This window comes from Abrus precatorius, unplaced genomic scaffold (genome assembly GCF_003935025.1).
Source record: "Abrus precatorius isolate BTA unplaced genomic scaffold, Abrus_2018 Scaffold9, whole genome shotgun sequence".
NCBI lineage: Eukaryota > Viridiplantae > Streptophyta > Magnoliopsida > Fabales > Fabaceae > Abrus > Abrus precatorius.
Genome location: NW_020874439.1, coordinates 2,963,385 through 3,035,473, shown reverse-complemented (window position 1 = coordinate 3,035,473; position 72,089 = coordinate 2,963,385). Strand labels below are relative to the sequence as shown.

At 30.5% G+C, this 72,089-nt stretch overlaps 3 protein-coding genes across 3 annotated transcripts; 2 read left to right on the top strand and 1 right to left on the bottom strand.

The window, feature by feature from the left end:
- The first annotated feature begins 30,218 nt into the window (after positions 1–30,218).
- LOC113848969 (ras-related protein RABA4d-like) lies at positions 30,219–31,697 on the top strand. Its single transcript, XM_027478438.1, has 2 exons — positions 30,219–30,451; positions 31,250–31,697. Exons 1-2 carry the CDS (start codon positions 30,219–30,221, stop codon positions 31,695–31,697), a joined length of 681 nt encoding a protein of 226 aa, XP_027334239.1.
- An 8,107-nt stretch (positions 31,698–39,804) lies between these two features.
- LOC113849925 lies at positions 39,805–45,810 on the bottom strand. The gene is made up of 2 exons (XM_027480176.1): positions 45,401–45,810; positions 39,805–42,905 (listed from the first exon to the last, which is right to left on the bottom strand). The coding sequence occupies exons 1-2, from the start codon at positions 45,629–45,631 to the stop codon at positions 41,721–41,723; spliced, it is 1,416 nt and encodes a 471-aa protein (XP_027335977.1). The 5' UTR covers positions 45,632–45,810; the 3' UTR covers positions 39,805–41,720.
- A 16,879-nt stretch (positions 45,811–62,689) lies between these two features.
- Positions 62,690–63,795, top strand: LOC113849603. Its single transcript, XM_027479615.1, has 2 exons — positions 62,690–62,866; positions 62,977–63,795. The coding sequence occupies exons 1-2, from the start codon at positions 62,690–62,692 to the stop codon at positions 63,793–63,795; spliced, it is 996 nt and encodes a 331-aa protein (XP_027335416.1).
- The last annotated feature ends 8,294 nt before the right edge of the window (positions 63,796–72,089 follow it).

The following is a 72,089-nucleotide window of genomic DNA, read 5'->3' as shown; positions in this document are numbered from 1 at the left end:
TTCCATATTTGCAAAAATGATTCTTTATGAGTCAGGTAAATACTCATTTAATTTGTTTGAATTTGGTTTTATTACAGTACTCATGTTTATTTACTTCTATATATATATAACACATACATCGTAAGTATATCTATAGTTAAAACTAAAATTGTAAATAAATACTTGTTATAATTTCATATATATTGTATTATAATTTATTATTTTATTTGAAATATTTTTAAAATGTTTTATTTTATAGTGATATTTATACTTCATTAGTTCAAAATTAATTTAGATATATTATATTTTAGTTTACAAATTGTAGATATCGGGTACGAGTATTGAGTTTTAAGTACCTAACAATATTTAACGAGTCAGAAAATGATACTACAGTACCTTATCCTTAAACCCTACGAGTCCTCTCCTTGATGGCATAATTTCAATACATGGTGAGAATAGTGGAGAAACAAGGATTTGGTGAAGAATAGAGGTGTCAATTAAATTTCAAGCCCATCGTACAACCCATCTAGCCTTATATTTTTACACTAAATTTTACAGCCACTTAAATAGTTTAAACTCTAAACCACACAACCTACCTACTAGTAAAAAGCTAGGACCAGGTTAGCAACCAATACAAATATTTGCAAAGTGATCAAATTCAATGTAAATTGCAAAAAATAAATTAACTAGAAAGTAAAAAAAGTAATATTCATGACTCATTTTAAAATTGGATCCAATTCAAACAAAAGCTTCCTCCACCCCGGTCAACAGGGTTTTGTTATAGAGCCATGAAAAGCTGAAGTTAATTGCCATGAAGCCAACCACTTGCGTCTTTCACTCTGTTAAGCTATATATTTTAGCACCAAGGAAGAGCGCCAATGACACTGGATAGATTTTACATCTATCACCTAATGATGAATGCAAAAATTAACCTACCCTCCATTCTTCTCAACTGTCTCCTTTATTTTGACAAGAAGCAAAGAATACATGGTATGCTTTTCATTAGAATTTCGCATCAACACAATATCGACTACATTGACGGGAACAACTGGTGGTTTGGACTCAGTTTAAAGCCACTAACCTTAAGCAAATAAGAATTTATGTGCACTGTTAAAAAAATGCAGAAAAGAAAATCATATTTTTAGATGATGAAGAAGACAAGAACGATGGTCTGACCATCGATTTGGCACTAGATAGCCAACAATAAAGAAGGCTTTAACTATCTTATAGTTGATAGTCAAAAAGACTAAATTCATCAGTCAAGAGAGACTGGAACCTATTGAGGAAGATGATCTAGAAATGATCATCACTATTGAAACAGTCAAGACACAACATGTCAAGATCAAAAGGAGAACAAATACAATAGACCAAGCTTGTGCTACCAAAAAGAAACTAGTCCAGAAGTAGCAATCAATTTAGCTATGTGAGGAGTCTATTCTTTCCTCTCCACAAATCAATAATCCTATTTTAAAATGGTAGACTAAGGTTTATTAAACCGGTATCCAGTTATTAATGCAAAAAAGGCATTGGAACGACCTAAGTTGATATTTACAAAGGATGAATAGTTGAATTGACCAATCGTTCAGGAAGCAACATTTGGTGACAAGAACCACCAAAATTTATCAAACTCTTAAATAGACACTAGGAAAATATATTATAAAACCATCTACATAGATACTCATTGCCCCAAATCGGCTTGAGTCCTCGTCTTTCACCATTCATTCTGAACAAAGGTAAAATGATAAGACAACGCCCTCATTCAACACCTAAGGTCACCCTCTGCATGCTTCCAGACGATGAAAGAAGGCTAATCTGGTCAAAGACCAATGTTGATGAAGCTAACACCAAGCTTGTCATAGCAAACCACTTAGCTCGCATAATGGCTAAAGCATCTTCTTTCGGTCTCTCATTACATATAAACTTTTCGTTGATTCTAAAAGATAAAACATATGAATAATCTCTAAATACAAAATGATGCAACAGCCATATATCACCAGCAACAATATATTAGTTTTAAACAGTATACAAAATAAATATTCTAGAATTGATGAGCTGTAAATTGAAGAGCTGTAGAATTGTACAGGAATATTTTCTGCTGATTTTTTATTTTTTCTTATCCCTTTTGGCCTTTTATAGCATTCACTTTGTATATATACATTGTAATAATTTGATAGAGAATATGCAGAATCGATAGAGTATACACAGAATTTTATGCCTCTATTCTTGTTTTTATTCCTTTCTTCATTTCCCTTTTATGGTATCCAGAGCCTTTAATTTTCATGGCAACAACAATTTTGATTCCCCAGGTCCTGAGGACAACATGCCACCACCTCCTCCTTGTGTCTTCTCTGACCCTAGTCAAAATCCATCTAATCCCTTTTATATCCACCCTAGTGAGAGTCTATCCTTTGTTATTGTTACTCTAACTCTATCAAGCAATAATTATCAGTCTTGGTCATGATATTTTTGTTTGGCCCTCATTCCCAAAAACAAGCTGGGTTCCTCAATGATTCCATTCCTATTCCAACTTCCACAGATCCTTTGTTTCCTAGTTGGGAATGATGCAATACACTTATCCTATCTTGGCTCCTTAATTTCGTCTCCCCTTCCATCACACATAGCATCATTTTATCTTGAAACTGCTGTCAATGTGTGGATGAACCTCCACGAGCGTTTTTCCCAGGAAGACCTTCTTCGTGTGGCTGAACGATTTATTTTCTTAAACAGGGTACCAATTCAGTTGCTGATTACTATACCATTCTCAAGTTTTTCTAGGAGGAACTGGACAATTTTCGTCCCCTGATGCCTTGCTCATGCCCAGCCAGAGAATTCCACCATCATGATTTCATTATCAAATTCCTCAAAGGTCTTGATGAATGTTTTTCAATGGTGCGGTCTCAGATATTTCTCCTTAATCCATTGCCCTCTGCAAATCGTGCTTTTTTTTTATGATTATTCTACAAGAATGTCAACACATGGGTGCTACTTCCTCCTCTACTGAACTCAATCCCTTCGTTAATGTTGCTTCCGGCAAGGGTCATGGTGTTCCACAACGGGAGAGGGGGCTAACATTAATCCTTTTAACCACAAATGCGACCACTATGGCCGTTCCGGTCACACCATCTATACTTTCTATAAAAAACATGGCAACTTTGTCCCAAAATGTGAACACCACAATCGTCCTGGACACACAATGGATGTTTGCTATGCTAAGTTTGGTTATCCGCCCGGCCACCCTAAGTATCCTGGACAGCCACACATTAGCAATAAAAATACTCCATATGCAAATGCTGTGAAAGGCGCCTCCAATGAAGAAGGAGAAGTCCGCAGAAACACACCAACACAAGGACTTGGGCCTAATATCACACCAGCACAAGGACCTGGGCCTAATATCATTAGCTCATGACAATCCTTTAACAAAATCCTTGACCTTTTGGTATGAGCCCAGATGCTATGCCTATTCAAGCCAACCTCTCTTACTCTAACCTAAATCATCTCATTAACCATGTTTTTTATACCACTTACATTTTTTCTATCTGCACCACTCACACTTAATACCACTTCATCACACACCACACCATTGATTGTGGATTCTGGAGCAACTAACCATATTGCTTCATCCTTATATTATTTCCATTCATACTCCAAGATTAAACTAACAAAAATTAACTTACCAAATGGAAATATCGTCTAAACCCATTTCTCTGGAACTATTTATTTCTCACCAAACTTTGTCATTCATAATGTTTTATGTGTTCCAGAATTTATCTTTAATTTATTATCTATTTTCAAACTCATTTTTACACTCAAATACCTCATAACTTTTTCTAATGACTCTTGTCATATCCAGGAAGTGTGTACATTGAAGACAATAGGTTTGACTAAACTAAAGGAAGGACTATATCATTTAGTAATCAAGGAAAAGGAATCACCCTTCATCATCAACAATAATGTCAGTTTTTGACATTTTAGATTAGGACATTTGTTTGAAAATCTTCTCAATATTCTATATTAATATACCTTTTTATTCCATAGAGTTCTTCATCTACCGCCTTAATCTTGCTTGAGCAAGAACTATCTTGCCTGAGCGAGAATGCTCTAGAGATGCCCTTTCTAAATCAATTAATCTTTCTTGAGTAAGACATTTCTTGTAACACCCTAATTTTTTAATTGTATTTTTTGTTTTCAAAATGGAAGAGTTTCTAAAAAAAAAAAAAAGAATAAAAGACTATTCATTTTAACTTAAGTGAAAATTTCTCGCTCAAGCAAAAAAGGATCATATTTTCTTAGTCAAGCGAGAAATATGTCGCTCGAGCAAAAAATTGCGATAGAAATTGGTAGCTCTCTGCCATGTTTTCGCTCAAGAAAAAATACTCTCGTTGGAGCAAAAATATCAGCAGAAAAGTATCAATTTTTGGCTAGTTTTATCGCTCAAGCGAGAACCATCGAGAAAAAGAGGTATTTAAGTGATTCTATCTTTCGAAAATCACATATCTCAAAGCAAGAAATCATTCTCATCTCTTTCTCTGTTCTCTCACTTTCTTTTCTCAGAAAAAAACATTTTTGAATTCTAAATCTCTTTCAAATTTGAGCTTGAATATCTCTTCCTTTTGATTCCAAGTAAATTCCTTAGAGCTTAATCTTCTTAGTTCACTTCTATTTCTCTATTTTTGTCTCTTCTCAAAAGTGTTCTAATTTAAATATACAGAAATATCTTGGTTTTTGGACGATATCTTCCACCAAAAAGTTGCACTTTTTTTAGGAAATATGAGTTAAGATTATGGTTGTTTGTTTAAAGTAATGAATGACGTGAAATGTGTTTTATTGAAAATATGCAATTGGAGTTGAATCTAGGGTGTTTGACCTTTGGCAAATTGATTAATGATTTAACCATATTTGAATAACATAGTATGGTGAAACTTTATTATGATGAGAAAGAAAAATAATAAAAATGTACTATCATGAAAAAGTGATGAAAATAAATGGAGATGAATATTTGAGAATTAATGAGAAAATGTGTGTCATGAAAAACTGACTAAAATGTGTATGGATAGTTACAAAGATATACTGAGAGTATAGAATATGGAGCCAGTCATGAAAGTTTGGGAGAAATATAAGGTGGTGAATGATGTTCGCTTATGTGTACACAATTTATTGAGTGCGATTGCATTACATGGCCTCACACACATTTCATGACTATACTTTTACTGAGGGACCCTTTGTTGTATATCTTGTATTCGTGTGCATGGGTTAACCAACGACTATTTATACTTATAGAAGATCTCAATAGATCACAGAAGCAATGATTATGAAATTGTGAGTTTGTGATTATAATATATAAGTCATAATAGATTGATTGGTGTGATTATCATACAAGTATTATAATATATCGACGGGTGTAGATATAATATATGTATTATAATGCGTTGATTAATATGTTTATAACTCACGTATTATGATATACTGATCTATGTAAGAATATATGAAATGACATGATTTTAGTGTATGTTTTGAAATATTAATGATGTGATTGTTATGATGTTTAATATACTTAAAATTCTTTGGTATAATATACGAGCTAGCATTATTTTGGTGTATATTGTATTTAGTGATACTTCCATATGACTTGTTTCATTTATAAAATAAAAGATTTAGTGGGCGGTGAATAATCACCCTTACAATTATTTTTCAGGAATTGAAGTGAAGAATGATTCGTCCTAGGATCATACTCTCGGTAACGTTGTAGGAAAGACTACTCTGTTAGAATTTAAAATAGTTTGAAGATTGTAATAAATTTTATTTAGTTTCTATTTTAAGTTGACAAGAGTATGTAAGCACTTTTAATAATAATTTTAGAATTTATAACACTTTGATAAATTTTGTTGTAAATAATAATTTGAAGTGCATTTGTAAAATTGATAGTTAGCTATTTTTAATTGTAGTTTATATTCAATTTTAGATGAAAATTTACTTTGTTGAAAAGGTAGTATCGTCTATGTTTTAAACTTATATGTATGTAATATGAATTAAGTAAATTTGCAAGAAATAAATCTTAGTTTTTGCTCTATTTGTAAATTCAAAATTTTCAAATTATTTCATATAAATTTTTTAATACTTCTGAGTCTTCATAAAAATTGAATAAAAGAAATGTAAGTTTTGTTTTTTTTTTACAATTTCTTAAGCAATAACTATAAAGAAATTCTCACTTTATTTTTTTCCTTGTTATAAATTATTATTTATATTGAATAAGAAATTAAAAATGTTACATTTCTCGCTTGAGCGAGAAATACTGCACTTTCAAAAATAAAATTCTTTCATTTTGAAAACAAAGTGCAATAAAAATTAAAGTGTTACACACTAAGTGTTTGAGTTTAATTTTGGTCCAATAAATTGCTCCATCACATGGCTACACATGTGCAAAAGTTCCAAAGTCATAATAAATACTTGCATAATGACACTTTGTACTTTGATTCCTTATCCATTTGTGCCTTAACTATGATGGTTCACTTCCAAATCTTTTAGTTACTTGTTGGTGTATTTTTTTGTCCTATTTTGATTGAGGTAGTCACAGTCTATACTCCCCATTTGGTTTGGAACAATTTCTAAGTCTTAGTTAAGGTTCCTAATCGTTATTCATTCATAACTTGCCTTTATTTCTTATTGGCTAACCCATTCCGGCTAATGTTATGCTTTAATTAACTTTTACTTTGACTTATCCCTTAGGTATAATTAGATGCACATGGTCTCCAATTGGTTCCATAACTTATTGCAAATGGTTCCACCAATTTTGGTCCACAATTCACGTTGAGTTATGGCTTTTTTGGCTGAATTTTGTGCAATTTTTTAAAGAATTTTTTGTCCTTTTTGCAGGTTGAATGTAACGTTCTGAATTTTGGTATTATTATTATTATTATTCTTTTATATATATATATATATACATTCATATGTGTATTAATTATATGGATATGTGTATGTATGACTGGTTGAGCTGAAATGGGCTAAGTGTCTAAGTACAGGGCGAGATACTGCGCTGTTCTCGCTGCAGCGAGAGGATTCTCATTGTAGCGAGAGATGTCTCGCTATAGCGAGAGAGTGAGAGTTTGGGGTGCATTTCTGGGTGCAGTCTCGCTGTAGCGAGAGGGTCTCGCTGTAGCGAGATTATGCAGAAACCAGACTACAGTTTTCTCTGATTTTTTCACTGTGGCGAGGAGGGGACCTCGCTGTAGCGAGAGTGTTGTGACCAGAAAAGGATTTAAAGGAGCTAGGGTTCGGGGAGAGTAATTTCTCCCTCTCCCTTCGAAATCCCTTCGATCCTCTCATGCCCAAAGCCTTTTCCACCGATTAAATTGCCTCCAAAGCCGTTCGGGAGCGAGATTGGAGCTCGAATTTGTGTGGGGAATGCTTGGAGGTGAGTTTTAAACGGTTAGGGTTTTCATTTTTCCTTCCCTTTCTCTATTCTTAGTAATTTTCAGGGTTCTTATTGAATTCTTCCATGTGTTTAGGCCAAAAGCTGTGTAGGGAGCATTTCCGTAGTTGAGTTTGGGCGTGGGTCTTCAATCCAAGGTAAGGGGGACTCTACCCTACTCCTTTATGTGTGATTTGCTGATATTTTGTGTGATATTGTGATGTGGCTGAGTAGAGAGTAGAAAATTGCTGAGATATGTGATGTGGGCACTTGTGCTGTTTATATATGTGCGTATATCTGAATGAACATTGTGAAAATGTGAGCTCGGAGGCCGTGTAATATGAATGGAAATAGGGTAGAGGCCGTGTGTCTTGAATGAATTGTGGGTTATGTGCTGTGTGTGCTGTGAAAATGAAATGTGGGCCTAGTGCCGTAAAGTTGAACAAATATGGGCCTAGTGCCGTGTACTGTTAAATGTGGGCTATGTGCCGTATACTGAAATGTGTGTGATTGGGGCATTTAATGCCATTGTAATGTGCTGTGAATAGTTCAGCGATACATTGGGGGGTATGGGAAATGAAGACGGTAGAAATACCTTGGGGAAGAGGGCGTGGTGTGACACCGACTGTGGAACGGGTGCACCACGAACCACACACTCTCTTCCTGACTAGACCTCTGACCATTACCTTTGCTGAGCGACCCGTGATTGCCCACGTGGTATCCGTGAGGCGGGAGTAACTGGCCACCATTCATAGTGTAAATCTGTGATCACAGTGTCAATGTGAGTGTGGCTGGCGTGAGTATGCATGGGTTCATGAATTGTGTTTATGAATGTGATAATGCTGCCTGTTCTTGTATTTGTTTAATGTATTGGAAATGTGCTGGAGGTGAGACTCTATGCTTAATTGTATGTTTTGGTAGTGTAAAGTACTCACTCTTACATTTATTTTTCAGGTAATCAAGACGATCAGCACCAGACTCAGTGAAAGGGACGGATGAAACTGTTATCGGACTAGGATTTTAATTTAAAACAAATGTATTTGAATGGGTCCTGTAGTAGTGACTTGATAAAAATTGTAACCCCTTTCTTTATTTTAAAATATTTGATGAAACCAAAGGTTGAGAATCTTATTTGAAATAAAATTTATTTTATTTTGAATTTGCGAAATTATGATTTATTGAAATTAAACATAAGGTATTACATCCAACGTGCTCCATTATTAGGCTATACACCATAAAAATTTTGAAATATAATTTATTTATTTGCTTGTCCAAAAAGGGCACCATTCCTAGGCTTGTTTTTTGGGCTATTTTCCTTCTTTTGGGCTAGTTTTGTAATTTGTATTTTAATTTCTATTTTTGCCTCTCTTCTAAATCTAATTAAATTTTTGTATATTTCATTTTGGATAATGAAAAAGTAACAAAAGGATTTTTCAAAAATTATTTACCTTCCCTGTTGGATCTCCTTTTGCTGAAATCTAACAATTCTCTTTAAATTTTGCCAAATCGGTGTAATTATATATGTATTTATTATTCCTATTAAATAGGGTTGTGTAAGCTTGAACTATATGAATCGTTCATATATTAGAATGTAAATGTAAAGGTTGTGTAATTGCTGGATAAGGAGCAGTGTGATTGTCGTGCTGTGTGATGTATTGTTAAATGTGATGAGAAAAATGGGTTAGAAATTGATTGTTAAGTGAGTTGTGCATAGAATAATCTAAGGGGGTATGGTCAAGATTGGTATTATCTCACTCGGGAGAGAGATTGGTAGTTTTAGATGCAGGGTGTCTCGCTCAAGCTCATGCTCAAACTGAGCACATAAGTCTTCCTTTCCATCCTCATGTTGATAGTGAGACCAGTACTTTATCACTTATTGGAATTTTGCGGCATACTCTCCCACTATCATATTTCCTTGCCTCAAATTGAGAAACTCTCTGGCCTTCTACTTCTTCAGGTCCCGGGAAAAGTAATTCCTTAGGAAGCTTGCCTTGAACGCCTCCCATTGAATATAGTCACTATCTTGTGGTAAGGTCTGACTACCAAACCTCCACCAGTCTTCCGCTTCCCCACATAGCATGTATATGGCATAGGTAACTTTGTGTTCTTCCCTACACCCCATCGCATAGAAGAACTTCTCCACATCTGCCACTCACCTCTGGGTTCCTTCTGGAACAAACTTTCCCTTGAACTTTGGAGGGTTATGCCTAGTGAAGGCAGACAACCCTTTATACTCACTCGGCTCCGCATCTTGGTTATGTACCAAGGGCTCCAGATCTTGGGTCATTCATTTATAATCTTATCTCGCAAACAATTAAACAAACCATATTCTAACATGTCAGATCAATAACAACATTTATAATTCAGGCAAACAAAACATATCAACACACAGCTTTGGACGCTTCAGCCCTAATATCTCAGTCTAGTTTGGATGAACTGCTCTGATACTAAAATTGTAACACCTTAATTTAATTTTCAAATGAATAAATTTCACAAAATATGAATAATAAAAAAAAATTTCATTCAAACGGTTCCTAATACATAGTTTAATAAAGTATTTCAAAATAAAGATGAATTACAAGTTTATGTCAAATGATTGCTACAAGACTAATTTAAATACATCAGAGTTTTCAAAATAAATTTTTAAGTCCTATAGCAGTTTCATCCATTCTTTCATTGAGCCCGATGCTAATCGTCTTGGTCACCTGAAAAATAAATGTAAGGGTGAGTACTCTACACTGTCAAACATACACAAGCATAGAGACCCACCTTGCAAGTTCATACATTTACTAACATAATTCACATTCTACATTGAATAGGCACAAGATGATACATTTCAACATCTTATTCCAATTTACATGCAGGTGCGCTCATTGCACTGTCAAACAATCAACATACAATACCTACGTGCGCTCACTATGGCACTGTGATAACAGATTCTTGATGCTCTTAATCTTATGGACTTACTCAATTTCACACCATGGATAGTCGTCAGATAGCCCCCCCGCTCCACGTATACAATATGTGCGATACTGAGCTCCCCAAGTAAAGGTATTAGTCAGAGGCCAAGTTAGGAAGATAGTGTGTGGCCTGTGGTGCACCCACGCTCACTGTTGGTGTCACCACCATTCTCTCTTCCCTAAGGTATTTCTACTGCCCCCATCTTCCACACTTCTAGTGTATCGTTAAACCATTCACAGTTTTTCCAACATTTCAAACACAACCACAATCAAAGTCACATGCCATTTACACACATTCTAATCATTTCATATTACTCATCATCAACCAGTGGCATGTTCTCAAATTTCAACTGCATTATAATAATCAATCACATATTTTCCAACACCATTTCATCACACTTAACATCCACTATTCATCACACACATTTCTCAATATCAATCACATTATGTGGCACACCAAATTTTCATCAAAATTCAATCACAACCGAATCATTCTCATCAAATACACATCATCCTACGTATTATTCTAACCGTATTGCAATGCATAGTAAAATAAATGGATTCAAAGCATAATGAGATAGGGTAATGTCCCTTTCTGAGTTCCTCCATACGAATTTTGTCCTAAACACATGGAAAACTACATGAGAAACCGAGAAAATGGACGAAAGGGACGAAAATCGAAACTGAAACCTAACCTATAGAACTTACCTCCAAGCGTCTCGAACATGATTCCAACCTTCAATCTTGCTCTCAAATGGCTTTGGAGGCAATTTAATCAATGAAATAAGGTTGAGAAGAGAGAATCAAAGAGAGTTTAAAGAGAGGAATGATAAATGAGTTTCCCAAACCCTAAACTCTTCAAATATCTCTTGAGTCGTGACACTTTCGCTAAAGTGAGACACCTCTCGCTAGCGAGACTCCTTCTCGCTACAGCAAAAATCTCAGACGATTTTGTACTCTGATTTCTACAGAATCTTGCTACAGCGAGACTGCACTCAGAAAATACCTCTTCTCTGTTGCCACCTTTTTTTTTGTAGTGAGAAGCCTCTCACTACCGCGAGAATGTACCATATGTAGTCTTCTTGCCCAAGGCCTTCTCGCTACAACGAGAATCCACTCGCTACAGCGAGAATGCCCCAGCAGTGTATACTTAGCCTATATTTTCAATCCAATTAATCCAAACACACCTAGCTATCAATTCAAAATCAATCATCCACAATTATGCTTTTATATATATATATATATATATATATATATATATATTCATCTACATGTTTTCACATATTTATGTCATTACACATATTAACTACACATTCAAATAGCACTCCACATATTTATATTAATAATCAACAAATTATAAAACTCGAGGCGTTACAAGGTGTCTCCCTCAAGCGAGGGTAGTCTCGCCCAAGCGAGAATAAGTCATGCATGATTAGGCATTCTGAAGTGTTCTCGCTCAAGCGAGAGCAGATAGGATTATCCCAACTGTCTCCTCGCCCAGGCGATGAGGGATCTTGACCAGACGAGAGGCAACCTCACTCAGGTGAGAGGTGCTCGCTTAAGCAAGAATTTGTAGGAAAAATGAGTAGCTTTCTTGACCAGACGAGAGGTGCTCGCTCAAGCAAGGATTCATAGGTAAGATGCAGCTCGCTCAAGCGAAGTGTTCCTCGCTTAAGCGAGAATAGCAGAAATCTGAGAGGTTCCACTATCTAGTTTGCTCGTGTAGGCGAGAGAAAAGCTCGCTTAAGCAAGGATTAGTTAGCTCAAGCGAGAGAGCAGGGGCCTAGAGGGGTATTTAATGAGCCTTAACACCCACACATTCATTTCTCACTAGACATCTTTCCTTTCTCATTTTCTTTCTGTCCTCTCACCTTCTTACCTTAAAGGAAACCTTCTTAAGACTGAAATTGTTCTCGATTTGAGTGGGGAATCTTTGCTTAGTGCAGACCTACGTAAGCTCTTGAGATCTCATTCTCCAACCCTAGCTTTTATTTTTTGGGTTTCTCTTCTCTGAAGCTTTATTTCTTAATAGTAAGAAAGTCTGAATTTACGAGTGTCATTTCTTACATTGGAGACTCGGGTGAAGTTTGATTTGAGGAAATCCCTTCTAGGTAAGAGGAGTGTACTTGAACTAGCTCCATCCATATGTTAGGTATTAGGATATCTATATGTACAACTTGGCCTTAGTTGAAAATAAGCTTGTGTATGAACAAACCCTGTGGGAGAATTTCGAGTAAGCATGTTTGGGTGATTTGATTATTGTAAACGAGTGTGTTGGGTTAGATGTGTTATGATGGAGTTCTGTTGCTTTGTGTGTATAGTATAAAATTATTTATGTTCGAGATAATTGTCGAAATGCGGCTATATAATATGCTATGACTGATTGATAAGTGCTATGACAGATGTATTTAAATGCTTATTATATAATGGTGTTGAAATCGTATGGAATTGTTGTATGCAAACGTGCAAGTGATAGGTAAGTGTGCCGAGCTGTAGGTTTCTTCTGGATTTACTAATGTCGTGATGCCAGTTGGAGCTGAGTTGTTGTTATTATTGAGGTTGATATTGTTGTTATTTTTGTTATCGTCGTAGTTGTTGCACTCAATGAGTTAATAAAGGGAATTGTTAAATAATAAGCTGTTCAAATATTTATATTTGTAATATAATGTATATAGATTTGCATAATTTAATGATTATGACTATGTTTCGTAAGCTCACCCTTGAGTTTTGTTCGTGTTGTGTGTTTTACAATGATCATACTATGGTACGTGAGCAGAGAGGAAAGATACTATAGTTACTTCTCAAGGTGAAAGGTCTGACTAAGGGGCAACAGAGTCAACATAATTTGGAGAAGATTATAGCTTTAGATTATTTTGTCAGTTAGGGTTAGATGATAGATTTAGAACGGTTACGGTTAGATACAGTTGAGGAGATGTAATTATTATTGTGTAAAAGTTTTGTATTTCGAATTTCATATGAGACAACAATTGTAAATATGTATGCTTATATAATTTTTTTGGATTCTATAAAAATGCCCTTAAGGCTTTATCAAATTGTAAGTTGGAAATGTGTAATTTAAAAATTTAGAAATTCTATTTCTTGTACCGTAAGTGTATTATTTCACGTATGAAATTTGAATTAGAGGTGATTACTCATAATATTATTGATCCTTTACAAAAAAAAAAAAAAAGGTGGTGACAAATTTGACTTGATTTTGGGTTAGTTTCACAAATTTTGTTATAATTTTTTTTTTGTTTTCTATTTTTGAAATTTATTTATGATAATAGAATCTTTATAAGAATGATAAAAAAAAAATTGGGTGTTACAACTCTCTCTCTTTAAAATAAATTTCATCCTAAAATATGATACTTAACCTCCTTTCAGGACAAAAAGATGAGGATATTTTTTACGCATTTAATCTTTGAATTCTCATGTTGCATCGCCAATATTACCTTCAGTATTCCAACAAACTTTATCAATAGAAATTGATTTACCATGAAGTTACTTAACTCACTTATTTTCAATTATGACAGATTGTATATCATAAGTTAAATTTTCTTATAATTATACTACTATATTTAGTTCTATTACATGTGAAGGGTTAGAAAAGTATTCCTTTAATTGTGACACATAAAATAATACATCATGAAGATTTGAAAGAAAAAGGACAAAACAATTTTTTAAGCTACATTGCCTATTTTAAAAAGAATTTGGTAGAATCTTATATCTAAAATTAAGTTTCTTTAAAGTTTTGGGTCAATTTTACAAATTTTGTTTTAATTTCTTTTTTTATTTTTGAAATTTAATTACAACAATAAAATCTCTATAAGAATGATAAAAAAATAAAATAAGGTGTTACAAGATTTTTATGTAATTTTTTAGTCTTTTTATTACTTATACATTTAATTCTCTAATGTCTATTCTTCAATTTAAAATAATATATTTACTATTTAAATAAGAATAACAAAAAAAATAAGAATATTGTATATTTTTGTAGTTTTACTTTTTTTTTTGTCTTTTTTTTCTTCTTTATCAAATAAATATAATTTTTTCTAACCATGTCAAATCTTCAAGAGGTGATTGAAAATTAAAAATATAACTACTATAATTATAATTTTTTAAAATGTATTATATATATAAATAAATAATTAATACTAAAATAGTACTAATTGATAAAAAAATAATTTTTATATTTTTATTAAAAATTTATTATTTTAACAAGTTTTTTTTATTTAATCTTTCATATATCGCTATATATTAACTCACTTTTAATTGATTAATTTTTGTTCTAGAAAAATTAAATATGCGTTTTATATAAGAAAGGATATTATTCATAAGTGAAAGAGTATATTAAAAAAATAAAAAAAAATATACACAACGATTTTTTTAAAAAGACAATTTTACTTTAACTAAATAAAAGTTTTAGGACAATAAAAAAAATTATCATATTTTTTTTTAACCAAAGACTTATTTAATCTCTTCAACACCGTTTTTCTCTCAGCATAATTATGACTAGGCATGTGCAATCGGAAACATGAACCTTAACAAACGCAACTATATAGAACTGATTAGTTTATTGTTTCTTGGGCCAATGGCTTCTTCACGCTAAAACCCCAAAAACAAAAGAGCCGTGGTTACACTTCTTTCCCACTAACTCGCAGTGTTTTCCTTTTCCGCATGAAATGTCCAACAATATGCTCAGTGGAGAAACCTCTTTTGGACGTGTGGAATTCGTGTAGACACCAAAGGACAGATATATTACTCCAAAGCTATATATCTCCCTATTCTACATTCTGAGGCTATTCACAGTTTCTTAAGTCTTAGAGCTAAGTTTTCCGCATAGGTTTTAGCTTAACAATGGGTTCTGAAAAACAGGAAAATGTGAAGGGAGAGCTCTGTGCTCGTATTGGCAGTAGAAAAGGTATTAGGGTTACCTCAGCTGCACCGAAAAGGAGATTCAGAAGAAAGGTAACCATTGAGTGCTGCCATTGTGTTGTGCGATGTGCAAGCCTTGCCGGCAGGTTTGTCTCTCTATTTTTATGCACACTTTCATGAAAGATGCGTAATTCAATATTCAAAATTTTAAATTATGTGCTCAGCACTACCATTCTCGTATTTTCTTCTTTTATATCTACTTAATTTTCCAACATTTCCAAACCTTAGGGTATGGCACCCTAATAAAATTCTTGTTTTAAGTCTTTTAAAAATATTTTTCTTTGTTATTATGATTTTTAAATAAAAATATAATCATTACTATATTTTGATAATATTAATTAATTTTAGTGTCTAAAAAATTTATTTAGAAAATTTTCATTGGTTCTATAATTTCATCTCTTTACGAGAAACTCCCTCTACAACTTCAATTTATTACCAACCTCTATATATGATTCATTACTACTAATTATTGGATAAAAATGATTTTAAGATTTTTCTCAAACAAAAACACTTTAATTATCTAAAACTTTAACTTTAATTATATATATGTTTCATATATTAGTGCAAGTAAATGGGTAAATAAGTATGGATACAATTGTAAAAAAATTTGAAAACCTTAATTTTGCTGAAAGTTATAGGCAAACATAGTTGAGGTGATTGTTATTAATTGTGGTTGTGATATAGTTGAATAGACATAAAAATTTTTATTGCAATCAGTATTGTGCTTACAAACTGAGTCCGTCTTTACGTGAACCAAACATAAGCAATATATGTGTTGAGCATATTTAATGATTATTTTAACGAATTAGACTAAAGAGTCAGAAGAATTGAAGCAGCCGCAAACCTATTGTTCTGTTTTCAAAAGCAAAGAGTTATATCTTTGAAAAAGACTCATTGACGTATAGCAGTCCTTGTAATTCTTTAACATTCTAACAATATACTATTCTGAAATAGACATTAATTAGATTTTTTTTATTTCATTCAATTTCATAAGTGTACTTACTTTCACCAAAAAATTTCATCTGACTGAATTTTTTAATTATTTTCTGTTTTATGACAATGAAGCGAACACGATTTCACGTCCTCAATCCCTATTCACGCGGTGTTCATATTTCTGAACCCACTAATGGTTGACCTTATACAAGTGGAGTATCAAAACAAGACGACGTCGCCTTTCGAAACACACGCTCCAAACATGTGGATATTCTTCGTGGCAACGTGTATCCACTGCTTAGGGCTTGCCTTTGAGATGAAAGTTCAGAACTACAGAAAAGTTTTCAGCAAATTTGTTCTCTTCTCAGGGGCTCTTTCATCGATCTCACTGGCGTCTGTTTTTCTCCCAGACCTGATTGGGTGGATTTGCCTTAGTTTGTGGACTATTTTTCCATTTTCAGTAGGGTTTCCATTGATTATTTCTGTTTTCAATCGACTTTACTCCAAAGCTAGGGATGCAATGGGTCATGTTTGCAAGAGAACTGTTGAGATAATCAAGTGCATCAGCCAACAAAAGATTTGCCTGCCCAAGTAATTAAATAGTTAACATATATTAAATACAGTTTAAATGCACTATTTTAGATTATTTTGATATCATTCTCTTATTAAAATAATAGAGGTTAATAAAAGTATTTAAGATAAAACTCTAATTTTAACTAGAGAACAACACAAGAAAGTATTTAAATTGAAGTAACTCACTTTTATCCATTTATAATTTGGTCCTAAAATGTCGTAGCTAGTCTTTTTTTTTTTTTTTTTTAAACTCTTGCAACGCTTATTTATATAAATCAGTCCTAAAGATATCATCTTACTCACAGGTTTAAGTAATTGTTAACCTATAAACAATTTCATACATCTCTCAAAAAGACTGATTTGTAAAACAAAAATAAAAAATAAAAAATAAAGCAAATTAATGTAACGCAAATTACTATTCGTAATTGGTTTATTCATCCTAAACTTTCAATTTTGTAATGTCATGCTACATTTAGCAGTAAGCTATTTCAAGTGAATCGGCAAGTTTTTCTCTATTGTGTTGTTCGATTTAATTACTTTTAAAACCTTATGATGTGGATTCCTAAGCTGTGTTGCTGGCCATAGTCATGCTTATATTTTCAACCCATCTGTATAATTTTTTATACGAGTTGAACGATATTAGATGTTCAAGTTTGACCTGTATGAATGTGAAAGAAAATAATTAATACTACGCGTACGTCTCTACTATTCAGTTATCGGGGCTGATTTTTATATTTCTGTTCTGATTCGTTGTCACGATGTACCTTTTGTAATAAAATTTCCTAGCTTATTGAAAACATATCTAGAACTCAATAATTATTATCTTATACTGCGCGTGTCACATATATATGTACACACACACGTATATATGTTTGTATATGATAAGCCAAAAAACAAAATAAATTAATGACATTAATAAATGGAGGTGATACTCAAACTCATTTCAATAATGGTAAATATAAGAGTATGAATTGAAATGATATAAAATAATCAAGGTTCATTCCTAAAATACATTATAATTAAGGGTTTAATTTTGAAACAAATTAGAATTTTTAATTTTTATGATAAGATGGCATGCTTTAATCCATAGAAGATTTTATAATAATTCAAAAACAAATAATCATTTTATTTAGTCCTTATTTTAACAAATGCTTTAATCCATATTTTAAGTTTTAGGAATTCTTTAGAAAAATTTATAAATAACATATGAAAATAATTTATGGATATCGTATGTTATTTTGGACTTATTTTGATAAGTTTTTTTTAATATTTTTATTAAAATAAATTATTTTCAACTTATACTGATAATTTTATAGTTAAATGACCTAAATTTTTATTGAAAAAAATTAATGAACACGCGCTCAAATATACTGTATATATTCAACCCCAAACGCATTCTTATATTATAAATTGATTTAAGAACTTGTTGTAAATTCATTGGGTTCACTTTGTACAAAGCAAGATTAATTCTGACGTCAAACGAAGGAAAAATTAAGTTATGCAAGGTGATTGATTTGTTTTTTTATCGTTAGCGTTTAAAAAAAAGAAAAAGGGGGATGGAAAATATTTTCAGCAAAGATGAATTATATAACAAAAGTACTTTTATAAAAATTGCATCATACTTAAATATTCAAGTTCAAAATTACTATTAAAATTTATATTGACGGTTTAAACTTTTATTATATATTAACAGTTTCAATGGCTTAATATTATAGTTTACGATTCACAAGGTCTCTTCTTTATTATTGAGACGTGTGTAGCTTCATAAATTGTATCGAACTCTTAAAAGAACGAGCTTTATTTAAATACTTAAAACTGTGGCTGACAGTGATTTTGATATCGCATAACTAAATAAAATTTAAACGTATAAGGCGTATGGGAAGTGTATGTTATGTGAAAGTTTACCTAATCGTTAATCATGTGTTTGGGATGAAACATTTCTATCATCAAGGTGCTGATAGGGAAAACCAGGTTGACTAAAATGATTTCTATATTTTGTTTTCGTAAATGCACGACGACGTGTGCAGACTTAATTATTTCATCAACACTTATCTGTAACAAGTGTGGCCGCCAAATGAAGTTATTGGTCATTGTCTAATAATAGTTTGGTTAATTTGCCTGAAGAGAAGGTATGCCATCAATTTAAAAGCACCCTTTTCCAATTATTAAATTTGTCAGAAAATGTTAAAAAGCTTTTCAGGAACTTTAAATTAAGATTGTTAAATGTTTGATGTGAAAATTTTCAAAATATACTCAGAAAATTAATATTTTTGAAAAATTAGTACTATATTATGCTCATAAGATGTAATTAATAAATATGTTAAAAATTTTCATACATCATCTAATAATATATATGATCATAGTACCATTATGTATTGAAGGTAAGTTATGTAATATATTTAAATTTTTGGGTTTAGTTACTATCTAATTGAATGTCTATTTTGATTTATCAAAAGGTCACTTTAATGACTAAGGAATAGTCATATATTCAATATCTTACTTGGAAGGTTGTTTTCAAGGTTTTTTTTTTTTTTTTCTTTAATAATATTATCTTTTGATTTTTTTTTATTAAGTCACGTGTGAATATCAAATCAGCACATCGAGCAAGAGTGTGTTGAGATATTTTACGTTAAGCGAAAATACAAATTTAGTATACGAATTCATTGACTTGTTAAATTAAACTGTTTGTTAATATGTTTTTGAGAATGATAACATTTCCATTGTTTTTTTAAAGCATAGAAAATGATACTAACACATTCTTTCTATCTTACTTTCTCTTATTTTCTTCATTCGGTTTAGGTGGATTTGGTATCCTAAATCCCAACAATTAAAAAGTAGTGAAGTCTAAATTTTTTCTTCCACATCAATTTTAGATCATGGAACCTCAATATATACTGCAATCATCCCCGAAGATTTGCAGCATTGACTTATGATTTCATGGTAACAACACATTGACTGGCACAAAGTACCATATCTTTGACCAATTCCTTATTCAGTCCAAACGGTTTCAACATTACTTTACAATCGTTTCCAATCTTTGACTCACCCACCTACATATTTCTGCAACAATTAATGAAGACATATTCGCCATCTTTGTTTTACTTTAGTGTTAGGTATTGAAGATTGGAGTGAAAGAGACCGCAAAGTGCTTCTGCATGTGCCACACACGCTTAGCCAAAGAAATTTTACGTCTGAGATAACTTGGTGACGAATTTGGCGAAAGCAATGGAAATGTCCTAATACATTTAATAATATTTAATATATTTCAATCAGTAATCTGTAAAAAAGGATTTTTTTACCAAAATTTTGAAATTTGTATTTTCATATTTGAACGTGCACTAAAAAGACTTCTAATATTATTTTTGTTTGAGATTTAACTTTGTTTAAAAGTATTATTTTTCAAGTGATATTAGATTGAAAAAAATATGGTACCTGATAAGCATTGTTTAAGAAATATCTAAAGTAGTATATTCTTTAGAAAGTGTTATTTAAGTAATTTTTTTGTTCCTTTTAAAACTTCAATAATTCCGCCGCGTTCAAAAGAAGCATTTAGACTCGAGACTCAACCAACCACACTTAGATCACAAACGTGATCAATCTAACTTAAAAGTCACATTAGACTAATTTTCTTAGTTCAACATGTAACACAAAAAACAAAACATATCAGGAACCACAATGCTCAATTAAATATCCCACCATAAATGCAAGCGCTTTTACAAAATCCAATGTAGATATCGATGAAAATTATAGTAAAGCAGCTTGTGGCTTTTAAACCATCATTACAACCAAGAATGTGAAAAGCAAAAAGGAATTTTCAGCTTTTAACTAGAACAGTACTTTGAAGAATAAACACTCATTCTCACATTGAACTCTGGGTAGGCTTATCTTTCCACATATTGTATGAGAAATGCATATACTGATTTATCTTTCTCCATGTTAAGTCACTCCCATGCACTTCAATCTTTGCAGGTTTTACACTACTTATAAATCCACTAGGTTTCTCTTTTCACACTCACTACTCATCAAATTTTTTTTAGTTAACTATTCTAGAAAGTTATTTAGAGGCAAATATCTCATCACCATAAAATCAATATCCACCCATCTATTCTAGAAAGTTATTTAGAGATAAATATCTCATCACTATCTCACTATTAACTAAGCTATATAAATCTTATTTCAATCATAAGTCGTCTATTCGTCTATTCACTTCAGATGAATCACTCACTATAATAGAAAATATATTAGAAAACTGTTTTGCATTATTCTAAAAAGCAGTTCAAACTAATCTAATAAACATCACTATCCAAAATTAATGTCACTTAGAGAACGGTTCATATATCTGCTCTCCAAAAAATGAATATGAATAGCAAATATGAAATTTGAAATTTCATTTTGAAATCTGTATGTGACATTCAAAATATTTTCATTTTTATCACAAATAAAAATTGGTTCTTTGTCTTGCATGTTGAAATTCAAGTTTGTATGTTGTGTTAATCAAATAATCTACATTTGCATGAACTATAACAACCTTAATTTCTTATTCAATTTATATAATAATTTATGATGAGCTAAAGAAAATAAAAATAAATTTCTTGTACATGTAGTATAAAAATGTGATAAAATTAAAACTTTCTTATAAATGAGTCAACTTGCAACTAAAAAAAATACAAAGGTATTAGAAATAACAAAAGATAAATTGTATCTTAATAATTAAATTTACACTGAAGTAATAAAGAAATGTACATATACTGAATTTCATTTACATGCAAAAGTTTAATATTTACATACTATTATCAAAATATACATTAGGACTTATTTTACATAATTACAATATAAAAAATAGTCCAAGTCCTAAAGAGCAACTAAGGGGCCCTATATTAGGGTTGATAGATCAAATGAAATTAGGGTTGATTTCACCTATTTCTTAATTGCAAAACTAGATGTGATCTAAATTTCTAAGTCCATTTTTCTTATGTGTAAATCAATCAAACATTGCATTAGGTATCAAAAGTTAAGAGATCACAAGATTATGGGTGCTTATTCCTAAGATATGAATAACCTTGACATTCAATTCAAATATGAGAAATTAACTCAACTTCCATTGATGAAAATTCATCAAGTTCAATTCAATTGAATGGTTAATCCAAAAATTGCATTAAGAAAAGAATTGAATGTTCAATACAATCAAACATCTAGAACTCAGATCCATAATAAATTCACAATTTTAAAATAGGATCTATCAACCTCTAACAAAAAATAAATTAGAACAACATTACAAAAGAAGGAAAGAAAGAAAGAGTAGAGAAAAAGTTGAAGATGAGCTCCATGAATCTAATGCCTAGCTTGATTCTTCAAGATTTAAGCCTTAGAATTCACCCTCAATCATCTTTCTTTAACCTCTAAGAATGTGAAAAAGAAAAAAAAATGAAAAAATATCCTAAAAAATCTAAGTTTCTGATTATTTATAAGTTTCTCCCTGTTAAGGATTTATCAAGTATACCAAATTTTTGATGTAATATAAAAAGTTGTCGTGTCCACAAAGAATGTTGACATTCTAGTAATTTCAGTTATCCAAATTAAAAATAACAAACACCTAAGCATTCATAAATTGACAACTAAGGTTGCTTGGTTTTTAACTAGTTGAATGCATAAAAGTAAAGATAAGATGACATAATGCAGAGTTACTACAATAATAAAATGTAAGGATTCGATTTCATCTATCACTAATTTCGTATTTTAGTCATAATATAGTTTGAATAAAAACCAAGGTTATATGATGCACTCTCATTACATTCATTCGTTAAATTTCTCTCACCTAAGATTCTAAGATATATTTATTGCGTGATAATTCCTTATCTAAACAACAAACAATCCAGTATTAATAGCAAGAGTTATTTCACATACAATAGATTAAAATCTATTCCTAGAGTTTCAACCTAATGTGAGAGTTTATCCCAACTAGGTCCCAAGGTTATTTTCCAACTCACCCTAAGTTTCCGGTTTATAAATCATTCCTCGTACAATAAAAGTAAGCATTAATATCAAAATAAACACACCCAACTCATGAAAAATGAACAAACTATATTAATGAACCAAAATACTAAAAAATTTAAGATTACATCCAATCTTTTATGAAATTCTAGCCCTCAATGTGCAAAACAATAAGGAAATACATGGAAAAGATATAGAAATTAATTCCCCAATGATGTAGCTACTTTCCCACACTTTCCTTTTTTTTTTTCCGCATTTCTCCTCTCAATTAGGTTACTACAATCTCCCATTTTCATGTTGGAGCTCTTCTAATTTAGGGCAATTAATGAAATCTCACTTAAACGAGCCATTTCTCACTGAAGCGAGATCCACACAGAAGCGCTTTGGCAGTTCTAGACGAGTTCCCTAAGGTGAGCTTCTCTCCTCGCTCAGGTGAGATTGAGGCAAAATGCACACCCTACAGCTCAAGGTTCTCGCTTAGGTGAACCATGTCTCGCTTAAGCGAGACTTGAAGGTTTTGCGGACTTTGATTCTCTTATCTTCACTCTTTATTTCATTATGCCTTGCCCTTAATATTTAACACAAGAAAAGAGGATCAAATGCCTTCATATAATTACACATCTAAGGCAAATAACTACTAAATTTAAGTGGCTAGACTTTAATTGGTATGGATTGTAAATTGCATGAAATTAAAGGAAAATTTAAGTATAAACTAATGAAAAAGGAATCAAATAAGTGCCAAAATATACACCAAAAACTACTACAAATAGCACTTATCACTCGTGCTTCTGGTGTGATCACGTTTAGTGGAAAAAGTGATCACACACATGGTTTCCTAAAGAACACAATCTCTAGAACAACCACTCTTGGCTAGGAAAGTAACTAAGCGTATGTTCAATTCCACAAATAAGCTTGTGCGTAGCCATTTTTACTCCTGAAAATGTCTACGTGCATGGCCTTTCTTTCAAATGACCTTTCGAGCAGTCACTCTTGGCTTGAAAGTGTTTACGCGCACTGTTTTTCTTTCCAAAAACCCTTCAAAGTGGCTACTTTCATCCCTAAAAGTGGTCACGCACATTACATTCTTCCAAGTAAGCTCTGTAGTTGTCACTTTTGATCCCAAAAGTGATCATGTGCACCGTGCACTTCCTCTAAAAACCTACAAAATGATTACTTTTGGCTCTAAAAGTAACGATGAGCTTCAAGAGTCAGATCTTCATCTATCTAAGAATCATTTTTTCTCATCAAACATGCCTACTTCAAATGATGAAAATGAAATAGATGATTTATATGCCACACAACATGATCATGAAGAAAGGATATGAAAAATAACTAAAAATGACATATTACAAGTTATTTGTTTATATTATCTTATATTGTTAAAAAAAATTACATTGATATTTTTTATGTATATGAATTGTTTTTCTAACATTTTTTTCTTATCTATATTACTATGACTGATCTATCTTTATAGAGAAAGGGTAGACGTGTCACCTAACTAAGTGATTTGACTCTTAGTCATATTGGTGAGTAGAGGATCCCAATTTAGTTTGATAACTCTACGGGAAATGTTTTACGACCAAATTAGACAAAGTTTAAGAGTTATGTTGCACTTCTTAGACGTGGCAAGGTTAGTAATCTGACCAAGGATTAGGATGAAGTAGAGAAGCATGTTAAGGATCAAATTTAGCAAAAGCATTATGGTATTGCAATCCATCAAACTTTTTATTTTATTTTATTTCTTTAATAAAAGTTCACTGACTTCTAATTATTTGTTATAACTTACTTATGATGTTCCTAACATTGACTCTTTCAAGAGAAAGTTGTTATCTTTTGTTGGAGAACATTGGAGGGCATTTAAGACATACTTGACTTTTAAATATGTTTATGGAAGTCATAAAGATGTGTCTCTTTGTCAAGAATATCAATTCATTGATATTGACACATGGCAGAAGTTTGTGGAGACCCTACTTGATCTTGCTTTTCAGGTTAGTTGGAATTTTCAAAATTATTTTTTTTATAGCTACTCCATAATTTTAAACAACTTATTTGACCTTATTTATTAATAATAAAAAGAAAAGAAAAAAAAAGGCATAAGCAATTTAAGCAAATAATTTCTACTCTCACAAATTATTTTGTGGGAGCTATAAGTTACATGAAAAGAGGATATTAGAAGAGAAAGCCAAATCTTCTCAGGTAGCTTCTCAATTTGGCCATTTTGGTGTTGTTTCACTTCCATAACCACCTACATATCACAAGAAATGGAAGAAAATACGCCGAAAGAAGTCAGGAGAGTACACCTCTAATGAGAGTCATGCAATTGGCGACAAAGTTATGAGTATTTAATGAAACCTTACTCTTATATCAATTCTTTATTTATGAATTGACTTCATTTATGTGACATTAACATTTAATTATTAACTATTTCTGTTTTTGAAAGATTCTTTAATAAAGAAGAGTTCACTGAGAGCCTTTACACCTATTAGACATAATGACATTTTGTCTATTGTTATTGGTCGACCTAAATACTCTAGTCGTGTTCATACTTTTAGATGGAGTGTAGGTATTCAATAGTACTTTGAATCAAGTACACTAAAACAGAAAAGAGTGGTTACACATGCTGAATTGGACGCAATTAGAGAAGAGATGAGATAGGAGTTAAGAACTAAAATTAGGCAAAAACTTGGCTTGTTGGGTCTATCTTAAAGGAACACAAATTTTCAAACTTGTGTTCTTGAAGTTTCTTATCGTAAAAAGTGTGTCAGTACCAAAAGAGTTGTATCGATCTTTCTAAGGATGATGTTGATCATTAGTGTGTTATTTGTAAAGTGTCCTTTATAGCTAATGGCATATAGCACAGTGCACAACTTAGGTCCAACCATACACCATCAAAAAATAAATAGTAGTTCAGTGAGAGTTGTGGTTGAACAGGTTGAAGATGTTAATACTCTTGTCTCTATTTCAAATGAGGAGGTTCACACAGTGAGAAAGCTCCCAATCATTTTATATTATGACCTAGACAACTTATTCATTTTCTTACTGATCAGGTATACTTTCTTTCAATAATTCCTTACATCTTTGTTATTTTAAATTTAATATGTATTCATAATATCAAATTGTATATAAGTATACTTGTTATAAATTATTTTACATATTATATATATCACATGATCACCTAATTAACTTTTATGGTAACTTTATCATGAATAGATGTATAGAAGTATGCAATGTATTAGAGGGTCAGCATGTTATGAAAAAAAAAAAGTCTACATAGATCTGTCACTTTACATTTAATTTCCCTTTTTGTTCAATATTTAATTTTTTTTAAATTTTAAATCAATTACTTATTATAGTCTAATATTAAATACCTGTTATTTTTCTTTTAGTCACACAAATAAAAAATGAGTTGAGAGTATGAATATTATGTGATGAGGCATATGATGATATAGTCATCATAACAACCATTACATATTTATGGGCTTTAGTAAGTATATATACACACACATTTACATACTTAAAACTTTATAGTATAGAAAGTTTATTTTTTTTTGTAATTTGTGGCCTCATTCGAAGGCACTATGCCAATTTTGTTTTAGACATTAGAAATTCTTAAAAAATTTTGTAGATATTATAAACTATTGAATTTACATTATATAAAATTATTCATTTGTACATAATATTTTTTCTTATAATTAAATGTTATAGAATTATTTTTGAATTTATTTATTAGTTAGGTCTAAGATATAATATAAAATGAAAAATATATTAAAAAAATAAAGATTATACATTGATTGCATTTAGAATTTATGTAGAATTCTACATCAGTTTTAAAATATATAATATATATATATATATATATATATATATAATATAATGACTAACTACATCGATTGTACATTAGTTGGACAATCAATGTAAAATGTTGTTTTTAACTAATATAGAAGGTCATTTTTATACCAGTGATCCAAAGTCTCACATTCCTTCACTTTAGCAATAACTCTCCCTTTAGTCTTCTAAATTCTTTCGCAATTCTCAATTATTATTAAATTCATCAACTAGTATAATTTTTCTTTAACTTATAAAAGGAATAGCTTTTCTTCAATTACTTCTCTTTTGTTTGTTCACATCTTTGGCTAGAACCTTCCTATAATATGATTACATAAACAAATCATCAACTCTAATACGACTGTTAGAAAAAAGAGAAGAGAGAGAGAGAGAGAGTGGAACATTTTGCATTCTTTATTAGTAAAATCACTCACATAAAAAGAGAAGAAAAGAACACGCAACTTTAGCAACGACAACACCTCTTTTATATGTCCACAAACTCTCGATACAAATTTATTAAGTTTTTATTCGATAAAATTACAAATCATCTCATTTATAATTTTAGAAGGCCAAAATTGCAAAGATTTGTCTTGCATACAACCACTAAAGTTCTAATGCGCTCAAAGGACTACATGTTTTATAAGTAAATTAAAAATAAAATCTCATATTTTTAATATTTTTCTAACTCTCACTTCTTTAAAATTTTTTATGTGGGACTTGGACGAATATTTTAGTTTTATTCAACATAAAGTCTTATTATACTTACACCAAAATAAGCAAAAATTTGAGTAAAAGTAATCATAATTAATACTTACCAACAAGAGAGATAAAAGATTTAAGAAAGGAAAAAAAAAAATTTCAAGAAAACACCAAAAAATTAAAAAAAATAGAAGTGGAGAAAAGTTTTTTTTTTAATTGAAATTTGTTATAATTTTTAAATTTTCGTGAATATATAAACTCTTAATCCCTAAAATTGATATAGATTTGAGCTTGAAATTGGAAGTTCTAAAGGATTAGGTTTTATATGATCATGCTTTTTATTTTGTAATTATTTTTACGTTTTAAGTTAAATAAATGCATTTATAGTTTTGTAACAGTGGTTTAAACTTTCTTATAAGCTTTCACAATTATAGAAAAATTATGATTGATAAATGTTAAATCATAATTTAAAATAATATTAAAAATTAATTACTTTTTGAAGGATTAAAATAACTTTCAATATTTATTTAATGATAAAAATATCCTTAAGATATTAAAATTATATTTTTGAAAGATTTAAAATAATGCATTTACAAATGTTTATGTGCAGAATATGTGTTACTGTGAAAGATAATAGTAGAAATTGTATTCTTTGTTGTTTTTAATCTTGCTTTATTAAAAATTATTCTTAAATGATAATAATAATTAGCGATGAGTTTTTCTAATATTTGTTGCATGTATACACGTGAATATGTGAGATTAGATTGCGCCCAAGTGAAACTGAGAAGTAGTAATAAGTACACTCCTTGGACGTTAGGGTTTGTTGTTGTGCAAAACCATGTGTTACTTAGTACTTAGGCTAACTACCTGATTGTCATTGTGTTGATATATCAAATTATACTAACCTAATTTTTGTGGACTACTATTAAAATCAATGGTAGAGTGTTATGGTTTATTATTGTTTTCTGATTAGATCCATAATTTTGCATTTATTGTAGATCTACTACGATTATTATTTATGATTATTTTAAAATTTATTATTATGTTTTGTGTATTTTAAATTTCTTAGTTAAACATAATTGTTACTTGTTATCTGAAATTCAACATGGATTTGCATCTCATTCCATGTTTATTTGTTTCTTATATTCTGTTGTTACTTGTCTGCTTGTTTCTATCTGTTTCTCTAGTTGATAAACAAGCGATCGACAAGAGACTGAAAGAGTGAAGAGCTCTACTTTACCTTGAAGATTTTATTTTATAAGAGTATGACTCTTATCATAATGATATAGTTCCAGTTTGCACAAACTTACAAGTCTTTATAGAGAAAAACATATATAAAAAGTGAATGCATTTTCTCTCATAAATTAAAAAAAAAACTTATTTTCTCAAATTTTAAAGAACTTAAATAAGAAAGCTTATAAAAAAAAATAAAAAAGTATAAATTATTTATAATAAAAACTTTATTGATTTTTAATATTAATTTTTTCCTCTTATAAAAACTTCTCTAACAGTTTACCAAACTATATAATGTAACATCTAAATTGTAATTTTCTTTTATATGAATTATTTTTTTGTAAATTATTTGCATACTTTCTATACTTCATCTCTGACAAAATTTAATGTTAAGTAAGTTTTTCATTCATCTACAAACATTTTTATAATTTTACTCTATTTTAAAATAGCTCAATTTTCAATAAATAATTTTTTTTATTTCAAACATTTTAGAAAACGAATTTAGGCATGACATTGGACCCATGCCTTGCATTGCAACTTTACGAAAAAAAATCTGAGAGATTAACGACGAGCGTGTGGATATTGTTTTATTTCTCATTATTTACTGTTGTGCGTTACTGTTACTATTTATTATTGGTAATTGTTGTTAGTTTATATTGTACCGATTTGGAATGTGTACCCTAATTTTATTAAAATTATAAATATAATCACCTCTATTGTTTGGATGTCTCTGCATTTATCATATAAAAGTAAAACATGACCTATTGGACAGATATTTATGAATTAGATCTACCTGGGTTTATGATGCATGTTCTTTTGAGATGCTACATAACCAAGATCTATTGTTTTAGATTGAATTCATGTTTCATAGTAATCTCTTGCTCCTTGCTGGCTCCATTGGCACATTTCGGAACATCTTTTGGGAGCTTTTTAAATTAAAACTGTTTTCTTGTACATATATATTTAGTCCCATATTATTATTCCTATATGATATGAGAAATTTATTTTAGATTAAATGCAAGAAATTTAGTATATTTGTTATGTATATAATTCGGATGACTATACAATATATTATTAATGCTCCTTTGTATATAATCATTGATTATTGATGCTTAATTTAACTAAATCTACTTTTGTTAATGTAACTAATCAAGCGTTACATTAATAATAATATAACCTTCGATGAGAGGACAATAAGAAAGAAGAAGAGTTATTTTAAAAATAGCACGTCTTGTTCAATTATTTACCTCACTCTAATATTTTGTAAAAAGTAAACTCTCCTCTTCCCTCCTTCCCTTTTCTTTATTAAAAAGAAAATTCTTTCTCCAATTTTGAATTTATAGTTGCACATAAAAAAAAATCTTTTTTAAAATTTAATATCAATTGTGTTAATTTCTTTCGTACCTTATTAATAATGGGGGTCATTCCATTTAATGATCTCAATATATAACAATTATTCCGTGTAATGCAAGAAAAATCAGATACATCCAGAAAGGAGGAAGAATTTGCCCTTCATTTTCTTTCTCCGATTTCATCACATCACGCCCAATTTCCGTGATCTTCTAATTTCTTGTTCCCTTATTGGCATTGGTTTTGAGATCAATTAATTAACGAAAGGATGATGAATGATCCAATTATATAGAGGTTAATTGAAGTTTGATGCATGTTGAATCGGTTAGGGAATTATGAGGAATTCGAATTTGTACGGGGATTATAATCAGAAGATTGATTACGTGTTCAAGGTGGTGTTGATCGGTGATTCCGCAGTTGGCAAAACTCAACTTCTCGCACGATTTGCTAGAAACGAATTTAGCGTCGATTCTAAGGCAACCATTGGGGTTGAGTTTCAGACTAAAACTCTCATCATTGATAACAAGACCGTCAAGGCTCAGATATGGGACACCGCTGGCCAAGAAAGGTACTTATAACTTTTGCCAAGATAATTTAATTATAGCCTTTATTTTTTCTTCGATGATAATGATTTAATTCGATCAAGGCGTTATTTAAGAGACTGCAGAAATGGCTGTTTTTCTAGGGTATGAACAGGAATAGTCCTTACATAGTCAGAAAAATGTTTATGTTAATTAAAATTTGGACATAGTTTAACTAAAATTTAATGATGTTTGTTGGATAGGATAACGTGGTAAGGATTACTATCTAGGACTTCATATGCACATCAACTTGTTCCATTAAAATTTAGTGATGTTTGTTGCATTGCTTTCCTGTCTTTCTACGTAAGAATTTCAAGAACATACGGTTTACAGAATTTCAAAAAAACACTTATTTTTTTATTTTAAAAAGAGAAAATTCTTTTTAAAAATACAAACAAACATATTCTATATATATATATATATATATATCGTTTTGCATTTCCCTGTCTTTCTAAACAAAATATACGAGTCTTAACTGTTCGTGGGGGTTGGTTTAGGAATGACACAAACATGCAAAATTGGTAGTATTTTTTCACGTGACATTGTGTGAGAAAGTTGGTTGCTGACGATTGAATGAGTGGATGTTAATATCTTAATGAAGGGGTGCATACAATACAATACAACTCGCTGATTTTGAAATGAACTTGTTTGGGACGTGATTAGCATATGCACTTTTATCGTTTCCAGTCTGTGACTATTGAAGAGCATATTGCTTGAGTCTTGGCACAATGGTACTTGGGGGCTGATTATTAGTCCAACAACAATGGTATTGATCTGTCTTTCAGGTACAGAGCAGTTACTAGTGCATACTATAGAGGTGCTGTTGGGGCAATGTTAGTTTATGACATGACTAAGCGTCAATCGTTTGACCACATGGTAAGGTGGTTAGAGGAGTTGAGAGGTCATGCTGACAAAAACATTGTGGTGATGCTAATTGGCAACAAGTGTGATTTGGGAAGCCTTAGAGCAGTGCCAACGGAAGATGCAGAGGAATTTGCACAAAGAGAGAACCTATTCTTTATGGAGACATCAGCACTTGAGTCCACTAATGTTGAAACGTGCTTTTTGACTATTCTAACTCAGATATATCGGATTCATGCGAAGAAATCACTCACTGCCAATGATGATGCAGATCCCAATGGGAATGCAGGGCTTCTTATGGGAAGCAGAATAATTGTTACCCAGGAGATGGATGCCGGTGGAAAGAAGGGTGGTTGCTGTTTTGCCTCCTAGCTTTTGTATTTTTGGAAGCATGTTGCTCACTCATAGAAAATGGCTTTTACTTTTCTAGTTGCTTATCTCATCAGGCACCACCCATGTTTAGGCCTTGTGTATTTAAATTTGTTAATACAATTATACATATTATCGCTTCATCAACAAGATTTAACATGAAAACTACGCTTTCGGTTTCATGAAAAGTGCTGCTATAACATGAGCAAGAACATCTACGTGCCTTTTTTCCTTATTTTATTTTTATTATATTCACACCACTCGTAACTATACACGAGATTGTGTACGGTAATGTAAACAAACATGATGATACATATGCCTTCCTTTTGCTTGCTTTTCATTTCAATTCAATATAATGACACTAGATGTTCCAACTATCGTTGAACAAAGACAGATGTCGCCAGCCCATAATGAACAATTAGTAAAGTTTGATGATTAAAAAATAAAATAAAAATTAATTGCACTTTTAGCCTCTATTATTTGAGAAATGTCAAATTTTAATTTCTGTAATAAGCACTTTTACTTTTAAAATTAAGTAAATTTGATCCCTTCATTAATTTTGTTCTACTTAAAACTCCGATATTATTATATTTTTACCCAATTTTTAGAGTTTTTTTTTATGTATTTGTGATATAAAATAATTTTAAATATTTAAAAGTCTAAAATATTAGCAAAAGTTTGATAAGATTAGAAAGATTTTATGATGAGAATTAGGGTTTGAAGAAATATCTTTTTAGATTTTCTTACATTTTGATTAAAATTTTATATAATCAATTCAATTTGATAAAATTTAAACTAAAATAAATGAAAATATAAGAGTTTTAAGTAAATAAATTGATGAAGGGACTGCATTTGCTTATTTTTTAAAGTAATGCTATTTAATTAACTAAAAGGATTTACAAAAACCTAAATTACAGAGTCTAGATTATATCGACTAAATATTGTAACTAAGTCAAATAAAAATAAAAATAATCATGAAACAAAATATTCAATGCATTAAAACAATTTTGAAAAAGATTAAAAGAGGAAAAGGAAAAAGAAAATAACAAAATCTTCAACAAGTGAGTAGCAAAATACTTCACTGCTAAAAAATTATTTTGATAGCATATATGAAAAAACTATTGAAATAAATTATTGAAATACTCTTCTAAATTTATCTATAGTTAAAAAAAATACATCTTATGAAAATAAAACATCACATCATGAGTGACATCAAAAATAATTTTGGCCATGCTTTATTGGCATATAATTGTAAATCATTAATTCTTTTTGGGATCACCATCTATTGAGCTCCCTTCATTTAAAAAGAGCTTTTTAGTTCGTTAGTTTTCAATTGTATTTTTTGAAAAGTTTAAAACATGAGTGCAAAAATAAGGTAATGTTGATTATGTTATTTAATTAGAGTTAAATTTATTTTTTGTAATGTGTTATAAGATACTGTTGAGAAGTTTGATGGTGGAGACTTTGGATTCTAGAAGCAACAAAGCAATGGTTTGGTTAGATAAATACTAGTCAAGAATGTTGTGTTCAACATTGTGAAGGAGAAGACCACTGCAGATTTTATAAAAGCATAAATATGTATGAGAGGCCATTTGCAGCCAATAAAATATATTTGTTGCGTCAGTTATTCAACCTTATGATAGAAGAAGATAATTCTTTGACTGATCACATTCATAAATTTAATACAACTCTTATCCAATTGGTGTTAGTGCAAATCATGTTTGATGATGAGGTGAAGGCATTGATTCTATTATTATCTCTTTCAAATAGTTGGGCTACAACTATTACTATAGTTATGCCTGGAATAACAAGTTAAAACTCGATGACATCTATGACTTGATTTTAAACACAAACATTTGCAAGAGAGAATCAGAGGAACCTTCTAGTCCTACTTCCAATTTAGTATTGAATACTAACAGTAGAGGAAGGAGTAGCCAGAAAGGTTAGAATCAAAGCCAAGGAGGGTTTTATCCTGCCATTAAAATGTTGAATACACTTTTTGCTTATGTGTGTGTGATTATGTACTCCTTTATTTAGAAACATATGTTTGAATGAGATTATTGGTTGATTACTTAAGTTAATGGACTTGATGATGCATGTTTGGTTGTTCTTTGAATGACTAGATTGTATTTATTTAAAAATACATGATTTGGGCTAAGTCTGGAGGTGTTTGACCTCCTGCAAGATCTGTTTAACTAAATAATGAGAAATGAGTAGAGGAAAATGTATTATTAATAAAAAGATGGTGAAAGGAGTTGGTGCGAATGGTTACAAAGATACACTGGAATATAGAAGAGGGAGCTAATTGTAAAAATTTGGGAGAAATGTAGGGTGGTGAATGAAATTTGGATGTGTATACACAATCTTCTGTAAGTGAATGCATCATGTGGCCTCACACTCATTTTCTAATTAACACTCTTGACTATACTTTGCTAATGGGCTTAATATTGTATACGTTGTATCCATATGCATGGGCTAACCAACAACCATTTACCTATATGTATAAGACCTCATGAAAGGTTAGAGGCAACGATTGACTTTGACCACAGTACATGAGAAAGTGAATATATATATATATATATATATATATATATATATAACTGAGTGGCAGATTGCATTACATGATGAAAGATTCAAACTATCATGTTGTTATGTTTTAGTAGTGAAGAAATAACTCATCCTTACTAATCTTTTCAGGAAACTAGGATGACCACCCCTCAGAAACCCATTAGGCTAACTGAGTGGATTGTAAATAGTAGAGTAAAGTATGTATTTAGGGAATGAAAGCATGTCTGCCACAGTAAATTTCTAATAAATGGTGAAAACAAGTCCAATGATATTTTCACCTTAGAGATCAAAGTAGGTACCTGACTAGTGGCAGAATATATCACACCCTTAGCCTGTAATATATAGAGGGACAGTGCAGACACCTGATGCTATGAACTATGTGTATACCTTCCATGATCACAACCTCCTTGGAAGACCTGTCAATTTCACTGGAGAACAAATAATTGGTATAGAGGTCATTGCCGACGACAGAGATTTCTATGATGAAGACCTGACACCAGAAGAGCTGCAAGAGATAGAAGGTTGGTTTGATGATGATGATTAGGACCCTACTCTCAAGATTTTTGGTGTGAGAGTACACTGCTCATTAGGATCTAGATTATTTGATTTTGTAATTATATAAATGAAGTCCTAATGTATGTTTTTGGAATCATGATATATAAATATAAAATTTTGTTTTTAAGTAGGAATCCAATAAATATATGTATATTTTATTAATATTCAAGTATAAATTTATTTAGCAAATTACAATATAATGGTAAATGTTTATTATATGTTGTTTCAAATATCTTTGCATTTTCATAAGTTGAATAATGAAAGCAAAAGTTTTAATTTTTGTCAAATTTTCACGCTATAAATATATAAAAAATCATTTTATTTTCCTTCTTTCATTCTAAATTATTACACAATTTGAATAATAAAGTAAAGGCATTACAGGATAGTCCTACTGACTTATGGGTTATGAACTCAGATTCATCATTTCACACTACTCCTTCTATAAAACTAATATCTAACTATGTTTCTAGAAAGTTTAGGAAGGTTTACCTTGTAGATGGAAAATCTCTTGATGTTGAGGGAAAATATAATATTGACATTAGAACCTCTAATGAGACCCTGTGAACATTGCACAATGTTAGACATATTCTTATCTTAAAGAGAAAATTAATATCTATAGGGCAACTTGATGATGAGGAACATTACACCACATTTGGAGATGGGGCTTACAAGGTAATGAAAGGAAATTTGGTTATAGCTCATGAAAAGAAGTGAGGGTCTCTTTACATGATTGTAGATGAAGATCTAATAGCAGTTACTCAAGTTGTCAACAGTTACACTTTATGGCATTGATAAATGCTTTCTATACTTGATCCTACATTATAATTCATGAATGATAATTGAGAGTTTTAAGCTATTCATTGAGAAAATTTACTATTATTAATTTCATTTTATTCATATTTCAGGAAAAAGGATCAAGAAGTGAAAGCCTTAAAGATGTCGAGAATTGAAGAAAAAGAAACCAGAGATATACACGGGCAAGTACATGCCCGTGTATATGAGCGTGTATCTCACTGGTCGCGTCAATTGAAGTGTATCATCAAGACCAGAGATGTACACGGCCAGATACATGGCCGTGTACATGAGCGTGTACTTTTATGGAAAGCTTTGAAAGGCATCTATTAGAAAAAAGAGATATACACGGCCAAGTACATGGCCATGTACTTGGGCGTGTACTTTTACGCGCATCAGAAATTTAACTTTTGCGAGAAAATTAATCTTAGGATAATTCCTATAAAAGGAGAACTGAACTCAAACCTAAAAGGGAGGCAATTTTTGGAGACGAAAGACTCAGAGACGGCAGGAGGATAGGATCAAGCGTTTTAATTCATCTCTTTTGTAATTTTAATTTCAAGATGTTTAGGTTCTAACTTTCCTTTGAGTATCTAGACGTAATGAATCCTAATTGACTAAATTTTCTGAAATTCTTCTAATGCTATTTCATGTTCCTTTCTCTTGGGTTTAATTGAGTAGTATCAATTTTCTTCTATCTTGTTTTCTTGTTTGAATTTGAGTAAAATTCTTGCATGAATTTAACATTGCTCAATTAAAAAGACTTGAATGTATTTCTAGAGATAGAAAGACGTGAGTTTTTTGTATTATGATTAACCCTAATTATGGAATTCATAATGAACTTAATGCAACCTAGGGGTATTAATTAAGGAAGAGATTCCGATTAATCAACTGAGGGTTAGGAATCATTATCCTTGAGAAAGGTATTGATTTAAATTAGAATTTTCTGCAGCGATAAGGGTTTGGAACTAAGTAGTTGAAGAAGAATTTCAGTTATTTGGACACTTAGGGGGATTTACAGTCTAGATACTTGCCTTTTTACATTGAATACCTTTAGTCATAATTTTTTATAATTTATTTTCACTAGAATATCTGTTCCTTTTAATTTATTATTCTTTTACTTTTAGCAATTTCATCAACAAGGTTTATTTCTCATATTTATTAACAATTATGCAATTAAAGAAAAGTTTCTTAATAACAGTCTCTGTAGATACGACACTTGGTACTTTAATTTTAATTTTAATAATATTACTTCGACAACGGGTACACTTGCCCAGTGATTAGTTTTTACACACCAGGCATTGAACACTTGGGCACAAGAGTGATAGAGGAATGAAGCTCATGATATCAAAGGGTAAACTATCAAGTTTGAAGCTAATTGATGTTTGAGTATGTGATCACTGTATCTTTAGAAAATAACAAAAAATTAGCTTTCCAAAGTTAGGGAAGAAATTCAAAGTTGAAATTGGGGGTTAGCCCTAGTAAGATCCCTTGAAGGCTCATGCTAGTATGTCACCTTTATTGCATTATTTGTAATTAATTGATGCTGGTGAGCTAGAATATTTTGTTAAAGTCATATAGGGAAATGACTCTATTAAGTGGGAGCTAGCAATAAAATATGAGATGACATCCTTTCAAAAGAATGAAACATGGTCATTAACCATGTTACCAAAAAGAAAGAAAGTCTTGTAAAATAGGTGGTCCATAGGTTGAAAGAAGAACCTAATGACAGCAGAACATATAAGGCGAGACTTGTAGTAAAAAGGGTTTCAACAAAAACAAGCAATTAACTTCATAGAAATTTTCTTTCCTGTAGTCAAGATTCCATTAGAGTTATCTTGAGTATTGTTACTGCAGAAAATCTTCACTTGGAGTAGTTAGATGTTAAAATTGCATTCCTACATTGTGACTTAGAGGAAGACATTTATATGGTACTACTAGAAGGCTTTTAAGTTCTAGGTGAGGAGAATCTTGTATGTAAGCTTCACAAAATCTTGTATGGCTTGAAAAATAAGCACTAAGACAATGGTATAAAAAGTTGAATAAGTTAATAAGCAACTGTAGATTTCACATATGTGATACAGATCATTAGTACTATGTCAAAAAGTATGTTAATAATTATGTTATTCTTACTTTATATATTGATGACATGTTGATTGCAAGGTCTAGTATGAGAGAAATTAACAGGTTGAAGCATCATTTGACAGAAAGCTTTGAGATGGAGGATCTTAGTTCAACTAAATAAATTCTCGGTATAAGAGTATTCAGAAATAGATCAAAAAGTGTTTTGAAGTTATCTTAGAAGAAATATAAAGAAAAATTAATTAATAGGTTTAATGTTAGAGATGCCAAGACCAGAAATACCCCTTTAGGAACTCACTTAAAATTTTCAAAGAAGTAATCTTCATAGTTAGATGAAGAAGAAAGTTACATATCAAGAGTATCATATATGTCAGCAGTAGAAAGTTTGATGTATGCTATGGTGTGTACCAAATCTAACATAGCATGTGCAAGATGAGTTATTAATAGGTTCTTATCAAATTCTGGAAAGAAGCATTGGAAAGGTATAAAGTGAATACTGAGATATTTGAAGGACACTTCATAAATGTATTTGTATTTTGGCAAAAGCAATCTCACTTTATAGGATTCTCATATACAGATTCGGGATGAGATTTAGATGGTAGAAAAAGCACATATTACATTTTTTCCTTGGGTGGTACTATTATAAGTTAGAAGTCTAAACTTCAAAGTAGAGTTGCTCTCTCAATCATTGAAGCCGAGTATGTGGCTATCTTAAAAGCAGCCAAATAGATGTTATGGCCAAAGAATTTTCTCCAAGAATTAGGAAAAGAATAGAATGATTCTCCATTATTTAGTGATAGTCAGAGTGTTATATATCTTGTTAAAAATCCAGTCTTTCATTCCACATGCAAGCATAAATCTAAAGTTATAAGCTCAACTATAGCTCATAACTAATAATCAATCAAAAATATAATTGAAACAAAATCCAAATACAAGACACATACAAAATAATTAAAGTGAGAATGAGAGCAAGAAACTAAATAAAAGTAGAAGGCTATGGTTTATCACTAGTGAAAGAATCATCATGAATACCATGGTGATGACGAATCAATCACATATCACCCTCAAACTAATCCATGTGAGAACCAAGAAAGTTGAACTGCTCTTCAACATAAACACAAAAGGCAAGCAACTTAGAGAAATTCAGAAATGGAGGAAGAGAATGGATCCAAAGCGAAAATACACAAAGGGGATCAAGTGCATTCCACTTGACCATCATATTGAAAATCCTTCTTGTAAATCCATTGATTAAGATGATTCTTTTTATAATTGAAGGAAGAAATTGCACTAGAACCAATAGCATAAGATGTTGAACGTTGACAAAATGCTCATCAAATAACAAAACATCAAAGTACCCCAATATCATAGTAATCTAGTGACCATATGGGAGTGACGCATTTGCCTTGAGGGCTTTTTGCATACGATATCGCACAAGATGAGCCTAGTTGATTTGGCAACCAATTAACAAAGCCCACATCAAAATAATATCTTTATCAGTTGGTTGTGCAAGATTGGTAAGCTGAGGATGCAAAATGTGACATATATAATGCATCACATGACAATCAAATTTAATGGATCCTGCAAGTAAATGACCAAAAATATCAGCCCCTTCAACACAAATCATCTTGCGTGCATCAAAACTAGAGTAATCCAATTTTCAATCATCAACAATAAAACCCTCAAAGGATTCCCCATCAGAACTCAATCTAGTCATATTATAAACTAGACCCTAATCAATAACAATTGGAACCTTCTTGACCTTAGAATAAATGGACCCATCACGAATTTCTAAAGTACAGTAGAATAAGCTAATCAAATTTGGAAAATGATGTTTTTTTATGGTCATGAATTTCAACAGATCCTAATTGTGAAAACTTGATAGTAGTCAATATTTTGAACTTAAAAAACCTTTCATCTAAATATTTAGGATCCAAGGTATCTCTAGACTAAAAGGGTTCAAAATACCTCTCTTATTGAGCCAAATTAGAGAAATATGTAGAGATGCTTAAAAATGAGAAAGAAGGGGTTGGAGCCGCAACTTGAAAGTGATAGTAGAGGTAGCAACAACGACAGTGGTGACTGTTTTTTTTTTTTTTTTTCTCTTTGAGACTACCCTAGATGATTTAGCCATTTAAGAGGACTGTTGGTGAAAACTATTCAGTTAGATTTGTAGAGGAAGCAAAGATGACAAATTTAGAAGTTGTTTTTGACTAAATTTGGTTGAGAAACAGGAGAGAAATCAAAGAGAGAGACGTTAAGAGGAAAGAGAAAATTCACCAGTGGAAAGAGAGAGAAGTCCACTTCTATCACTTAAACATGCACAATAATTGATTACATAAATGTGTAATTGATTACATTGAGTCCAAAAAGGATCTTAATTTTGCAATCTCTCTTATAATCGATTACAAATGCCCTGTAATTAAAGATTGTGTGTTCCCAAAAGATATGACATAATCAAAACCATTCATCATAATGACTTATGGCTTGGAACTCCCCAACTAGAGTCACCAAGTTTTTTGCAAAGATCAATGCACTAATTCCAATAATATGCAACAAAATGGATGTATTAACTATATAAGAAGAAATGTATGCTCTCCTCTTAGAATAGCATTTTTAGCTAAAGCTTGAAATTTGTTGCTCTTATTTGACAAAAGTTTTCTTACTTTTTATGTATATAATAAATATAACTTTTGTTTGCATTTGCATGAATGACTATAAAAATGGGATGCGGCATCAAGCTTACAAGCATAGAAACTCAATAAAATTCCTTACTTATATGTTTACTCAAATCTTTCTTCCCTTTCGTACTTCATAAACTTACAAATTCTTTTCATTAATTTTCATCCCAAAAACATCAGTTTAGCAACCCATTCAGTCAGGTTGTAAGGGCTTTTATATCAGACACAACATTTTCTTCAAATCACTTGTATGACAAGAACTATGTCCCTCCATCCCGGCAGCGTCTCTCTTGAACATGATTAAATTTCTTCAAAAACTTCACGCTGATCTTGACTCCCTTCACTGCCCATGATTTGATACTACATTTTAAAAATATGAAGTGTTTTATCTAAAGATCAAAACTACAAACGATTCGTTGGTTGAAGATGGAAAAGGTGATTTATGGGCCTTTTCCTAGATTTCAGAATTTACTAATGGACACACGCTTAAGCTTAATTTGGTCTTTGACTTGGTCTTTGAGTTAGAAGCATAAGAGTGACTTAAGGCATATTTAATCATTGTGTATTGTTAAAAGTTAAAATCGACGTTTTAAGAAAAAAATTTCATAATTAAAAATAATAAATTCTCAATTTATTTCTTAAAAGGTTTTGATTTCTAAACTTTTCTTCAAAAATAGTATTAACCCTTTACATATTTTTTTTAATTAAATTAATCTTTTAAATATGTAGAATTATCATTATTTTTTTATTTGAATTTAGTGATAATTTTATACTTCTTAGAAACTAATATTGTAAAAGAGATTTGAAAGGTTAATATACTGCCGCTTTAGCAAACTCTTGTCCGGCCACTTTGGAACATTAATAGTGTTGCCGACTTGCCGCTACTTCAGCTAGGTATACATGTACAACAGTCACTAAGCGCGTTGAAAGAGTTGCAGCACAGGAATGGATTTCTGGCAAGTATACCCAACATCCTCAACAGCAATTCATAAAGCATTTCCGGCAAAGATTAGGGATAATGTTTTAAGACATCTGTATAATGGTCATGTTGCGGTGCCTAGGCATGGGAACTCTATCTGTGTCAGTTCAAAATGCGTTAAAATATTTAATAAAAGCACATGAAAGTATTGCAAAATGAAATCCTGGACTGGAAGAGAAACAAAAAATGATTGGATCTTCTCTGGCCCTGCTAAATGTCTATGATGTTGGAGCTTCATGATATGTAGGTACTTGGGTATTTGCAGCGGCAACCAGGTTTTTTGCTGGGGTCATAACAGAACTATGCTGGGAAAGTTTTGGCACAGTTTCTTCAGTTGACGATCCTCCATCTGCAGTTTTAATGTTGCACTTATTACAGTGAGCTAGATGACATCTGATTTTTTGTTTCCCCTGTAGGATTCTCACTCTCAAAATGTGGTAATGAATCTGAGACTTGTGTCTGAGTTAAATTTTGAGAAAGGGGTTCATGGCTTGATCCAGCCACTGAAGGGGGCACTTGTAACTGAGCAGCCACCGGACCTGCTGGTGGTGCTGTTGCTAGTACTGGGACTCTTGATAGCACAGTCATCAGGAGCTGAGCCAAAAGGACCTGTGGATCACCAATACCTTGCTGTACTGGAAAATTATTTGAATTTGTCAGAGCATTGATGTCAGATGGCTGAGGTGGTTGGATCCCTGCTTCTCCATTCAAAGTTTGGTGTCCATGGACACGCTTGAAATTTGATAAGTGCTTCTTCCCAGTCAAATGACTATTGTAGACAACCTGGGACTCACATTTAACATTGCACAACTCACATATGAAAGATGTAACCTGCCTAGGTTTTGGAAGTTCCCTTGGTTTTCTTGACCCATCATTACTCCTCATGTATTTACCTCCCCTCTCTCCTCTCATCTTACGCTTGAAACCATGTCCCAGTACAACAGCTTTTTCTCCAGGTTCCTCCTGAAGCTCTTCAGATTGAACATCAGATTTTCCTCCCACATTATTCCAAACCTCAGTTTCAGCCTTGTGATTATCAGCTGTAGCTTCAGCATTGTGAACTTTCTCAGGCTGGATTGTTAAATTTGATCGAGAATTAGAAATACTTTCACCCTGTTGTCCATTTATAGCTCTGAGTCTTTGCAATTCTTCATGCACTAGCAAATTCTTCCGATGCCGCTTTCCATTCTTATGCTGCTCCAACATTTCTGGAGTATTACACTCTGCCTTACAAATTTCACACCACAACTTACATGGTGGGACCTGCAATGATGCAGTAGGAATTTGTGCTGGATTAGTTAATGGTGACTTCCGGGGGACTGATGATGGTTGCACCACCGAAGTGGCTCCAGCAGCACCAGCTGTGTCAGCTTTATTAGAAATGGAGGGTTCAGAAGAATGAGATGGGAACTGTCTACCATTACCACCCCTACCACGTCCCCTACCACGGGGGTGATTCAGTCCCCTACCATGGGGGTGATTCACTCGGCCACGCCCAACACCTCTAAATTGTCGACCACCCCTGCGACCTCTACCTCTGTATTGAGATAGCCCAATCTGCAGATAAGTATTCAACTATGAACTCCCGTATACATTAATATGGTTGCAGATTTCAGTTACAAAACAAATGCAAGACTGAGGTGGAAAAGATTAAAAAATGTCTACATAAATGGCACCATAATCATAAGGGAAGGTCAATTGGGAAAGAGAACTGACAAAGTAAAAGAAAACATTTACCAGAATGAGAACTTTCAGTAATTCTACCAAATTAGTATGAATAATGCTCCATATTATAACATTTTATGTCTTTGAAATGCTTTAATTCACTTATGTTTGCTCATTCCAAAATTCAAAAAAAGCAGACTACTACCAACAATTGGTTCCAGGATTCATTAATGAATTGAACTTATATTCCTGTAATTCACCCAGTCTATTTGATTTCGCTAATAAATCGACATTGTTTTAAGGAGAATATAGAAACTAACAAATATGCATGCAAGAAGAGCCCTGAACTTGTAGAATTATTCAAATTTTCTTTTATGGAAATTAGGCTGTTGCTTGTTGGTAGGCATGTGATAAACAAGGATTTCCTTCATTATTTTAAGATAGTATCCGAGCTAAAAGATCAGGTCTTCAAAATTTTCTAATCATCAGTCATTCACATCCATCCCCATTGGTAATATTATCAGCCTCAAGATAAAGATACAGTTGATCAAACAATCCTCAACAACTGCTCAACATAAGGTCCCAAAAATATGAGATGCATTCCTAAGTCTGAAATTCATCACAAAAAGCCCTCTGACAAAGGCATAAAGAAATGAAATAAAAAATAGTATATAAAAAGCTTAGCAGTGAAAGAAAAGTTTTCTTTCCCATAACATTGAGGCACAGAAGTGACAGAACAACTAATTATACAGGCCAGACGGCCAGACAGTTTAGAGAAACTAGAAAAGAAGTGGCTCAACATGAACAGATTTACAAGTCACATTCAAACACAAAAAACTGAACCAACAATGCAGAAACGTTAATGGATTTAAAGAGCATATCAATTATTTTTGAAGAGAACAATGGCAAAGTATGACCTAATGCTCACATTGGTTCCAAAGCAACCAGAAAAGAACCACCACCATGCAGCATATGGCATCAAAGGTACCCAATTACTTATTAGCTCATACAATGCACATATTGTCCTTATCTGGTCACTCTAGGGAGCTGCAACCAAGTTCACAGAACTCTATCTTGTGAAAGTTTTAGATGAAAGCTGATTTAATGCCTATCAAGTATTGAATAGGATCTCTAAAAGCATAAAAAATGTCATAAGAAAAACAAGTTAAAAAGCACAAGATATTCCCTGTAGCAGCAACTATGCTGAACCAAATGAAGAAGGAATACAAAAATACATTGAAGAATGGTTTGCTTGACTAAAACTATATCAAGCCATTGTTTAAGATAAACTATGGAACTTCCCACAACTTACTGAAAAGCCATGGCTGATTTGGATAGAATACAATTCACCTTTTTCATTGATCTTGCAACAGTAATAAATAGCGCAGGTAGAGCATATATACTGGATGCCAACCATTTCTAGCCAAAGTCTTTATTTGCAACATCTATGATAAAAATCTATAGGAGACTTCCTTCCCATAAACTCCTTTAATCCCACAAGTATATAATTAAAAAAGGCTGCTATGTCTTTTCTTCCCCCACTCTCCCATGTGTTAGTGTTGGAGTACATAAACTAAAAGAACTATCTTACTGTTAGAAGAGAAACAAGTCTTGACCATTAAATCTTACATGAATGGTGAAGAAAAATAAAACTATTATGGTATACTCTGCTCATAAGGGTTTGATTAATAAGGAAATTAATAAATAGGAGAGAGAGAGAGAGATAAAGCAAGAAAAACGAATAACTCGTTGTCTCTTTCAAACAACATTACTATTTATCTAGAATCTAGAACATAGACATTGAAAATAAAGTTTAATCTTATGCAATGCAAATACAGAAGAACTTATGTGAAACTACAAGATAATTCAAGAAGAAGCTTTAAAAAGGCCAAAAGGAAGCAAATAACTATATCAGTCAATATATAGCTGCATAGAGTTTAGACTCAGGTGAAAATTGAAGGGAGATATCACTTATGACCAGGAATCATTACATTCCCCAATATGTTGCTTTTCATATAAACGCCACTAATTTAACGGATATGAGATACAATTCTACTACAAGGAGACAGAACAATGAATATTAGGTTATGTTTATGGCAGGAAAGAACAGAAAATTTATACCACAAGATATCATTTGAAAAAATGGCTATTCCAAGATTGAGCCCAAAAGTGGATACAATATTGATCACATATTCAACTATTGTTACTCGCACATTTCAACCCTCGAAGACTACCATTTAACTTACTTCAATGCCATCCAACTTACGGTGACACAATATCGAACAGGGTTCCTTCACATACTCTAAGAATTAGCCAATATAATTTTTTCCAAACGAAGGAAAAAAACAAAAATTTAGAGACTTAAAAATCATCTGATTCACTTTTACCGGTTCTCTCCGGACTCCGTCAACGCTCCCTACAAGCTGAGGGAGAGCTCCTGCTACCGCTGCCGCTGCCGCAGGTTTAACGGAACCGGGAACTGGCGGTCCCTGAACCGGGTTGAGCTTGTGGGTTTGTGAGGGTTGAGCAGAATTAGGCGGTTCAGGGGCGATTGGGAGGCGAGGAGGGTAAACCGAAGAGGGTTGGGGTTGATCGTATTCGTAGCCAGAAGAATTCATGGATGCAAAAAGGATTGGACTTGGGAGTTTGAAGATTGGAGGTAGAGGATGGTGTTGTTGGTTTCGATTTGAGAGTTAGAAAGCCAACGGTCACAGGCACAGCCGCAACATCTCACTTCTCTTGCCTAGGGATTTCACTGTGGCATGTTCATTGGGACTAGCAACAATATACTCTGTATGTTAATTACAATTCAGAAATGGAGTTTATATAAAATATTTCTATAACTTGAAAAAATGTGTTCAATTTACATGCAAATGTATTTGTTGATTTTTTTTTATAATTAGTTTATCAGCTCGTGCACTCAGGAGTATGTAAAATTTGACATGATGATAAGTATTCATCAAAATGTAGATTAAAATATAAAGTAAAAAACATAATTTAGAATTAAAGAAAATAATTACAAAGGAAATATATGTGTGTGTGTGTTTTGTGGATAATATTTATCGATTGTAAAAATATAATAAAAATGTGGTTTATATAAATAAAATTTATCATTATATAGATTAAAAATAGTAAGAAAAAATTTTGATAATAAAAAATAATTATAAAGGAAATATAATGTATCTAAAAAGTAAATAATTTAATAAATATATATAATATATGTTTCTAGATGTCTATTTAAAAAGTAAAATTTTAATTCTTAATACACATATAAATGAAATGGACTCAAAAAGTGAAATTTTTATGTTAAATTTAAATAAATAAAAATCATATTTTTTATATAATTTTTTGAAGGTTCATAAAACTTAATCTCCATCTTTTATAATAGATCAAATCTTATCTTAAGAGATAAGAAATTAAATGACAATTTTTTTTTACTCATATAAGACTCTCAAATGAAATTCTTACAAATTATAGTAATATCTTTCTAAATCTAATAAGAATAAAGTAAACTATTATTATATAATTAGAAATACTTATAATTCAAGATTGAATCATAGTAACTTTATCCATAAAAGAAAAAAATTTACTTTCAAGTTAGACATTTTTCCTTAATTTTATTAATAAGACTTAAAGCAAAAATTAAGAGAATCCAAGTAAGAAACAATGTTATATGAGCAATTCATACCAATTTCCTTACTTAAAATTCAATATTTTTTTAAAATTAAGACTTCTAGAAAAGTAAATGAAAATTTGTTCTTATTAATTTTTAAGCAATTGAAATATGGGTAAAGAAACTTCAATAATAAAAATTAGTCAATAATTATAATTTTCGGACTCCTTTTTTTAAAATAGAATGGATTCCACTTACCCAAATTAATCTTGTATTGAATATAATAAGCTAGTTTATCAATACAAATAATAAAAATATAAATGTACAAAGATTATCCTTAGAAGTAAAAAAATGATTCATAAATTATTCTTTAGTTAGTACACATTGATGAAAAAGAAATATTAGAAGAGATCAAATTAGAAAAAGATGTCCAAATCTAACTTGTAAGAACGAATCATTCATAAAATTCTAATTGATTCTCTTATAAGTTTTTCTAAATTCAATTTAAATTTTTTTTAAAGAATAATTATATTACCAATATACTTTATCGATACTTAAACATTAGAGAGCTTTGATCTCATACAAAGAGATCTCTCTGTTAACATTTTTCAACTCAATATTAAGAATATTAGGGAAAGAAATAGATAAATCTAAAGAAATATTTATCACATACTCTAAAAATAGAGTTTTTAAATATTAAAAAACAATATTTAGAGATGTAAAAAAATTCTACTTTTTATCACAGTCCCTCAATGCTTCCAATTTCATCTCTCTGCCTCTAAATCCTAGCTGGTTGGTGAAAAAAATTATTATTTCTATCACCTAGATAAATCTATTTTAATTTAGCAAAATAAAACTAATAAGTATCTTTTTCTTTTAAATTTTTTTGATAATCCTGCCAAATCCTTTTAATTAAATTAATCAAATAGCTAACTTTCTATTAATTCTCTCAACCCCATTTAAAATTCTTTTTATGTGATTAAAAAATTACTAAAATTACTTTGTTGCAAAAACTATCATTTTATATCTAAATTATCAATTCAATCATCACTAATGAGCCAATAAGCAAAGATTGTTTATTTAAATCATAAAGCATTATAGTTTGACTTATGGTTATGGATGGGAATATGAATTAGAGAATTGTTTTAAAAAATGAATCTCCACTCATTATTTAGAAACACCCCCTTAATTCTCTTTTTAAACTTCCTGCTTTAGAGAAGGAACCATTTAAAATTTATATAAGATAACTTGCAAGTTTCCTAACAGAAAAGAAAAAAATCATAATATTTATATAATTAACATGCCTTCTACCAATTTTTTTATAATAATATAATTATGTTGCATTTGAGGGTTTGTGATGGGATGATGAGTGAGTTTTATCGATTTTTTTTTTTAAAATATAAGAAGTTGTCGCCAAAGTTTTAAAAAAACGCATGAAAAAACTTTTAAAAGTAGTATGATTTTTAAAATTAAATATAATTTTTAGAATTATTGTTCAGTTAAGTATTTCAAATTAATTGAGAAAATTTATTATAATTTTAAAAATAACTATTTAATTTCAATACTATGATTTCTATTATTTTATTCTTAAAGAAGAATATAATTTATTTATTAAAAATTTTAATCGATATTTTAGAAGAAAAGTCATTTTTGCTTAATTGATTTCAGTTTTTGATCTTCCATACTCTCAGGTGCAATAATAAAATTAAACCTATGTAATTCTATTTACTAAAATTGAAAACGAATTTATTTACAATAATATTTATTTTAAATAATTTTATAATGTATTATACATATGATACAAGATAATATGAATATATATATATATATATATATATATTATGATAAATAATCTTAAAAGATAAAGAAAAATTATCATCTATTTTGTAAATAAATGTGAGGACTTAAAGAAAAATAATAACTAGAAGACTAATTTAATTTATAAAAATTGTTTAAGTATTTCAATTAAAAACTTTAGATTTCACAGGATGATTTAAGATAGTGTAAAGTTATAAATAACACATACAATTTATACAACAATAATGGAAGGTAATATAAATCACAAAACAATATTCTAAAACATTGCACAAAAATGAGAAATAATATTAAGTGATTAAAGGCTTTGTTATTTAATTAAATAAACAAAAAATATAATCTCAAATATGAAATAATATTAAGTAGTTAAAAACTTAATTATTTAATTAATTAACTAAAAAATATAATTTAATTTTCTTTAATAATTCTTAGTTGTACACAACTTAAGAAATATAATTATTTATAAATTTTAATAATTTATAACGTAGGAAGGTAAAAATATTATATATTAATATATAAATTGATATATCAATAAAGTAAAATTGATTTGAATTTAATTAATAAACTAATTGTTTAATCAATTAAAAAGAAGATTTAATTTAAAATATATATTTTTATTAATTAATAAAATAATTATTTAATTAATTAGAATTAAAATAAAATTTAATTTTAAAATAAATTTATATTACATAATATTTAAAATAAATTAAATACATATAAATGTTAGAAATTTATAACTTAAAGTTACGTGTAAGCATGGCAGACAGTAGTTATATTGGTCTTATTTTTATTTTTTTTATTATTATTAAAGAATAGTTAACCTTTATGAATTAAAAATACAATATTAAAAATTTAAATAAAATGATATTGATATATAAAATTAATATTAATAGTATTAATAATTATAACAAAAATAATAATAAAATATTACCAATAATAGATAAAAATATTTATTATTATTATCTTTTTAATTTTATTTTTATTATCATTTTTTAAAATGTAAAATTTTACGACCGATAAATAAATTAATAAAAAAAATATAATCACAACAAGAAAGTAAAATTAAAAGATATTTAATTCTTAATGTATTTATTTATTTTATTACGAATGTTATTTCTATTAGTTTTGGGCCTAAAAGAAATTGGAGATCGTATTAAGGTAACAAATTGTTTACGTAAAGAACGGAGGGTAAAAATTCCTTTTATAGAATCTATTTCTTCATATATTTTTTTGTGATTTTTGGATTGTTTTTGCGACTCTTTTTTATATCACAATAAATTTTTTTTTTTATAATTGTTTTCATAAAACATCACTAAAAATATTTAAATTATTAAATAAAAGGTAAAAATTATATTTTCTATAACTAAACAACTTATACATATATTTTTTAATTCTTAAAATAATTTTTCTATTTTCACTCTTTGTCGTTATTATATTTTATTCTTTCTCTCTACTCTTCTAAGTTGTTGTATTTTGTTCTTCCTCTCTATTCTTCTAAGTTTCAATGTTCTTAAATCACTACCTTATGCAAGTGCATTTTAAGTATCGTTATTCTTCTTCCAGTCAACTGTATTGAATACACTACAAAACATTGGTTTAGTGTTAAAAATGACTTTTTCTTTGTCGGTTTCCTTAAGCTATTAACTTCAACACTATTTTGAAAATATGTTTTTAAATTTAGGATCCTATGACTTAAAAATTAATTTTTGAAATTATTAATATTTTTTAGAAATGAGTTTTTAAAATCAGGATTCTATACTTTTGAAAATAAATTTGTAAAATTAAATTAATTTTAAAATATATATTTTACACTTCCAAAATTTAATTTATGGAATTAATAATTATTTTAAAAAATAAGTTTTCAAATTATTATTCTCCAATTCTAAAATTAAGTCTTTAAAATTTAATTAACCCAAAATTTAAGTTTTCATATTTTAGAAAATTAATTTATGAAATTATTAACTATTTTTTAGAAATACGTTTTCAGAAATAAAATTTTACGATTTTTGAAAGAAGATTCGAGAATTAAGATTTTACACTTCTAAACATTAGCTTCTAAAATTAGTTTTTTATACGTTCAAAAATTAATTTCCATAATTATTAACAATTAGGATATACTTTTCAAAATTAATATTTTTTACGTATGTTTCCTTATTTAAGTGTTTGAAAACACTTTTCTGTAAAAGCTTTCAAAATTTAATTTCTAGAAACTAATTTTAGACATATTTTTAAACTTCAAATTTTGCAATAAAATTAAAAATAAAAAATATTTTTTTTTTATCATCAAGAAAATATTTTAGATAAAAATTTATAATTTTTTAATAGGATGTAAAAAAAGAAAAAGAAAATGCAAAATGCTACTCCGTTTATTGTTCTACCATTTTGTTGGGCCGTAAAATGAAAAGAGCCCAATTGGGATTTCCTAAAACTACTAACTAAACTGACTCACACTTAAAAGTCTAGCCTGATATTATAAGATTAAAACTTTGACTTTGAATAGACAGACATTGTTATTCTCGAATTAGCCCAAACTGACCATCCACTGATCGGGGTTGGGGAGAGCTTGGCCATGAAGGGTGTCATTCTAGCAACGATTGTGGTTTACATGTTCATACAATTTTAGTTCTAAAATTACCTTGTTTTCTCAAAACATAGTAGTTACAATTGCTTCTCACTGGATATTCATACAAATAGTCTATGATTGTGATCTTCAAATGTTGCATATCAGTTCTTTATGTATGTTAAAGTTAGATTCACAACAAATCTTCTTGTCAATAGATTGTGAAGAGTATTTAGTTTAGGTAGAAAATTTTGTACCTTAGTAAACTTAAATATCCTGTAACTAATATCCTATATTTGAACGTAATACATGGTAGAGGAGGGCCATCAACTATGTCAATATTAATTTTAATTAGAGATAGCAATGGATAAAGTACTTAATGAACATTTGTAAAATTTACCTATAAGTAGGGTATTTACCCGTTATATAAGTACGTGTATGAGTGTGGGTAAAAATTCACAAATTTTAATGAAGATGAATGCAGGTATGGATATCTAAATACCCATTCTGCCCCATACCCGCATATATATATATATATATATATATATATATATATATATATATATATATATATATATATACATACTTGAACTTTGTTCTATAATTATGTATTAAATTTTTGTATTATTATATTACTTATATGAAGTTATATAAGATTAATATAAAAATATATTTAATAATAAAATAAACCAAAAAATTTATTTTAGTTTATATTTTTAATAGAAAAATTTATTTACTATTTTATATCATTTAATTAGGCTAATACAATTTAATTATTACATAGTTGATATGAGATTGACTTTTTTTAAAATATTTTTCATACAAATATTTTTGTTAATAAAATTATATTGATATTTAAATCATAAAGTAAATGATAAATAATAAATATATTGTAAATATTTTATAAATTTTACAATCACCTACTATTACGGTAAACTTATTATTTATTAATAATATTTAAATTTTATTTTTTATTTTTTAATTTAAAATAATATTTTTTATGCAATATATGTATTACAAACACAACTATAATCTATTGAATCTAAATAATATTATTTTTACTATTTATTCATGTTCAAAGAATTTTTTGAAAAGATATAAAATATAAAAAATTATTGTTAATTTTTATTTATTAATTTTTTCTTCAGATAAAAAAGTATAATTTTTTAATATATACATATATTTCTTTATTAGAAAATTTTATTGTGACCATTTATCTTTTATTCAAATTCTTTCTTTTAAAATTTATATACATCATAAATATTTAATTCATTAAAATAATTTTGTAAAAATTTATATTTTTGACAAAATACTTTCGTATAGTATATGAGTTAAAAATATTAGTATTAATATATATATATATATATATATATATTATTTTAATTAAATCTATTATTTTTCTTACAATTTCAAATTTAAAAGTTAAAAAAAATATTTTATGTATTTACTTTTCGTTGTTAGTACTTGAATTTCTTTACCCTAACTGTATTTTCATTCTCAATATTTGTCTCATTAAAACTTAACAACTATGAATTGTTATTCATTAGAGTTAGTTGTCAATGCTATCACAAGAGGTCACTAAGTGATCCCACACGAAGGGACACCTATTGTGCAGATCTATTTCGTTGCCGCTAACTTGTGTTTAGTTTCACTTATTGTTTCTAAGAATTTTAGTTTAAAAAATTATTATATGAAGATACTTTTTGCACTTATAATCTTTGAATATTTATTTATTTTTATCTATGTTTGTACCTTATTCGGCAACTACATATTAAATTTTTGTATTATTATGCTACTTATGCGAAATTATATAAACATATTTTTCTTTATAAATATTTTTTTCTCAAACAAACACGGATAATGGGTACAAGATGGGTATACGGGTTCCTAAAGGGTACGGGTATGTGGATTAATGTCATACCCACACGAATATAGGGCTCGATATGAGTATTTTTTTAAAATGCGGGTATTGGGATGGGTACTATAGTATTAGTACCCTACCCATTGTCATCCTTAATTTTAATATCATTGTTCATTAGATGGATTCCAAATCTATACAATTTTTGTGATATTTTAAAAAGCTCTTTACAAAAAATATATTGGTCTCTATAATTATTACTTAATAATATCTCGTAACATAATCAATGCCCACCTAATTTAATTACGTAATTAATTTCACCTAAATACATTAAAATTATTTGTTATTGCATCATCATCTTACTTTTTCGAATATTTGATCAATATTTTAGCTTATTAAAAATCAAATTATACATTAAATGTGAATACATCTTCTATTAAGAATTTAATCTATAATTCATCACTCATTGAATGATTATTTTTTTATTAGACTCAACTATCATTGGAAAAATAAATTGAAAAACTATAATTTTAAAAATAAGAAAATAAAATAATTTTTTGTATCAATTTTATTATAAAAAAGTAAAAAAAATGTTTATTTAATTCTTTAAAAAGTATTTCTTACAAATTTAAAAATATTGAAAACAATTTCTATTAATACTTAATAATAATAATAATATAACATATAATATCATGTCAATAATTAATTTACAATGATATATAATGTAACATGTGTTTAAGTAAGTATATTTCATTATTAGTAAATTATAATAGATATTAAAAGATTGAAAAATAATAAATTTTTTAATATGAAAATTAGGGTTAGGGTCAGGGCTTCAATGTAATACCCTTAATTTATTTGCCTTGATTTTAAAAAATAGAAATTTTGGTACAAGATTTCTTACTATAACGAGATATGTCTCGCTGTAGCAAAAAAGAGCATTATAGACTAGTTTCTCTCGATCTCTCTCATTATAGCGAGAAGTAGATAAAGATAACTAGGTTGATACATGTATCCATGTGTAGTGGCTATCCAACAACTATCTATGCTATGAAGTCCTCAAGGGGTCTTAGAAGCAATAATTGTGAAATGATGATGGATATGAAATAGTAATAAAATTATGTGATTATAATATATGTATTGTAACATATTGATTGATATTGTTAAGATATATGTGTTGTAATACATCAATAGGTGCAATTAAGACACATGTATAGTAATATATTGATTGGTGTGGTATAATACATGTATTATGAAATACAAATTAATGTGAAAATGTATGTCATAAATATTTGCCAAAGATGATTGATTTGTGGTGTGTGTACGCTATTATGATTATATATATATATATATATATATATATATATAATACTGAAAATATTATCTAATATACATTGGATTAACAATAACACTTAGATCATCCAAATCATTATACCTTTCTTCTGTTGAATAAGAAATTGAGTGGAGCAGAAAATACTTACATTTACTAATATTTTTAGGAAGATGAATGAGAATGGAATAAAAATGGTTGATTCATTTTAGGATTATAGTTCAGTGACCTTGTGAGAGAAGACTGTTCTATAATATTTGAATTAATTGAAGTGTGTAATGTTTTATTAGGGGTTCCATTTCAGATGAATTAATTGAAGTGTGTAATGTTTTATTAGGTTTCCATTTCAGATAATAAGATTATGTAATCACATTATCGATCTAGAATGTGAAATTCTAGATTGATTTATCCCTCGTAAGAGCTAGAGTGTAACTTTCTAGATTATTTATGACATAACCAATGTAAAAATTTGACATTTTAGATCAATTTTATTTATAATCAATTTAAAAAATTTTAAGTTTTTATATGAGTTGTATAATTGATGAAAAATACTTAATATTTTAAATCAATTATAGTATAATTGATAAAAAAATTATCCGTTATTAGATTAATTAGATTTAATTAATGTATAATATCATCACTTATTATATATATTATATTGCTTTATTAACTGATATAAAATATTATTTTTTACTGATGTAATAAGTATTTTATACATTAAAAAATATTAAATTTTTATATTTAACATAGATATTTTAAAAAAATTATCAAAACTAAAATTTCAAAAATATTTTTTTAATTATGTTTCTCATGGAAATATTTCCATGAAAGAAATAAAAATATAAGATTCTTACTAAGGCAAACCATTTTTTATAATATAAAACTACAAATATATTTCTTAATATTTTCAAATTTAAACTTAAATTTTGTTATTTTTCTAACTTGTCATTATTTATTCAAATTCTATTTCTAAATCACTAGCATAATCAAATATTATTAAACTCACATTAGGACAAAAAATAATTTCTACAACAGGATTTTACATCGATTCTTTATGAAATGATGTAAAAAAAAGATGTGATGACATTTTTGAAATTTATGCGAACTTAAATCGATGTGAAAAATACTTTCTATATCGATTATAAAAACAACAAATGTAAAAAAAAAACGTTGTAGCTCTTTTGAAATTTATGTGAATTTTTTTACATCAATTTTTAAAAGAACCAATGTAGAAAATACTTTTTACATCGGTTATAAAAACAATCGATGTAGAAAGTCTTGCAATTCTGCAATTTTTTGCGTTCATAGTTATAAACTTTGAATGACCATAACTTTTAACATAAGACTCCAATTTTTGCAAATTATATATCTATTTCATATAACTTTTCAAAATCTATCCAATCTAAACATTCGAAGGGGGGTTTGGGCCAACTATTTTTCCAAAATTTCAATGTTTTACCCTATTTTTCTATTTTTTTTAGTATTTTTCAATTTCTTAAAATTTTAGAACTTTTTACATCAAATAAATAAACAAAACCGATGTAAAAGGTACTTTTTGCATCGGTTCTGAAAACAACTGATGTAAAAGGTATTTTCTACATTGGTTATTTCTAGAAACTGATATAAAATCAATTCAAATTAAAATTTTTTAGATATGCGCTAAGAAAATAACATAAATTAGAGACGAATAAAGACTTTTCTTAAGTTTCTGAAGCTTCTATTAGCTAGAAACATACATGGACAACTAACACGAAAATGATTTTCCAGGTACATGAATGGTTTTATCTTACTTCATTTTCTATATTTTCTTCCTCATTAAACTATTTGACAAACATTGCATATTTTATGATACATATTGAAACAAAGATGAACACAACAAACATGATGAACAGGATGAACACAATGAATACTGACGTTTATGAATTTTAATTTAATTTATATAGTATTTTAAATCTTAAGAAAATATATTGATAACATGACAAACATGAATGTTAAAACTGTCATAGAAGAGAAATACTAACGCCATTAACGAAGACGAACATGAAAAAAAAATATTTTTAACATCAATTATTATGAACACCTGATGTAGAAAGTCCTGGAAATTTCTACATCACCTGTATCTACATCAGTTGCAAAATCGACGTAAAAAACTTTTTTTTTACTAGTGTCATTGTAGTTATATATATATATATATATATATATATATTAATGAATTTGATTTTTATATAATTTTTTATTTTAAACTTTAATTTAATTTTTAACTATAAATTTAGCTAATAAAAGGATATTACAAGAAAGACATTTAAAAAATTATTAATATTTATAAGAAATAGTATTTAAATCGAACATAAAAAATATTTTATAATATTTTCAAGAATTTTAAGACACACCGAACGTACTTTTATCATTCACAAAAAAGCAAGACTCCTAAAAATCATAATTATCATAAAAAATATTATACTACAAACACTCCAATTAAAAAAATTCAAAAAACATTTCTTTTAAGGTTTTGACTTTTAATTTTAAGAAAATTTTTAATTTGAGCCAACTCTTATTATATATGTCAACTAATTGTTTATGGATTTTATTCTTGAATCTTTAATTATATATTATAAATGGTAGTTATGGCTGTTTAGACAGTTTATTTACAATTGGAGTAAAATAAAATAAGAAAATTACTACATATGGATGTTATTGGTATAGTGAAACGTTATTTTAATATTTTTTTGGTAAAATATATATATGTTTAATTTATGAAAAATGATTAAATTCAATTTTAATTTTTTAAAAATTAATTTCAATCTTCATAAATTTTAAAATTTTTAAAATGTCCCTATTATCTTTGTTAATAATGCACCCTATCACATGTGTCCTAGAAAGTAGTCATTAACAGCGCGCAATAGTAGATACAAATCTTGTAATTAGTAAGCGGTGATAGTGATATTTTAAATGATTATAAAATTCAGAATTAGCAAAATTTTCAAAGCACTAAATAAACTATAGTGATAATTTTAAAAATTAAAAGCATATTTTATTCTCTTTTACACACAAATTAAAAATCCACAAGCTATATCATTTGAGCTTGATTCAACTGACGGTGGAATTTTTGCAATCAAATAACTAGATTTAATTGCCATCCTAATTATCGTGAGACACACCAGGTGATGCTGCTGTTTTATCTTGTAATTAATAGACATTAGATGGGACCAAAGTTGAATTTATAAATAGGCTAAAGGCATAAGAAGAATGGGGAAAATAAAGTCCTAAGTATCTTTCTTAGGGGCAACAAATCACATGTAAGAGTGAGATACAAAGGTAGCTAAGGTAGTGGGAGGCGTTTGAGTGTGCCATATATGGGCATATGGAATCATGGTGCTTGTGGAGTGAACCCCAGGCAAAGCCTTAATTTTTGTGCCTAAAAAGAGTGGCACACCCAGCAATAAAATAGTTTAGCAGAGAGAGATTTGAAAAGATGTGTAAAGTGTGGCAACAAAAATTAACTGGAAGGCTTCAAATTTCAAACCCAAGTAGGACAGCTTGTTTTGGCATTACTTTCGGAGTTTCTTATGTTGTTAAGTCGCAGGTCGTTGGCTCGCACACTAATGCATATGTTTTGTTTGCAAGGTCCGAAAATACAGTGAAAGAAAGGAAATTATTTGGGTCCCTTAAATAATTAATAGGTAGCTAATTGAGCATCTTGTTCTTGTTTTATTGTTATAGTTCATCGCTTATTCACACATGGGTTGCAGCATAATTCAGTCAAATTGTATTTATGTGTGGTGGAGTTACTCTATGTTAGGTAGGTAATGCAATCATGCCTGCAAAAGCAGCAAGTTTTCTTCATTGTACGTTTTTCAAAAGATGGTTGTAAGGTTGGAACCAACAATAAAAAGGAATATATTTAGGTGTAAATTGGACATACTATATGTTGACTTCGTTTTTCTTCTCAATTAGATATAAAACTTAGGAGAATATCATTGTACTTTTATATTTTTTAATGTAATAAATATTTAATTTTTGATAAAAAATTTATCTTAAGATGTTTAAATTTAACTTTGAAAGTTGAGATTAATAAGAATAAAAATATTATCAACGGGCACAAGAGAAGGCAAGAACACTTCATTTTGCAGAACCCAGTCATCTGGAACTAGTCAAATTGATGTTTCACTTCGTCACTTACCTTTGTGACAACGCTATATATATTGAGAGGTTCTCGATTATTTTATTTAACGAGAAAATTGTTAACTTGCTTCTCCAAAATTATAAGTATTACTATATCAATTTTTAAAATTAGACTTCTAAGTTAATATCGAAAAAAATTAATACTTATCACGCTAGTTCTCTAAATATTTATTAGAACTGTGAAAATGAGTTATAATCTAAGTCAATTTGCTGTGCAGTAAGTTTGGAGTGAGTTAGATCGTAAAAATGTATAAGGTATTTAAATCAATTCGTTGGAGAGTTAAGTTAATATGTTAATTTTAATTTTAATTATTATTTTATTTTATTTTTTATTTCTTGTTAACCCAATAATACTAAAAGATTAAGATATTTATGCAAGTTAAATTAGTGTATTTTGATATTTTATTTTTAAATTTATGTTTCTTTATATTCTTATTTTCATAATATTATTTTAATATTTGGATTTTTTTATTTTTAAATTTTGTCAGCCAACTCGTTAGCTAAATCACCTGGTAGCTAGGTGGGTTGATTCGGCTTAGCATTTTTTTTTTGCTCACTTCAAAGGTGAGTTGGGTTAAGTTGTCTCATTATTCAACTTAATTCATTATGAGTTAACACGAATGAGTTAGATTCGACTATTTTGATCGCATTATATTTTGCTATTAAATTAGGTATTTAAATTTATCATTAAATTAATCTTTTAAAATACAAAAAATATCATTATCAAATTAGGTATTTATATTGTCTTCTTCATGCAGTTTGGTCTGCGAAAAGGGTTGAATTGAATTGGATCAAATACACTCTTTCGTATATTTCTTTTGACATTTAGTTGCAAGTTGCAGACAAAATCTCGCAGCCAGGACTTGAACGCACGGAATGCAATTCTGAGCCCTCGCCGCCAAGACCAAATTCTATGTCCGAAATTTTTTGTAACAGTGACAACTATTAACGTTGCGTTCTAAACATATTATTATTATTATTATTATTATTATTATTATTACTGCGCATGAGATAGTGACAATGGTGATAATTAAAATTGCATAATCGGTATTCAAATTGCCAACGTAATATTATTGTTTTTGTCACTGCTGATCGTAGAATATTTGAATCTGAATACGTTGTCGCTTTTTATTCATCGGTTTGAGTCTTTCATTGATGGACCCAATTTTCTTGTCTCTTCTTAATTTGAAACGCAAAAGAGAAGTTGGAGAATTCAATGGTGGAACGAAGGTCTAGGGAAAGGGGTAAATTTGGTGGGCATCTTGGAAAAGTTCTCAGCAATTCCACGTCTTACTTTTTTATGAATTTTTCACTTGTTACTGGTATCTCAGCCTTGTGGTGGGTATTTCAACGGTGGGGGAAGGTGGTTGATGTTTTCATACCTCAAAAGAGTGATAAATTAGGACGTCGCTTTGGTTTTGTGCGTTTTGTGTATGTGGCGGATGTCAAGGGTTTGGAGGCTAAGCTTAAATCTATTGTTATTGGCAGAATGCGCTTGTCTATCAACTTGACGAGGCATGCAAGGGAGAAAACTGTGGGTATAAAAGTGTCTGCAGAGGGCAGTGAAATGAGACACTCCTTTGTCAAAGGAGCTACAAAGACGTCAGGGAATACGTATGCAGACAAGCTTAAAGCACCCTGTCTAGTTGAGACACCAATAGGGCAGAAGTGGATGGAAAAGAAGGAACCTTGGGTTCACCATGAGTTTGAGGTGGATGAGGGGCAAATTGTGGAGTGTAGAGGTGCTATGGTCGGTCGCCTTCATAGAAAATAGGATTTGATAAATATACGAGGGGCTCTCCTGTGAGAAGGTATGTTAGATATTAGTCTCACGACATGGGTGATGATATGGTATTGGTGGAATCTGATGCGGGGGTAGATTTAGAGGATACAGTATCACTCAACAAATTGTGGTGGGAGAAATGGTTCTATGATCTACGAGAGTGGCACCCAAGTATGGTAGCCGCGCGGAGGGTGACTTGGGTACGTTGTTATGGGGTCCCTTTGCATGCTTGGAGTGAATTATTCTTTCGTAAGTTGGTTTCTTCATGATGAAACGATATTTAGCTACTCGTCATGCAAAAGATTGTGGTGAATCTTCATCAAATATGCAAAGAAATGAATGCAGTACTAGGGTGTTATCCTAGGTCGTCTCCAAGGAATTTTTGGTTGGGAACATACATCGAACAAGTGTAAACATGTATTTTAAAGCAAGTAAATTGGGGGGAGGTTTGTCAATTTCCAGATTTTAATCAAGAATGAAATGTAAATTTAATGAAATTCAATCAATTAAAATGAGTAATCCCTAGTCAAGCAATGAGTTCTATCATTATTCTTCCAAATGATTCAATAATCCCCTTTCTTTTCCTTAAATTAAGTTAATCTAACAAGCGAAGACTAACTTTAACATCCCAATTAAAATTAAGCATCTTAATGGGCTCCAATCTCTATCCCTAGGATTAAGCAACCTCAAGGATTAACCAAAATTAAGCAATTTTGAATTAGAATTTCGTTAGGTAAATTAGGGTTCATTAAGCAATGTTCCCTTCATGCAAATTCCATTTCATTCAGAGATTGGGGTTAATAAATTCAAGGAAAGAAAGATTTGTATTGCAATTAATCCCAAGAATTCAAGATTCATGTGCATTGACTAGGAATTACAAGGAAGTTTAGCCCTCCATGTGGATGGGCTTCACAAAAGAGAGAAAGAAATGCAAGAACGTAAACATCATTAATGCAACTTCAACAAAAATCAAAAGAGAAATTGGAAATTAAAACCTATAGAGGACCCTTGGCTGTCACCCAAGACTCCAATGTCGTAAGAAATTATCCCAATTTGGCAAAGAAAATTGTGTAAAGTGTCAAAAGTCCCGTACCCTAATTCCTAAAATCTATTTATAGTGGATGACATGTCACCAAAGTGTCCACTTTTGCCTTTGAAAGTGTCCACTTTGGGCCTTGAAAGTGTCCACGCGCAGAATGGAAGGAATGCCGCTTCTCTGGAGTTGCTACTATTTGTGCTGAAAGTAGCTACTTTGGTGCGCGTAGCTACTTTGAGAGCCCATAGTAACCACGCGCAGGAAGGCTTCAAAATCAGCGTCCTAGAGCTTCTGAAGTTGCCACTTTTGGTCTTGAAAGTAGCTACTTTGGATGCGTGTAGCCACTTTGAGAGCCCATAGTGACCACGCGCATCATGCTTCAAAATTGGCGTCCCTGGAGCTTCTGGAGTTGCCACTTTTGCTCCTCAAAGTGGCTACTTTGGGACCTTTAATGCCCAGGCTTGCTGTAGTTGCTACTTTTACTTCTCAAAGTGGCTACTTTGTGGGCAACTTTCATCCAAGGACCAAGATTTCTCAAATTTAACTTGGGCATTCTGCAAAATCATCAAGATAATTAAAATTGCAATCTATATCTATGTAATTAAATGCAAATTAACCAAAAATTAATAAATCTATGATATTTATTCAAAATGTGATTTCTATATTATTTTCACTATCTAAGTCCATTTTTTCTATCAAGAAGCATAAAAAAGGCAAGTAAAAATATAATAAAAAGTGGATTCATCACTTCACTTGGTGATTTTATCCAAATAGACCAAGTCACGGCAGAAAGGCGACGATTGGATTATGAGAGGATACAATTAGGTACTACCATTGCTGAGCTTATCAAGCAAAACATTACAGTGAAAGTCAATGATCGTTTTTACTCAATAGCCATGTTTGAAGAGTATGCCTGTGATGTAGTAGCCGTAATAGAGGAAGGCGTGGCTAACTCTTCTGAGGACGGCAATGACTTATCTGAGGTTGGTACAATGAAGTTGGAAGCGTTGAATAACTATTCTAGTGAGGAAGAGGGTGTGCTGCAAGGTGATATTGGAAGTAAGGGTCGTCTGGTTGATTCTATGATTAGGGGTGAAGTGTCAGCAAAAGGGTGCTTGGTGGATGGGGGTTTGGGGGTTGGTGGTGTGGATGTTATGGGTTTGACGGTGGCTATCTGTGATGCTGTGAATGAGCCTTTTGAAAATGTGGAGAGGGGAGTCCCAATAGCAAGAGATGGGTTGAGTTTATCCGACCCGTTTAAATTAGATGCATTGATTTGAAAAAATTCAGAATCACGAGATATGAAGACAATTGGGACAGCGCAAATCGACCCCCTTCAATCCAGAATTGAGAAAGAGAGGGTCAATGTGCACTAATCCCTTCAGAGGGCACGCTCTATGAAAGGTAGTCTAGGTAATGAAGGAGGGAAGAGGCATCAAAGCGTAATTTCCATAGAACCCCCTCAAAACAACCTTAGGAATCACAGTAAAGAAGCGTCAATGCCATCGCAACTTAGTAGACAGGTATCGCTAGTTGATGAAGTCTCAGCTAATGCTTCTAAGAGCTCCTACAACTCGCATCCTTCCAATCTTTCAGTGGAGGTGGGGGAGCGAATGACTGCTACAGATTGTGATGATGAGGCAATGGTGTCGAGGTTACTAGACATTGGCAAGAAGGTTGGTTTAGGTTGTACATGGGAACGATGGGATAATTGATTGATTGAGATGGAGGTACGTGATAGAACAATTGCGAAAGAACATGGGGTTCGCTTTGATTCTAAATGAAGATTGACTCATTTAATTGTCGAGGACTGGGGAGCGAGGTAAAGCAAAAGAAGATGTGTGAGATTGTTCGCTCTGAAGGTCTGAAATTCTTGGAGATTCAGGAAACAAAACTTGAGACATGTAATAGTAACTTATGTGCGCGTCTGTGGGGTTCTGTGGATTTTGATTGGTGTGCCTTGCCCTCCATTGGCAGAAGTGGGGGTATGGTTTCACTTTGGGATACTTCCAAAGGTAAAATACTTTTCTCCTTTTTTGGTACTGGATTCCTGGGTGTTTGCTTGCAGGTATTGACCATTGGAAACCTATGTGTTGTGGTGAATGTCTATGCATTGTGTAGACTAAGTGAGAAAAGAAAGTTATGGGATGATTTGCTTATGACAAGAAAGGGTTTTGGCAAATTTATGTGGTGTATATTGGGTGACTTCAATGCTGTGAGACAGGTGAAAGAGAGTAAGGGTTGTCAGACAAACCATGGTGTCTCTGAAATGGATGGCTTAAATTCTTTCATTCAGGAAATGGAACTTGTGGATCTTCCACTTGTGGGTAAAAAATTTACGTGGATAAAAGGGGATGCTTCTATAATGAGCAGACTCGATCGAGTCCTTGTTTCTAGTTCCTGGCTTGATTATTGGGGAGATGGTTTCATTCAGGTTCTGAGCAGAGATGTATCTGATCATTGTCCCATTATTCTTAAGCACAAAGTGGTTAACTGGGGTCCAAAGCCGTTTCGATTTAACAATTGTTGGCTGACTCATAAAGGAGTTGTGGAAGTGGTGGAGGAAGCATGGAAAAGAGAGATTACCCTTCCATGGGCTGCCTAGAGAGCTAGCCAGAGGTTGAGGAGTGTTAAGATGCATTGAAAAATGGAATATTGAGGTATTTGGAAATGTTGATAAGGTGATCTCTGATTTGACAACTGAGTTGAGTTTGATTGATGATAAAAATTCTGTAATGAAACTTTTCAATGTGGAGAAGGAGCGTCAACAGATATTAGTGGGGGATATTTGGAAGGCTAGGAAGAATAGGGAGAGTCTTATAGCCCAAAAACTCGGGTGAGATAGGGATTAACTTTCATAAAAGTTGTGTATTGCGGATTAATACTGGTGATGACTTTGAAAACTTGGCTGCGGAGTTCCTCCATTGTAAGATTGGTAGTTTCCTATTAAAGTATCTCGTGTTACAGTTAGGTGTTAACCTGAGAAAGCCTAGTGCATGGAAGGGTGTGTTAGATGCCCTTAAAAAGATATTAGCGTCATGGAAGCATAGGTATTTATCGATTGGAGGCAGGGTGACTTTTATTAATGCAGTTCTTAATTCTATATCATTACACTCGTTATCCTTTTTTAGGGTGCCGAAGTCGGTGATAAAGGAGATTGTCACTATCCAACGAAATTTTTTATGGAAGGGTGTTAAGGATGAATCTAAAATTTCATGGGTGAAATGGGAAACGGTATGTAGACCGCGGAAGAATGGTGGCTTGGGCATTAGGAATGTACAGTGGTTTAACTGGGGGCTTCTTAGTAAATAGTTGTGGTGAGGTGTTAATTGTTCTAGTTCATTGTGGGTGCAGGTGTTGGAATCTAGGTATGGAAGATTAGCTTCTTCTATTCAGCATCAATCAGTCCACAACAAATGTTCTTTGTGGTGGCGTGATTTGATGGAGGTTATTCATCAAGGGAATTCTTGGCTGGATGAGAAGTTTGATAGGAGTGTGGGTGCAGGTTTACACACTCTTTTTTAGAGAGATAAGTGGGTAAGCGGGGTGCGATTGTGTGAAGCATTTCCGCGATTGTTTGCAGTGGCGAGAAATGCTGAATCATGTGTATTGAAGAATGATTTTCATGATGACACTAGGTGGGTTTGGGATGTTAGTTGGCGAAGAGGACTCTTTCAACATGAGATCTCAAACTTTAATCTTTTGTTGGAGCTTGTGGATGGAGTTTCTATTAAGTTACTACAAGAAGATAAATGGGTATGGAGGATAGATTCTTGGCTATTTAAACTTTTTGGTGGTCCTAATAGTGTAGATCAGTATACGACAGATGCCTTGCAAAGGCTATGGAGAGGAAAGGTCCCTCTTAAGTGTCTGGTATTTTCTTGGCAATTGTTGCTGAATGCACTTCTTTGTAAGGGTTTGCTGATTGATCGAGGTGTTCAAATTGATGATATAACTTGTTGCATCTGTCATAGTTTGGAGGAACTTTCAACTTATTTATTTTTAACGTGTTCAGTTTCATCTCAAATCTGGTACTTTACTGCACGTTGACTTGAATTCTCACTGGTTTTGCCTTCAAATATATCGACTCACTTGCTTTCTTGAGTTGGTGTTGGCTGTAGTAAAAGAGAAGGGATATGCTTATTAATTGTTTGGGTAAGTACAGTGTGGTCTTTATAGTTACATAAAAATAAAATTGTATTTTCCAATGGTGTTTTGGATGAGAGGGAAGTTCTAGATTCTATTATTCTGAGGTCCTGGAAATGACTATCACTTGTTAGTAAGGGAGAAGCTATTTTGTTAGCTAATTGGTATTTGAACCCACGAAATTGCATCCGTCTTAGCTTTTTATAAGTATATTTTTGTTTTTTATTTTTCTGAGTTAGTAATTTTTTTTTTCTGTGTATATGAGTTTTGAGTTCCCCTTGAACTATCTCTAATAATATATGTTTTGCCTATAAAAAATAAAATAAAATTAAACTTTCAAAGATTTAAGATGTTATCAATTAATATTTAAGTATTTTTTAGTACATTAGTTTTTTTGTAAGAATTAATTTGTTAATAAAATATTAAGAGATATATAATACGGTGGTTATTTTGAATCGTGAAGAAATTAATTTTAGGGAATAATTATTTTAAAGATTAATTGCATTGTTTACTTTTATGACTAAAGTGAAGATTTTTCCTAACTTAATTATATTGTTAACGTTTGTTGAATTTTTATTCAATTAGGTAGGTTTTAAGATTCAGATAAGATGTTCTAAACAAAGTCTAATGACTCCAATCCCCATTCCTGCAATTCTAAGATTGGTCTTTTTGACGCAGCAATTATCGAACCTCTTAAAAAGTTTGGCAGTTACATAACCATTTATGTGTCCCATTGAATTGAATCTCATGCCGTGTACTTTGCTTTACTTGTAGAACAAGTAATGGATGGTGGTTTAGAAGAGGGAGTTTTCACTTGGTCATATTTTGAAGCTTTTATTGGATTTCATGTTAAAGAAAGGAAAGAAGTTGATTAATCGCCCTCATCTCCTTGAGTTAGAACTTTTAACAAGTTATTTACGACCATTAATACAAAGAACCATGAAAATTTCATACCGTTGGTTCTCCGCACTCCCGCATGCACCATGCTAACTAAATGAAAGTGATAAAAGGATAATCCTTATAATGAATAAGACGGTTATGCAGTTGGCGGTTGAAATCTTAATGTATGATGTAAATAGTTCATGACCTATCTACCTTCATTCTATCTTTATCTTAAATTTGAGTTCTTATTATTTAAAAAGAAATTTGAGAGTTATTTTTAAAATAAAAATTCTCTTTAAGAGAAATTTTTTTCTCATTATATTGTTTTATTTTATATTAATTATTTTTTAAGAATTTATATCTTTAATTTATTTGTATTCAATATTATAAACTATTTAATATTGACAATAAAAGTAATACTTTTTTTATCAAATTAAAAAATTATAATATAATATATCTTTAATTTTTATTGAATTTTTGATAGTATGAAGCAACCGTGGGCAAATGATAATTTTAATTATGGTGATGATGATGAGGTAGATTTGATTACTACTTTGACGAGAAGAAGAAAGGCGGCAGAAAAAAATCACTTCATCTTGTTGACTTTGTTACGTTGGAAGCCTTTTGAAGTCACAATCAGGTAAATCAATCTTATAGATCATTTGCTTTTTTTAATTTTAATTTAAGCCCTTTTTAAAATATTAAATTTGCTGTTTTTGTAATTTGAAATGACGAGGATCTCGAGGTTTCTTTGCTGATCCTTCTTTATAACTAGATTTTATTGGGCATATTTGATAACTATTTATTCAATAAAATTTAATCATATACTGACGGCCTTTTTTTATTATGATTTTTTATTTTAAATTCACCAAAATATGTTTTTTTCCCATACATAAATATGATTCTTTTAAAAATGATAATAACAATTTTAATTATTAGATAATTAGTTATAATTAAAATTCATCCTTCACGATTTTAAATGCATAAAGTAATATTTGTTTACTTTTAAAAATTGTCATTAACGAGAATTTAGAAGAAAGTAAAAAAGCAATCCAAAAAAATGCCATCAATGACTTTCAAATTTTTCTTGTTAAAAATTAAAATGGGGGATCTTTGACTCTATTAAATTATTAAAAAATATTATGTTATGTAATAATTAAAATTTTATTAAAAAATATTATATATATATATACATTTGAGAGGATATTAAAACTTAAATAACTCCATAAAAAAAATTTTCTTGCATGATGAAATGAGACAAAAAAAACTGTAACTAAATAATTATATTATACTAAAACAGTTAGAGAACATACAAGTACTAAATTTTTCATTTACATATAAACAGTATAATAATTTACAAATTGTTAATTAAAAAGTTATAAGACTTAGAATAAATAATTACATAATCAAAACAAATTAAGTCCTAAGAGCAGTTATAACCCATATCCAAAACTAAGGATAAAAAATTAATCGTTATTATGTCATCCCTCTATCTTTGCTAGCTCCTCGGAATCTAGATCCTTGTCATTTTCGAGGTAGATATCACTAAAATCAATCTTGACCTCTATAAATATAAATATAGAGAATATGGTAGATCCTATTTTTTACAAGAAAATATAAGGAAATACTATCATACAAGTCCATCTCTAAGGTATACATATGACTAGGTACATGAACATAAACTACAACAAACTTAAAATAGTAGTGTCATTAATATTCATTAAATACGTAATTTATTCTACAATTTACGTAACTATCTATTAGTCTAGTTTGTTTTTTGAGTGTCGTCATCTTTGTTACCTGGAATGTTTAGTAAGAATGAGCATCTATCTTATCATTAAACATAATACAATTTCATTACAATCATATTAATTGCCAAAATAATATATCAGAAAATTTCATACAATCAGATATACTTTTCATCACAACCCATCACATTTCTCTTTTTCAAATATGCCCTCCCAGTGCACTATGATTACAGATATAAGATGCTTCTAACACTTCTTGAGGTTTTACATAACTAGGTAAATAGTTGTTGGTTAGCCCATATACATAGATACAACCATACAATAACGGGCCCCTCAGCAAATGTATAGTTAGGAGTCTTGTTAGAAAATGAGTGTGAGGTCATGTGATGCACTCGCTTTCAGAAAGAGTGTATATATATAACGAATATCGCTCATCACCCTATGTTATTCCCATATTTCTCATCGTATTCGGTCTCTATACCCTCGGTGTATCTCTATAACTATTTACACTAGATTCATTCAGCACTTTGTACTTATTCCATACTTCTCCTATTATCTAACCACAAGATCATTCTTAATAAAGTACTTCCAGATTAAGTCCATATTACTTATAGCATTCCCATACAGTTTAAATCATCAAGTCATTTAGATCAGTATCATTAACCTTTTATCACACTTATGAAATTTTCAACTACCAGATAATATTTACTCATCATACTTTCAACTAAATTTTCATACATGCATTGACATATAGTATAAACATCCCAGATCTAGACACACCATCACATCCAAATCCTTCATAACACATCATTAAAGGTTACTTATCATATACTATCAGCCTTTCACCATAATTAAACATGATCCAACTAAAGTATCCTACTTTCTCATGACATATCTGGACTAAGTCCTCATTACATATTTCACATATATATAATACAAACATTTCAATCAACTAGTATACATCATCAATATTCTCAATACTCAAACAACATTCAATCATATATTTAAATACAAGAATACATAATATCACTCTCAGGTGCACACACACACACACACTATATATATATATATATACACACACACACACATACATACTATGTTGTAAAGACAAAATAGAGTCATTCTTACCTCGAGTGAAGATTTAGAGAGATTGATGAAGATTTTTGCTCAACAACAGAAGTTTTCCAAGATATCATGGATACCCTTGAGAAATGGAAAATGAATAGAAATGAATGGAGAATCTAAAATCAAACTTAAAGAAACTTACTTGGAGTCACTTAGACTAGGCATCCAAGTTCGGATTCAAGCAACAATCAGAGTTTGAAAAAGTCTTACCTAAGAAAAGGTAGTGCAAGTTCAGAGAGAAATGAGGAAGGACATAGAAATGAAAAGTGATGAAATTTTCATGTTGGAAATCCCTTACTACCCCCCCAAATATCACGTGCTCTCGCTTAAGTGAGGTTATCCTTGTCTAAGCAAGCACTATCTCGCTTGGGCGAGAAAACTAGAGAGTGGTTTCCACAAGCATTTTCTAATGTTCTCGCTTGAGCGAGGGTTGTTCTCTCCTGAGCGAAAAGGCACCCAAAGAGTTGGTCATTTTTCCTGTGAGTCATCGCCTGAGCGACTCATCTCGCCTGAGCGAGATCTCTGCTTGTTTAAGCGAGATCACTTCTTATTTGGGTGAGAGGACAGTTGAGCCAAGTCTATCCTGTCTCGCTTAAGCAGGATCATACCCAAACTATGATAAGAAGAGGAAGGAATAAGGTGTCAAGTTTTATGATCGATGGTTCTTGGTGTTTTGATGAAAATTTATTACTATAACACCCTTATTTTTCATTATTGTATTTTATTACATTATTTTTGTTTTAAATAGAAAAATTTTAAATTCTTAAACCTGCATGAGACCTCGCTCAAGTGAGACATGTCTCGCTTAGGCGAAATTAGATTTTCTGGACCAGACACATTAGCCCAATTGTCTTCTCACTTAGGCGAGAAGACATAGGAGAAAATGAGTATGTGTCTAGTTTTCTCACCTAGGCGAGAAGGGTTTCACCCAAATGAGTATGTGTCTTGCTCAAGCGAGAACCCACTCGCTCAAGTGAGAATTTGTAGACCAAAAAGGGTATTTAAGGAAATTCTTGTTCTAAAACTAGCATTACAATCCAAGTAAACAATTCTCATTTTTTTCCTCTCACTACGCCAGAATGAAGATCTGAGAGCGGTTCTGTTTTAAATTAGAAAGCGTTTAGAACTGTTCTAAAATCTTGCGCTATCTGATGTGTTATATTTAAGAGAGTACTTAAATATCTGCTCTTAAAAGTTAAGATTGGAGAGCGGTTATAGGTGTAAGATTAGAGAGCGGTTCTGCGTGGAACCGCTCTCCAAAGTATAAATGTAGACCGCGAATCTAAAATTTGAAATTGGTTTCTTTTTGAGTTTTCTGCTGCAAAGTAAAATTGATTTATTATTACGTTTAAATCAAAATTTGGAATTGATTTCTTTGTGAGTTTTCTTTATTTTTATCATAAATCAAAATTGAATCTTGAGTTTATATGTTTGGTGTTAATAAAACAGTCCATATCTGCATAAACCAAACAGAAAAAAAAGAACAAATTAGTAGGATGATTTGTAACATTAATAGAAAAAAAGAAAGAAAGAGAGAGAGAATAGATGATTCACCATTAACAAAGAGAAGAAAAAAGAAAGAGAGAATGAAGAAGTACCTACATATGTGAAAAAAAAACTAATTTGTTAGCACAGAAAAGATGAAGAGAGCAGAATGAAGAGGTACCTATAGATGTGAAAAAAAAAATTCAATTTGTTAGTGAGAGAAGACGAAGAGAGCAGGCTAACAGAAAAAGATGAAGAGAACAGAAGAGAGCAGAGAAGATGAACAAAATTTACAGTAAAAAAGATTAACTTTGTTAGTTAAGAAGAAGAAATGCGTCATTTATAAACAACTTTAATGACTTTAGAGAGTGGTTAATAGAGAACCGCTCTCTAATGTGTAACTTTAGAGAGCAGTTAACAGAGAACCGCTCTCAAAAGTATAGTTCTGAGAGCGGTTAACAAAAAATTGCTCTTAAAAGTATATATCTAAGAGCGGTTCTCTATTAACCGCTCTCAGAAGTATAGATCTGAGAGCGGTTAATAGAGAACTGTTATCTAAATATATAGTTACAAAGCAGTTTTTATTAACCGTTGTCTAAGTTAGCGTTCTAAAAACTTATTTCTGACGTTGTGTCTAAACTATCTCTTCTCTTTCTTGGAGAAAACTACCTTAAACTCTGAACTATTTTTTAATCTAAACTTAGACATTTTTCTCTTTTGATTCCAAGTAGGTTTCTTGGAGCTCAATCTTCTTAGCTCACTTCTATTTCTTCATTTCCTCTCTTCTCAAAAGTACTCCACTTTAAATACATAGGAAGAACTTGGTCTTTGGATGATCTCTTTTACAAAACTCTTCACAGAATCATCTTTTGAGGTAAGAAGAGTTTTATCACATGGTTTAAAGCTTTAACTACAAGATTTCCTTCATTTTCGTACACTTTCCTTGTACAATATATGGTTATATAATATTTATTTCAAAATCTCAACTTAAAAATGAATGATTGCATGATATTTCGTATTCAAAGTTGTTTGCATGGAATATATAAAAAATATGTGGTACAAAATAATTATATAATGATGTATTTCAAATCGTAGCATAGAGGATTCACATTTTTAGAGTAGATATAGCATGAAATGCGTTTAGAGTTGAGTCTGGAGTTGTTCGACCTTTGAAAAATTGATTGATGATTTAACTGTATTTAAATGACATGTTATCATGATTATGGATCTTTGTTTGAAAGTTGATGTATGTTTGATTGTTTTCTAAATGAGATGGAAATATGATTTTGAAAATATATGAATTGAACTGAGTTAAGAGGTTCCTGACCTTTGACATGATTTTATGATAAAAATGGTGAATTTGTATCATGATGAGAAATGAAAAAGGGAAAGGATGAAAATTGTACTATCATGAAAGATGTTAAGAATACATATTGATAATTATACAGATACACTAGGAGTGTGAAAGATAGAAGCGATTTTGAAAATCTGGAAAAAATGTAGGGTCGTGAAT

Excerpts from the sequence above, each read along its gene's own strand:
- LOC113848969 (XM_027478438.1), top strand. The coding sequence starts at position 30,219 with ATGAGGAATTCGAATTTGTACGGGGATTATAATCAGAAGATTGATTAC. Across the intron at positions 30,452-31,249 it reads GACACCGCTGGCCAAGAAAG|GTACAGAGCAGTTACTAGTG; the intron begins GTACTTATAACT and ends TCTGTCTTTCAG.
- LOC113849925 (XM_027480176.1), bottom strand. The coding sequence starts at position 45,631 with ATGAATTCTTCTGGCTACGAATACGATCAACCCCAACCCTCTTCGGTT. Across the intron at positions 42,906-45,400 it reads ACGGAGTCCGGAGAGAACCG|ATTGGGCTATCTCAATACAG; the intron begins GTAAAAGTGAAT and ends ACTTATCTGCAG.
- LOC113849603 (XM_027479615.1), top strand. The coding sequence starts at position 62,690 with ATGCCATCGCAACTTAGTAGACAGGTATCGCTAGTTGATGAAGTCTCA. Across the intron at positions 62,867-62,976 it reads TACTAGACATTGGCAAGAAG|ATTGACTCATTTAATTGTCG; the intron begins GTTGGTTTAGGT and ends TTCTAAATGAAG.